The sequence below is a fragment of the Equus przewalskii genome, chromosome 2 (assembly GCF_037783145.1).
Source record: "Equus przewalskii isolate Varuska chromosome 2, EquPr2, whole genome shotgun sequence".
Lineage (NCBI taxonomy): Eukaryota > Metazoa > Chordata > Mammalia > Perissodactyla > Equidae > Equus > Equus przewalskii.
Window position 1 is genome coordinate 41862576 of NC_091832.1, and position 69958 is coordinate 41932533.

The 69958-nt window shown below is 51.5% G+C and overlaps 1 protein-coding gene and 2 long non-coding RNA genes across 3 annotated transcripts; 2 read left to right on the plus strand and 1 right to left on the minus strand.

Annotated features, from left to right (window-relative positions):
- Positions 1-10551: 10551 nt before the first annotated feature.
- Positions 10552-13728, minus strand: LOC139081999 (uncharacterized). The gene is made up of 2 exons (XR_011537594.1): positions 11109-13728; positions 10552-10912 (listed from the first exon to the last, which is right to left on the minus strand). It is a non-coding gene; the product is annotated as an uncharacterized lncRNA (long non-coding RNA).
- A 3635-nt stretch (positions 13729-17363) lies between these two features.
- LOC139081998 (uncharacterized) lies at positions 17364-33551 on the plus strand. The gene is made up of 3 exons (XR_011537593.1): positions 17364-19086; positions 19783-19924; positions 31916-33551. It is a non-coding gene; the product is annotated as an uncharacterized lncRNA (long non-coding RNA).
- Positions 33552-49801: 16250 nt separating this feature from the next.
- On the plus strand, positions 49802-67354 carry GPR157 (G protein-coupled receptor 157). The gene is made up of 4 exons (XM_008517193.2): positions 49802-50363; positions 61815-62028; positions 66046-66240; positions 66701-67354. The coding sequence occupies exons 1-4, from the start codon at positions 49981-49983 to the stop codon at positions 66914-66916; spliced, it is 1008 nt and encodes a 335-aa protein (XP_008515415.2). The 5' UTR covers positions 49802-49980; the 3' UTR covers positions 66917-67354.
- Positions 67355-69958: the final 2604 nt, after the last annotated feature.

A 69958-nucleotide genomic window follows, 5' to 3' on the forward strand; every position in this document is an offset into this window, starting at 1 on the left:
TTGGACGGGCCGTTTTCTCAAATGCTTCTGTATGGAGCACCCACCAGGTGTGGGGCGTGATTTTTGGGAACCTCGGGAGAAGAACAAGATGTGCAGCTCCTCGGAAGGGTTAGGAGGGTGAAGGCTTTGCGAGGAACCCAGGGAAGCTGTGTCCAGGGCCCTGGCTTTGGACTTCCTACTCTGAATCGTGGACGCCAGTTTGGAAAGCGGGGCTGCCATTCCAGTTGGGGGGTAAGGAAAGGATTCCCAACTCAGGCATCCTCTTAGGTGAGGGCAAAGGGACCCTCTGGGACCACACCCTTGAATGCTCCCGCTCAGGATTCCTGGGAAAGCCTGTGGAGACAGTTTGGGGTACAAAGGCGGTGGGAGAAGGTTTTGTCCCCAGTGTCATGGAGTTAGTTGTGGAAGGTTAAGGTTGGATCCAGAGGAAGTCCAGCTTCCCCTGCAGAGGGAAGCTGAGCCAGCAAATGTGGGTGGGGTGCAGTAGCTGCTAACCCTCCTGAGTGATGTGAGGGGCTTAGGTGGCAGGAGCCAGGGGCCTAGGGACAGAGAGAGCAGCCCCAGGGGGTCCAGACTGCACCTTGTGCCCTGAATAGCAGCCTCTGGTGCAGGTCTCAATTATGCCAGCAGCATGAAAATGCTGCCCGACTTGTCCCCAGGGGCTGGTTCCTTGGCAGAAGCCCTGTCTCCCGACAAGATGGGAAGTGATGTCACGCTGCGCACAGGAGCCTGCTCTTCTGGGGATGTTCACGGGTGTGACACAGTTCAGAGACTGTTGCCTCTCACTGACCTGGACCTTGGACTTCCAGAGGAAGAGCCTTGGCACTGGCGGCCGCTTCTTCCCATCGCTCGCGTTAGTGTCTTCACCTTGGAGGCTGCCCTGGGAGCCTGCATTGCGCTGGGAGGGGGAGGGAGGTCGAAGCGGAGAAGGGGCAGGGGATGGCAGGGGTCGTGGGGCCTGCAGACCCTGCTCTGTGCTGATGTCATTAGTTTTTTAGGCCTGTCCAGAATGACACCAGGAGCCCTCCTGTTCAACCTGGGACAGGCACAGCACTGCGGCTGCCAGTCTTCCTGCCAAGGACATGGGGACAGGCCGCTCTCCGGGGGACTGCCTGCACCCTCCAGGCAGAGCCAACTGGCCAGCCAAGTCCCTGTGGCTTCTCCGGGGACTAAGACATAAGAAAAGGTGAGAGCCTTGAGAACAAATGATGGGCCTGGGCATCGACTGGAAATGGGACACTGGTGAGGCTCTCTTGGCAAGGTGGCAGCACCCTGAATCCCGAAGACAAGGAGTACCAGGGAGGCAGGTGGGGGAGGGCAGGAAAAGGCTCCAGGTGCTGCTGGGATCCCAGGGCTCCAGGGCCGGATCCTGACCCATGACACTTCCCCATGGACTGTTTTTGCTTTTCGCCCAATGCAGAGTCAGCAGTTTCTCTGCTATTCTCATTCTCTGCAGATCTGACTAAGGATCAGAACTTGTCTTTCCTTTTGTGCATGTGAACTTTAACCCCACAAATGCAAGATACTTAGAAATCATCTGGTCCAAGGCCCAGAGTCAGAGATGAGGATGGTGAGGCTCACAGATTAACTGACTTGCCCAAGGACATGGGACGCTCAGGGCAGACCTGGGAGTCCCTGGAAAATGTTCCGACCTGGCATGTGGGACAAGGATGAAATCATCAGCCCTGGACCCATCAGGCGCCCCAACTCAGGTGAAGTAGGACAAGGTAAGGAAATTGGGCACTGGGAGGTGACATGGACCTGGGGTGCTAAGAACCAGAGGCATAATTTACAGGACGTCAGGTAGTTCTGCTCTGAGATCTGAACAGTGCCCTTGAGCAGGTTTGCAGCACCTCTGGTTTACAACTCTCACTGTACAAAGTCCCAAGAGGAGAAAACATGGGACTTCCTTATAGTTGTTCCTCTTTTCAATTCTCCGAAATCCGGGCCCCTTGAGTCTGGGGGCTCCCGGGTGGGTTATTGGTGCTGTAATTCAGAATTCCTCCAGCAGAGGGCTCCAGAGGACGCAGGAAGGAGACCCAGTGATCCCTGCCCAGCTGGGTGGTTTGCAGAGCCCGGGTTTTAGCTTTCTTTAGTTCCATGTGTTCAGGCAGAAGAATTTTCAACTGGTAAAAACAGAAAGTTTACTTAGAAATTTCCTTGCCATTCAGGATGTGTGTCATCTCCTAGGTCACTCCACATTTCATTTTGGCCTCTTATAAAGTTCTGTTGAACACACTACAGGGGTGCGCTGTGGCTTTCATTGTCATCCTTTCTTTGAGTAGGCTTGATGCGTCATTTGTACATCTGTTATCTGAGGAAATTTAGCAATATTCCCAGGGAAGGCTGGCCATCCTTGAACAGGGTACCAAAGGACAATTGGGATGGGCCACCAGCAATGCTGACCTGAGCATTCTGGTCCATTTGCAAGGTCTTCAGGCCACCCTTGGGTTTCATGTTGGGCCTTGTGCCTGTCTCTTGCTTGAGGAGTGTTACAGAAGGATGGTCGCAAACCCAGACCTTTAGATCAGCTACTGGGTTTGGTCCCCTTCTTTCCTACCAGCCTCTCCCTTGGTGGTCTGCCTTTTTGTCCTTGTTTGGGGGTTTCTATTTGGAATCTCAGCTGACTTTTGTGCCCAGTGAGTTCCTTCTTTCCTCCCAAACAGTTCCTCTTGTTTAACGTTGATTTGGTGTTGTGAGTAGAACCGATTTGAAGACCCTTGAAGCTAAAATGCTGCGTGCTCAGACCCTTCAGCTACTCGGGGGGAATTTCTGCCATTATCCAGAAGACAGCCTGTTTTCCTGTATCATGAGATTATCTCTCTTCTCCATGGTAGAATACATTTTATCGATTGCTCTTGTTTCGTAGATTGTGTAGACCATACAGGTGCTAACTCCTTAGTCTTCCAGTTTAGGGCAGTACAAGGCTGTGTTGTACGTGTTCGTGTGTACACAGCAAATGCTTGTCGAGGTCATTGCTGCAGAGCAGGGGAGCTCCCAGACCCCTTGTGGTGATGTAGGTGGTGTTTAGGTTGACTCGACAGGAGTGGAGAAAGTTAACCAAGAAATTTGACAAGGGTCGTCTCAAATGGGACCATAGGCAACCTATAGCTTTTTGACTCTCTGGCAGTGTAAAATCATTAGATTTGCCAAAGAATTCTTTTTTTTTTTTTTTTTTTTTGAGGAAGGTTAGCCCTGAGCTAACTACTGTCAGTCCTCCTCTTTTTTGCTGAGGAAGCCTGGCCCTGAGCTAACATCGTACCCATCTTCCTCTACTTTATACGTGGGATGCCTACCATAGAATGGTGTGCCAAGCAGTGCCATGTCCGCACCTGGGATCCGAACCGGCGAACCCCGGGCCACCGAGAAGCGGAACATGCACACTTAACTGCTGTGCCACCGGGCCGGCCCCCCAAAGAATTCTTGATGGTACCTTCTTGATAATTCGGTTCAACCCAACAAGCATTTATTGGGCATCCACTGACGTGAGAATGTGGGCTGTGAGTAGGTACGAACAGTACAGGATATGGTCCCTGCCTTTAAAAATCAACAGCATTTCACTGTGTGACAGAAGGGTGGCAAAGCAACAAGGCGTGGGGACACTTTTCAATGATAGAGCTGACGGTCCCGGTTCTGCCTTTTCCTCCTTCCTCTTTGAGCCAAGTCCAGGTCAAGAGTGGACACTTGGAGATTGGGCCAGGGTGCTGGGTCACTTGAGTTTAGAAGGATCGCTAGTTGCCCCATCCAGTCCTGGGGCTCAGGGTCCCGTTGCAGGGCCGGCTGAAGGCCTGGTGCTCGCTTTCTTGGGGCATCTTGCTTCAGGGTCTCTCTGCTGGGGGGTGGGGTGTTTGGCCTGAACTTCTTGTCCAAAAAGGGCCTTCAGATTTTTTACACCGTTTCTAGTAAACAGCATGATTCTATTGTATTTGGATTGTGTGTGTGCGCGCTAAAAGCGTTCTGTTTTTAAATTTTAAATGTTTAAAATGTGCATTTTTCTAACCCTGTTTTGTTATTTCTTCACTTTGTAAACTCCCAAGTCTGCTAAGACATGGCCGTAGCCTGGGTTTCTCATGCCTCCTGAAGGGCCCTGCCACCGCAAGGCATCGCCCCTTTGTGGTCTGAAGGTCCCCTTGCCCTGCGGCCCAAAGGTTGTAAATGGTCCATTCAAGGTCTCAGGGATATCAGGCTTCCTTCTGTGTAATAAATAAGCGCTTATTTCACAACAGTGTAATAAATAAGTGCTTATTTCACAACAGGGAGTGAACCAAGCATAAGTGTTGTTTTTTTTTTTAAAGTACAAATTTGTTTTTCCTTCAAAACGGGAGGAGTAAGATAAGGCTGGTTCGTGATAGCATTGTGAAATGGGCCAAGCTTGTCTCTGATGCTCGCCTTCACCCTGATGGCCTCCCAGGCCACCCCGTAGGTTCAGAGGCACCTCAGGTCACCAATGAACCTCTTCTGAGCACCTCTGCTCAGCCTGAGCACCACATTGTGTCGTGTCTGAGCCATCTCGTCCCTCTCTTCTGCCTTAGAAGTTTGCAAATTCTATTGGGGATCCAAGTGCACATAAGCTCCTGGAAGGCACAGGCTCCTCTCAGCCATTTCCTGAAGACCGTAGTGCCTTGACTCGAAGGAGAGGTTCCTACCAGCAAAATCCCGCGTTGGAGTGAAGGCTGCTGAGGGATACTTGAGCAGACCTGCCAGGTCTCCAAGCCACCTCCTGTGCAACTGGCCCTGGAATTAGTTTGCTTTTCATAACTGCTTTTTTTCTTGGCTTCTTCAGGTCCCTGGAGGCCGAAAGTGGCTGCTCTCCCAAGGTGTTCCCTCTAGGCAAGTGGAAGAGACACGGCTCCAGCAAAGAAGTCCTGTGAGTACCTTATATCTTTCAGCCAGGAATCTGGATGCCTGCAACACACAGTTTTCTGAGGGCTGTGTTAGCCTTCTTCCTATTTCTAGAAAGACCTGGGTGGTGCTAATCCGCAGCTAACTACAATGGAAGGGGCAATGACTACAAGTACATAACTTAGTAGCGTCTGCCAAAAGGATTGAGGATGAGTGTTGATGTGGCTGGGTAGAGAGAAAGGGGTTCCACCGAGAACACTGACCTGCATCATTCATGAGAATCACCCCCATGGTCCTCATGGTGGAAATATTTATATACTCTAGGATCAGGGTGCCTTTCTTTCTGGCTCTTTTTCTGTTGACCTCAGCTATCTTTTAGAGTAGACTTACCTTAGATGGACAGCCCAGTCCACCAATTACTGTGTCTCTTTAACATCTGCCCTGTTTTGCAAGGGCCCCAGCCGTCCTTGGCATTTCTATAGCATTCCCTGCTCCACGATCGCAAAGCCCAGGTTTGGAATGCTCTTCAACCCACACTCCAATGGATGACCCTATCTTCCATAGAACAATCCACATTTCCTACTGGCATGGGTTACTTTTCCTTTATTTTCTTCTTTCTGATTAATCAATAGAATAATGTGGTTATCTGCAATAGAAATAAAGTGTTTATGTTAATATTTTCTGAATGAGGAGAGGATTGTTACTTGTTGCCTCTATAGCCCTTTGGCTGTAAGAAATAAGTATTATAACCATGGGCCTAAAGACCTCCTTAGTATTGTTAACTCTGATGTCTACCTGGGGGCCCGGGATGGAAACTGGCTTGATGGTTACAGCCTCTGGTCCTCACTGCGCGTGGTGATGAGGAGGTGGTGACTAATGATGGTGCATGTCAGCCCCCAGGGGCCTAGTGCTGTCTCTTTGGCTTCAGGGAGGAGGAGAGGACTCCTTGGTATGTTCCAAGATCAGCAAGAGGCCGGTGTGGCTGGAACAGAGTAAGCAAAAAAGAGCAGCGAGAAATGAGGTAAAGTTAGTTGGGAGTCGCGTCACAGAAGGGACTTTTTAGGCCACAGAAGGGACCTTGGCTTTGACTCTGAGCTGAGTGAGGAGCTGCTGGAGGGTTTTGAGCAGAGGAGCGATGTGATCAAACTTCATTCTAAATAGGTCACTCCTGGATGCTGCGCTGAGGACAGACTTTGGGGAACGAGGGCCAGGTGAGGCCATTTGGGAGGCCGTGACATTCAGGCAAGAATGACAGTGGCTTGGACATCAGTCATCCAGACGAGAGTGACAGTGGCTGGACACGAGTGGAAGACACGATATGATGAGAAAAAGCCGAGAAAGGCTGTATTTTGAAGGTGGAGCCAGCAGGATTTGCTGATGGACTGAATGTAGAGGGAGAGAGACGCAGGTCAGGGGTGAACTGCAAGGACTTTTGCCAGAGCAAAAGGAAGGATGGAGTTGCCACGTATGGAGACGGGGGAGACTTCAGAGGAGCATCTGGGGAGTCAGGGTGCAATCAGGACTTTAATTTGGCATATATCACATTTTTCAGATTCCTAGTCCACATCCACAAGACTTTGAATTGGCAGTCAGCCATCAGAGTCTGGAGGTCAGCAGAGAGGTTGTGGCTACATATATTAATTTGGGAGTTGTCAGCGTACAGATGTGATTGAGAAACCATGAGGCTGGATGAGATCACCCAGGGAGTGTGTACGGATGGGTGGAGCCGTGGGGTCCTCCAACCCCAGGACAGTAGAGGTGAGGGGAGGAACGGGCAGAGGAGACTGATAAGAAGTGGTCGGTGAAGTAGGTGAGAACCAAGAGAGGGTGGTATCCAAAAACGTAAAGGAAAAAAGAGTTTCAAAGATCAGGGAGGGACCAGTTGTATCAAATGATGCTGATGGGTCAAGCAAAATGGAGACTTGGAATTGAGCATCGGGTTTAGCAATGTGGAGGTCATCGGTGACCTTGACAAGGTATGAGAAGAACGAAAGCAAGCTTTAATGCTGCCTCCCTGGACCCAGTAGGCAAGAAAGAGGATCTGTCAGACTCAGGCTCATGGCAGCAAAAAGCAGGTGGCACTGGCCTAGCAGCCTTCAGAGTTTGAAGGGCTCACAGTCTCAGGGGAAGCCCATCGCTTCTGCATAGGTCTCAGCAGGTGCAGCTGCAGCGGCAGGGCCAGGGTGCCTGTCCTCTTGTCTCCAGCGATTGCAGAGACAGCCCCCAGGCCGTTAGTCTACAGGGCTAACCAGATCTAGTTCTGGTCCTATTGTGAGCTGCCAGGCATTCAGCACTGGGCTGCCTGGCACAAGTGACCCATTAGACTTCAAAATATTTTGCCCAAACTCAGTCACACCACTACCTTTCAAACACTCGTGTTCATATGCAGACAGCTGCATTATAACCAAAGCACATTGGCTGGCTTGATACTGAAAGACCTTCAACCTTCAACAATTAGTTGAAGGACAGTTTGGTGGCCAAATAAAAGTCTCCTTACCATGTTGCATTTGGGGATCCCAGACCCCAAAAGTAGATTGTCATGGAGAGACTCTTACCAAACCTATTATGCTTCATAATGAACAGTGTCTTACAGCAAGCACAGTGGTGGGAGGCTGCCGTCCTAGGGCTCTTTCTCATAAGGCCCCTCAGTGTAAGCCAGTGACAACAAGCCAACCTGTGACACGGCCCAGGTTTGCAATTTTCTGATGATTCAGGATAGACTTCAGAGCTGCATTGGCAACTACAGTAGCTGCTACCCACACGAGCTGATGCACTGAGGAACTGGACGTTACATCTATTTAGTTCGTTATTCTGATAGTCACATGTGGCTGGTGGCTGCCGTATTGGACAGCAAAGACAGAACTTTGCCAGCCTTACAGAAGTTCTGTTGGATGGCACCACGATGTTTTTAACCTTTTAAATTTGTCGGGAGGAGGGGGTCGGGAGGAGACAGGTGAGGAATCTTCTGAAGCTGTACATAAATTTTTGTGTGATGTAAGTTGGTGTTTTTTTTTCTTGGAAAGAGTTAATAGCTTTCATCAGATTCTCAAAAGATTATGTGACCCCAAAAAAGTTGAGAACCACCAATCTTGAGCAATAGATAATATATATATACTTAAACATGTATATTACATATAATATGACATGTGTTATATATTATGTAATAGATATTATCCTATATGTTGTGGGACAGTACCTGATGAGATAGAACAGCCCTTTTTTGTTTTGTTTTTTGAGGAAGATTAGCCCTGAGCTAACTACTGCCAATCCTCCTCTTTTTGCTGAGGAAGACTGGCCCTGAGCTAACATCCATGCCCATCTTCCTCCACTTCATATGCGGGATGCCTACCACAGCATGGCGTTTGCCAAGTGGTGCCACGTCCGCACCCGGGATCCGAACCGGCGAACCCCGGCCACTGAGAAGCGGAACGTGCGAACTCAACCAGTGCGCCACCGGCTGGGCCCCCCAGCCCTTTTTATTTAGCAAGAGAAACTGCTCTTTAAAAGTTGTGTGCTGCTTCTGTTTCTGGCAGGGGAGTCCTGCAGCTGTCTTGGAGCAGGCCGTCTTTGTCACAGGAAGAACCACTCAAGCGTCCCTTTGACACTGGGTTCTGAGGACAGGGGAAGGCTGGAAGTGTTTGGCTGAGGAAGGGCTGTAGCCAGGTGAGCTGCGTTCCCTCCCCCAGTGAGAAGGTGACTGGAAATTTGAAGTGGGGCCAATGGGCCTTGGGGGAAAAGAAGGTGGAGTCCCAGACCTTGGACCGTCTCGGATAGACTGGGATGGCCCCGATGTCAGCCGACAGGCGGGAGGGCACCTCAAAGGGCGAGGTGTCTGGGGAACGAAATCATCTGAAGCCGACCCCAGGGACTAGGAAGTCCTAGAGAAGGGGTGGACTCAGCACCCTGGCAGCATTTGTTGGTGATTGACAGCAGACTCTGAAGCCAGACTGCCTGGGCTCACAACCCAGCTCTGCTGCTAACTAGCAGCATAACCTTGGGTGAGCTCTCTAACCCCTCCGTGCCTCAGTTTCTTTATCTGTGAGACAGGGAGAATAAAAGCCTAGGGTTACTGTGAGGATTAAACAAGATACTATTGTAAGCACTTGGGCCTGAGCTTGGCCAAGAGAGACCCCTAATCTGTGTTTGTTGAATCGTCCAATGTGTGGATCGGCAAGACTCATGTCTCCAAAGAGCTGTGACATGGAGGGCTGTGGGTTGGCCCTGTCTGGGACAGGGGGACATCCTCCTCCATCACCCTGCCCAACTGCACCTGGGAAAACCAGCCGATTGCTACCTGACCGTCCCAGATCTCTTCTGAAGGGACTGTGGGGGTGATAGCCACGACTGGCATCCTTGGGGTGAGCTGCTGCTCCCAGAATTCTTGGGCAGCTGGGATCCTCGACCTTCCCACAGTCCTTAGGGCGGGACCTTGGGACCATCAACGGTTTGGACATTAATAGGATATTGGCCCTATGTTCCACTTTAAGCTGGAGAAATGGGAGGTACCAGTCACGTGTAGTTTTGAAAGCTGCAGCAGCCAAGAGACCTGGGCAAGTCTCACTTCTCCGCGCACGCAAGGTCGGGGAGTTTTCACTTGTTCCAATAACAATGGAGGAGTTTCCCACGGTGCAGGCCACCTTGTCAAATCATGCTCCTGTGTTCTGAGGTTAACCACCCTGCCTTTGGGATTCAGCAGAGGTCCAAATCCCAGATCTGTCGCTTTCAAGCTGTAGGACCTTAGACAAGGACAGGGACTGAAGCTTCTCTGAGACTCAGTTTATCACTTGCTAAACGGGCCTAACACCGGGGGTTTCATAGAGCTGCTGGGGATTGAAGGAGAGCAAGTCTGCAAAACCCGTAAGTCTGTCACACGCATAATGAGGACTTGACAAATGGGAGCTAAATAATGTATGTATGTATATGTATTAAATAGCTGTAGATCGGTCCATCCAAGTATAGATAACTCCTAAGAATTGATCTCTCTCTGTCTTCAGTTAGGAAAAAGGTTGATTTGATGCATGAGCCAAAGAGTGACTTTAGGAGCTGGAAAATAAACAGAACCTTAAAGCTATGTTTAGTTAAAATGTCTAGTCAGCATAGCAATGAGGAAATACTTCAAAGCAATTCTCCCCTTTGTACAGCATTTTGACTTTTTACATTTATTTGTTATTTTTAATCCGGTGGTGATTTCTTCACCAAGCTGGGCTTCCTTCTTCAGAGATGGGGCCTTGAAAATTGTGCCTGCCGACACAGGGCTTTGTCAGTGCTAGATGGGCTCCCTGGAGCACCCCCCCACCCATGCCACATAATACACACTGGCCTGTACACCATCACCCCACGGAGTAAGTCTCTGATGTTGGGGCCACAATGAAGAAAGCCCCAGCCCGCAAGACCCCTTTCTTCTGCAGGGTCCGGGCCGAGGCCCTGCAGCTACAGTCCCATCTTCAAGGGCCTAAGAGACAGGCTGCTTTGGCCTCAGGGCCCTGGCTGAAAACCACTGCAGCCATAGGATGCTGACCCTCCTGAGTCACCCACAACCAGGATTCCATCTTCTAAGTGAGGGAGGTAGCGTTGACCAAGGTGCAGGGCTTTCCGTCCTGCCGGCTTCATGCCGAGTATGTCTAGCCAGTAAGGAGGAATGGGGGCTCCTTTTTGTTTGTTTGTTTTCTCCTGAGATATAACTCACATGCCATAAATTCTACCATTAAAAAGTGTACAATTCAGTGGGATTTATTATATTCACGAAATTGTGCAACCATCACCATGATCTAATCCCAGGACATTGTTTTCCTTTTTGTCATTCACATTTTTGGACGCGATCCATCGGTAGGTTGACTGGGAAGCAGGACTCCTCGGGTCTCTGTGGTTAAATTAAGACCTGAATGCCTCCTGGGTGCCCTGTTTCACCGCTGGGTCTGGGGACGCAGGTGCAGCGCCCCGCGGGGGGCAGAAGTTGAGGCTTGTCCACGCTACCTCCGTTGCTCTCCGGCTTGTGAGTCAGGGGCGTATGTGTGTCCACGTGCTGGATGGGTTCTACAGGAAACACAGATGGGCTGTGCACCTGGCAGGGCTGGGGAGAGACGAGACAGACTTTGGCACAGAGAGAGGCCTTTGTAAAACAGTCCTCACGCACACAAAAATGCTTAAAGAAAAAAAAATGAGGCCTGGATGTGGTTTGGCTTCTCTGGATGGAAAAGTGGATAGGAATCTGGTTCTTTCAGTTCTCTGTTTGCCAAAGTCTGGTGTCTCCAAATGCATTCATTTACCTTTTTAGCTGTCCAGGTCAAGGCATTTTGGTGGCTCTGAAAGGAAAGCAAGAGGAAAGGACAAAGGAGGGCAGAGGCTCTCGGACGTGAATGCTGCCAGGTGTCTACACACATGGAGCAGAGAACCCAAGCTTCCTCAGGGCCCAGTGCCCCAGAGTTTCCTTAGATGAGCTGGTGAATGCCTGAAAGTGCCCCGTGTGTGCAGACGCTCTCTCGAGCGCAGTCCTTACAATTGCCCTGGGGGGGGGGTAGTCATTCATTCATTCACTCATTCATTCCATATTATTTATTGAATCCATACCATGAGCCTGACCGCTGTCTGCACACATGAGGACACCGGGGCCTGGAGAGGCTAAGCAATTTGCCAAATTGAGGCAAGATGGCAGGTGCTTAAAGAGTGAGGCTCGGGGATCTGAAAGGCATGGGTCTGGGTCCTGGTTCCACCTCTCTCTCCTCCTTGTGATGGCAGCCAAGTTTCTGAGCCTCCATTTCCTCATCTGTACATGGGGCAGTGCTAGGACATCTCCCAGGACTGTTTTGAGGATTGGGTGAGATTCCCTGGGCAGGGTTTAGGATGATGGCAGGCACACAGGGTGCTCAGGGCAAGTTAGCTGTTATTATTATTACTGCCCAAGGTCACACAGTGAGCCAGGTTTAGAACCTGCTTTTCCCTTCCCTCGCCACGTGCTGCCTCCAGAGCCACCTGCCTCACTTAATCCTCCTGAGTCTTTGAGGATCTTTGAAGGCTTTCTCCACCCCATCTACCCTGTGGTGATGGCCACCCCGGGAGGCAAGGGTCGGTGGGGAATTGTCCCCTCCCCCGCACTGCTGGTGGTGGGGAAAGGTAGGCCTGACCTGCAGCCATCCGCCTGTACCTGGACATTCTCACCTGCCGGCTGGCTCTCTCCTTCTCTAGGACTGTTCTAGAATCCCTGGAAAAATCTGGGAAACACGAGCTCCACACAGATTCATCCCTGTGAGCTTCGGGATCCTAATGTGTCAGATGCGGCAGCTCACAGCTGGCCTCCACTCGCTCCCTCCGGTGTGCCCAAATGGGATTACACATCTGGCAACAGCCCTTTCCAGTTCTCCTCTCAGGACCGTTTTCTCTCAGTGCAGGACGAATGAGTTTTCGCTCTCCCTGCAGGGAGCCCTTGCCTCCTGAGGCCAAGGAGGCCTTCGCCCTTCAGTTCTGTCCGTGTGGAGGAGACCGTCCTGCCGGGTCGCCGGCGCATCCCGCAGACTCCCGCGAGTGTGTGTAGGTGTGCGTCTGCGAGGAGGGTCTGCCCCTGATGAAGCGGTTTCTGTCCTACAGCAACCCCGAGGGCAGAAACACCTGGAGCAGAGGGAGACCCGGGGACTCCTTGCCCCTTCGTACCTGGGCGCGGCGGGCTGCGTGGTGGTTTGTCTCCCAAAGGTCCCGAAGTCCCGACCAGGTCGGACTGGGTGGGATCTGTGATGCTTGGGGGCGGGATGACGGCTGGAGACCCCTCTCCGCACCGCGGGGCGGGGGGCGGGGTCTTCAGGGCCGCCCCTGCACGTGCGTCCCCACCAAACCCGAGGGCGCCCAGCTCCACGCGCAGGGTAGCGCGGAAACGGCGAGAAATGGGAGGTGTGCATCTCCCGCGCTGCCGGGTGCCTTCCTGCGACTTCAAGTTTGGGACCCGCGTCCGCGTTTTTGTTTCTGGGAACCTTTAGGCGGGTGCGGGGCGCTTCGCCAGGGCCCTGCCCAGCTCACGGACCCCGCCTGGAGCACCCGGCTCCCCAGCGCCGCGCCTCGGCCGTGCCCCACGCCTGCTCCTGCGCCCCGGGCCGCACGGAACGGTGTCACCCCAGCGGCCCGCAGCGCCGGAACTTGGGGGCGCGGTGAGTGGGGGCGGGGCGCCGGGCCGGCAGGCGGTGGCCGTGTGGGGTGCCCGTTTCTGGCACTAGAAGTCCTTTCTCATCTCCTTGAATCTGGGGCTGCGTGGGACCTTTGAGCTCTCCAGGCTGACAATGTCGCGGAGACGACAGGTCCAGACCCGGGACACGTCCGTCACCCGCGCCCGGGACGCAGGTTTCTTCTTCCCTGTTCCCGGGGAGAGGCCCGGGGGCTGGGCGTCGCGGCGAGCGTCCCCGTGGTTTCCGTTTGCTTTCTTACAGGACCCCCTCGGCCCGCCTGGGCTTCGGTCCCGCCGCGGACAGGCGAGGAGCCTGCGCAAGAGTCGCGATGGCCGTGGAGCCCGGGACATCGGCTCTGGGAGGCGCGCCCCGGGACTCGGCGGGGGGCGGAGGCGAGGGGCGCTGCGCAAAGTCGGCGCTCTGGCCAGGGAAGCGCCAGCCCGGGCAGGCGGCGGCGGTGGAGGGGCACGGGGCCCGGACCCTGTGCCCGGGAAACCTGTTCCACGGCCAGGCGCGCGCCATTGCCCTGCAGCGCGCCCCGACGCGGCGGCCCTGGCCTCCGGCAGTGAGCATACCCCATCCCCCGACGTGAGCGCGGCGCCCGCTGCGCCGCCACCCCAATCCCGCGCGAACTGGCGCCGCCCCCACCCGCTCCTCTTTTCCCCACCTGGCCCTTTTTCTTTTCTGGTGGAGGAGATGCCGGCGCCCCGTCCCGGGTGCGAGCTGACTCCCCGGATCTGGGCGGGCGAGAGGCTTCTCCCTCCCCGGGCCCGGGTGGTGAGCGCAGGAGGGAGGACCAGAAGCGGGCTCTGCCTGGGCTTGCCTGGGCTTGTCAGAGCCGGCCTCCTTCCCACAGTGACCGCGCAGATCTGGGGGGATTTCGAGATGTTGCGGGAGTCTTGCAGCCAAGCCCCGGGAAGGAGGGGGCTGGAAGCCTGCGCGACCTGCTCGTCCGGTCCTGGGTGAGCGCAGGTAAACGCTTGTGTTCTCTGTGTGAAAGTTCGAAAAGGAGGCGGGAACTAAACCAAATGTTTTAATAATGATGATGATGATGATGATGGAAGCCCTGTTGAATTGTGTGGCCTCCAAGTCATAAGGAGAGTAATTTCCAAGAAGCAACAAAATGCTCTTTGATTTCATAATCTCTGGAGAGAAAGGGTTCCTTTTTTGGCTTTTGCATGGCTGGTTCTTTCTTCCCAGCTCTGTCGTGGGTGCGGGAGGGCTCGCTCCTCTGGGCGTGGAAACGGGGCCTTTGGCTTTCCTGCCGCTGCTTACCCTGCGAGAAGGGAGCAAATACCTCCATTTCCTGAAAGTGGGGCCATTGAGACCAGCTCCACAAAGTGGTTGCGGAAAGTCTCAGATGCAAAAGTGCTTCGGTCACTAAAATAATGTTATGAAAGAGGTCAGGTCTGCCAACTTTGAAAGAGAAGAACAGGAAAAGGGGTTTCAGCCTTCCTGTCCCCAAGTGACCACAAGCCCCCCTGCTGGCCGGAGCACTGTCCAGCCAGGGAGCTGCAGGCCAGGATGGAGACTGCAAGGGAGGGCCTTCTGGGAGTTCACCCTGCTGGCAGGGAGGAGCAGGTGGCAGTGTGGTGGCCCCAGGTTAGGGGGATGTAGGGCATGTGCCCCAGCAGCTTGACTGTTTCTGTGCCTGGTGGGGGGCTGGGAGCAAGGGGATAGCATGGCTGTGCAGAACACCCCAGGGCCTGCCCCTCCTGTTACATCCAGGCTGGTCTCCTGCAGGAAGGAGTGGCTAGACCTCCTGGATAAGTGTCTGTGGAACTCTTATCAGATGCCAAGAGTCACATCAAAAGGCCAAAGTGGCCCACTCTAAGTTATGTGGGGCCATTTCTGCCTCTGTCCCCAGGTCTGAGAGACATTTAGCTCAGTGGCTGCTCCCCTCAGCTTCTGTGTCTTGCATGAGCCACAAGTGCTGTGGAGTAATGGCCGAGATGGTGGGCTTGAGGGTCTCTCCAGGGGCGGAGGGCTGATGGGGCAGCATCACCTGTATCCTGGGGCCCACTGGCATCTGCTGCCCTGTGGGTTAGTGGCCTATCTCCTTAGCTTCCCAAACCTGAGGACTGGCCAGGACTGGCCTGCCCTGCCCTGCCAATTCAGCTTTCTCTCCAGCCTCAAGGATCCCCGGGTTAACAGGCTTGGCAGCCCCAAAGACTGCACTTTTATTTCCCACCTCCGGCCCTTGGCCCACATCAGAAATCGATAATGCTATACCTAGACTGGCCTCTGGGTCCTTCTCGTCACATCATGCCAGGCAGCACTTCCCATTGATCGTGCAGCCTGATTGTCATTCCCAGGCCTGTACCTGCTCTTGTAACTGGCTCCCGGGCCAGGAGGCGTAGGAAGATGAAAGGATGAACACGATGCTGCCCCTGGTCATAGGCTGCTCAACCTCAGGTGAGGGGAGATCAGACATATCTAGTAAGGAAACAACTAGGCAGGACTCATTCATTCATTCAGTAGATATTTATCAAGTCCTTGCTATGTACCAGCATTATTGTTATTATTATTTTGGAGAGGAAGATTGGCCCTGAGCTAACATCTGTGCCAATCCTCCTCCGCTTCGTATGTGGGATGCTGCCGTAGCATGACTTGATGAGTGGCGTATAGCTCCACGCCCGGGATCTGAACTGGCAAACCCTAAGCCGCCGAAGTGGAGTGCGTGAACTTAACCACTCAGCCACTGGGCCCGACCCTGTCTCTGCATTATTTTAGCATTGGGAATACAGCATCAAACCAAATAGCCAAATCCTTGCTTTTGTGGAGTTGATCTTCTGGTGGAGGAAACAGGTGAAAAATGAACAAAATAAATATTTAAAGCAATGTTAGGTTGTGATAAGTGCTCTGAAGGGGTAGGAGGGAGAGGAGTGCCAGGCAGGCGGGTAAGTCACTGAGGGGAGCGGCGGCTTTTCAGGCAGAAGGGCCACCAGGGCAGAGGTCCTGTGTTGGTGCATTTGACAAATTTTCAAGAAAGCCAGTGAGGGTGGAGGCGAGTGGCAACAGGTGAAGTCGGGCAGAGGCCGGATCACGGAGGGCTTGTATGCCCTGAGGACGTAGCAGGAAATCCAATAGGGGATGTTCAGCGGCCTTTGGAGGGTTCTGTCGTGGTCTCGTGTTTTAAAACTATCACTCTGGCTGTTGTGCAAAGAATATACAGAGCCAAGAGTGGCAGCAGGTCGACCTACTGGAGGCTGTCCTTTGTCCCACTGGAACCACAGGGGCTTGGACTAGCGCTGTAGTGTGGAGGGCAGAGAGGCAGCAGGTTTTGAAGGTAGAGCCAATAGTCTGCTGCTGGATGGACATGGCGGGATGGAGCAAAACGAAGAGGAGACAGAGATGACTCCGAAGTTTGTGGCCTGCACAGGTGGGTGAGTCATTTACTGAGATGGGAAAAACTGGGAGAAGCAGGCCATAGGGTTTTCTGTGGGATCTGGAGTTCTGATTTGGCTACACTAAGTTGCCCGTTAGACACCCAAGTGGAGATGGTATTGGGTGTTGGAACCTGGAGTGTAGGAGAGAGGTCAGGGCGGGTCTCAGTGACTAAGGTGGTACCTAATGCTATGAGACTGGGTGAGATTGCTGAGGGAGTGAGTGGTAGAGGTTTGAGGGAGAGTAGAAGGTGGGAAATAGCCATCTTGGAGACGGGAAGAGAATGGAAAAGGGAAGTGGTGGGACAGTTCCCAGCATATGGCAGGTGATTGATAATATTTATTGAGTGGATGCATGGATGGGTGAGTAGTTGCATGGATGGGTGGATGCATGGATGGATGGGCGAATGCATGCATACCTGCATTGTTGTAGGACTGCTGTGGAGTGCAGAATACCTAAAGGCCAACTGGGGAATGTAACAGGTTAGTAAATGTTTGGGATTTCAGGGGCTTATGGGGCTGGAGACCAAGACAGTTTTGTGGAAGTGGAATGGATTTGATCTGAGCCTGGGAGAGCAGCCAGGGTCTGAGACATTTGTAGAGAAAGTAAAGGTAAATTGAAGGGAATGGCATTAGCCAAATTTGGAATGCACGAGGCATATTTAGGAGTCTGTTACAGATAACAGAGTTGGACTGGGTGGAAGGTTCTTACGAAGGGGGCGTTGGTGGAGTGAAGTGGCTGAGGCCTCCCAGGGGCTAGAGGGCAGGGGGAGAGGCAGGAGAGTGAGAGAACCTGCCCCGAAGGCCTCATTTTCATTCCCTGACCTCCACCCTGCCGGATCTTGGGTGACTCCACCATGTCAAGCACACTGGGCCCACTCCTGTCACCCACGCCGGTGAGCCAAGCAGCCTAGGCGTAGCATCTGACGGTACATTCTCTGGTCTCTGGGAGGTAGGGAGGGTGTGGGGATTATGATCTTCACTGGTGTTTTTTTTTTTTTTTTTTTTTAAGATTGGCACCTGAGCTAACAACTGTTGCCAATCTTTTTTTTCCCCTCTGTTTTTTCTCCCCAAATCCCCCCAGTACATAGTTGTATATTTTATTTGTGGGTCCTTCTAGTTATGGCATGTGGGACACCACCTCAATGTGGCCTGATGAGCGGTGCCATGTCCGCGCCCAGGATTTGAACCCGTGAAACCCTGGGCCGCTGAAGCGGAGCACGCCAACTTAACTGCTCTGCCGCGGAGCTGGCCCCATGATCTTCATTTTTGATAGATGAAAAGTGAAGCTCAGGAAGGCTGCGGGCGTCCCCTCGTTAGGCAGTGATGTTGGCGCATCTCACTCCAAAGCCTTCGAGCAGTTCTTGCTGAGTGCGCACTTGTGGCCATTGCTGAAGAAGTTGCCTGCATCTCTTGTGTTAGGACAGGGGACCGAGACACCTGTTTATACCACACCTTGAGGACGAGAGGATGGTATGGCTTCCTGAGTTTGGTTCCTCATCTGTAAAATTGGGCTTGTGTTCGGACTCGCTTCCTACAGTCACAGTAGAAAATCAGTTACCTAAAGCACGTAAGCATGGGGCAGGGTGCTGTGGCAGCTCTGAGTATCATCTGTGATAAAGGGCTTCACTTTCACAGATATTGAATACCTTCACTAAGTCAGAAGAACTTTTCTCTACCCCTAGTATAATCTGGAGAACTTTTTGGAATTTTGGGTTTGTTTGATTTTTGCATTGCAAATATCCCTCTCTTCCCCTTCCTAAAAATTGATGCTTTCATTTTTTCTTGTTGTTAACTAGTATTGCAGATATTTAAGTGGAGTAAAATGCCTTGGGCTGATGCAAAAAGAGTACACTCTGCTCTCGCGTCCATGTCTGTGGGCAATGGTAACTGACCCAGTGCTTGTGGGGAGCTCCCATGCATGGAGCCGGTAACCGACCTGTCTTTCCCTGGGGCCCCACCCTGACCTCTGTGCTAGCACTGTCATTTGATGCTTGTCTTGTCCCTTCCTGAAAACAGCATTGACTCACTTCTCCAGCCTCCCCTAGCACCGGGCAGCAGCTCCTGTCTGATTCCCATCGCCTCCTCTGGATGGAGGGCTCATCCTCATCTTGCCAGATCAGCTGCAGGCTGGGTGTGCCTCAGCTCCCTCTGAGGAAAGTGGAGTTTCAAGCTCAGTAGCTGGGAGAGTGGGCGGAGGAAGGGAGGGTCCGTCCAGCTGAGAAAGGGCTGACCTGACAGTAGGGGGGTGTGTCCACTTTGGGGGAGGAGTGTTAGTGGATTTGAAACAAATTGATTCCTGGCTAAACATATTCCCAGGCTGTCACATCCTCTCACAACAAAATTAATTAAAATGGTCTTGGAATGAAAGTGGATGAGGCTACTGTTGCTATAACCCGCTTTTATTATGAAGCCCACCACCGGGGTTGGGGTGAAGCAGGTTTAAAATCCTAGGCATGCAGTCGACCCTTCATCCATACAGTCTCTCCTCCAGGATCACCACAAGGCGGGTTGGGGTTCTCAGAATTGTCTCCCCAAACCCTGAAGCAGGTTCAGATCCCTCACCTTAACCCGGAGAGACAGAGAAACAATTCCTGAGAATCTGCTGAGAAACAGCTGCTCGAGGACCTGTGCTGAATTTGCTCACCCTGGGTACGACCCAGCCATCTCCCTGTCCTGAACACCCACCTCCTTGATCAGGGCAGAACCAGGTGAGGGATGTGGGCTGGGCCGTAGAGAGACTCAGCAAGGGTGAGAGGACAGTTGCCTTGGCCTTTGGGCAGGAGAGAAGGCGGGACAGGCCCAGAGGAATATGTCAGACCAGGGAGAATTGCCTTCAGCCCCTTTCCACTCTGTCTCAAGCATAATGTCCCTCGCCCACTGTCCCACAGTTCCGAGCCTGCACCCCACTTTGGCACCCACTGAGGTCTGTCCTAACCCCTCAAAAGCCGTTTAACCCCAGAACAGTTCAAAACTCCCGTTCCCTTAGAGCCACTCATAAGCCACATCAGTCCATGCTGAGTTTAAGGCAAAAAAGCAAACGCTTTTCTGCCTCTCTCATTCTCTCTCCTTCACCAAAGAATCACACCTTCTCTCAAATGCTTCCAGAAACACAAGCTTCGACTGTGTACACACAGTGCTAATTATGTGCGTTTGTGTGAATTGTTTCCGTTTAAGCCTAATTACTGTACTGGAGGCTAACACTTACATTTATCCTTAATATGTGTCAAATTAACTTCGTTAGAGTTGTAGTTAAGTCAGTGGGGAAATATAAAGAAGATTGTTTGGGAGTAAGATGGTCCTCATTTTATCCCTCATTTCCTCGGTGGTACTGGACAAGAATTTAACATCTCTCAAGCCATTTTCTTATCTTGGAATAAATCATCCCCATTCTGTCTTCCTCACAGAGTCGCTAGGAGGATGGTGTGAGACGCCTCATTTGTTCACAGATACTCCTGGATCCACCCCATGTTCAAGGTTCTGCAACAGTGGGCCAGACAGACCACTGCTGCCCTCCCGGACTTTCCAGTCCAGTCACGACAACGGAAGGTAAATAAGGAATGCATAAATAACAAACATTTATTGAGCTCTTGCTGTGTGCTGTGCACTGTGCTAAGCACGTTTCAAATATTTCCTTTATTTAATCCTTATAACAACGTGATGGGGTAGCTACTATTGTCCCCATTTTACACATGAGGAAACTGAGCCTCAGGGGGGTTACATCGCTGGGCACAAGTGTGGTTATGGCGGAGCCCCAGCTTGGATGCATGTAGTGTGATTCAGTCTGCAGTCGTCACTCTGCTGCTGCCAAGATGGAGGGTGACTGCTGGGTGCCCCGGGAGCAGACACGGGTGTGAAGGCACTCTGAGAACTGCGGTCCGTATTCTGTTGGTTAGAAGTAAGTCATGGGTCCCACCCATGCTCAAGGGGAGGGGACTACACGAGGGTGTGAACACCACGAGGCCACCATCACAGAGACCACCGGAGGGTCTGTCCACCACAGTCTCTAATTCTATCTGTGGGTCTTTTGTCCTTATGGTTTCGTATCATGTCAGCAATTTACAACTTAAAAAAAAAGTTAGGACACGAGCAGCATTTCTTAGATTTTTTCCTGACCCCCCCTGGATTTCGAGCACCCGCCCTCCAGGGAATTAATACAGTCCTGGCTGTTTCCATGGTTAAATGGTCCTAGGAATTTTATGAAAGAGAAATGGAGCCACAGGACCTTGAGGAGGAGGAATCAGCAGAGAGAGAACAGAGAGTCCAGTGAAGAATTCAGACATTTAATCAAAACTTTAAAATTCGTCCATTCATTTCTTTCTTTCTTTATTCATTCATTCCTGTGTTCACATGTCCAGCACATTTAGGTGAGTCTTTCTGTGTTTTGTGTCCAGTGCAGTTTTGGCCACTGACACAGACGTGGCCATGTCCTTCCACCACATCCAGGGCAGAGTTAACAGAGAGGAGAGGGTGGGACACCCTCTGCCTGGGACATGTTGGGCGGCTTCACTCCTCGTGCGTAGGGGACCACCCTGGAGTTCACTGCAGGGACAGGCAGACAAAGGGAACAGTATAGTTTTTAAAACAGAGTAAACACAATTTACCTTTTCCTGCTGAGCCAGAATATCACTTTGAACATTCGCGGCTGGGCTGTGTAGCGTGGAACAACCGCCTGAAGGCCCCAGGCTCAGAGCACAAGGCTTTTTAGTGTTGGCGAGTGTGTTTCATAGCATTTCCATTTCTTCTATTGTTCTCTGCCCCTCACTTGTCTCTGCTTGGTTTTCTCGGTGAATTTCACTTCATCAGACCTTTTCCTCCTGTCTGAGTTGCTGCTTGTAAATTACTGTGGAGTCAGAAACCCCCATCCCTATATCCAGGTTAGCATTGTGTGTCAGGTGCGAGTTAATAAGCGGATCTCAAGGGCAAGCCAGCCCCCACCCCAGTATCAGAATAAGGAAGTGGGTGTCATTTGAAAACAAAGCATTACTTTGATTCATTGCTTTTGTTTAATATTAGTCATTCATTTACTTGATTTTGAATTTCAGCTAACTGTAACGTTAGGGTGACTCTGTTTATTCAAGGAGAATATTGGTTAACAGATGTGAGACTAACAGTACATGAACACAGTATTGGGGATGTCCATTTAAAAAGCAAATTCGTCTGTTATTTTACCCTCGAAATGAGTTTATTTGGGAATAGCTGAAAGAATTGCAATTCTGGATGTGCGTGCTGTGGGAAATCATAAGCAAATCCAAAAAACAAAGGAGGGGAGCTGCTTTTATAGAGAAAAAGGAGGAGCAGGGAGGCACTGTTCTCAAGAAAGTCCATTGGGGCAAAGTAACAGTTCAGGGTGGCAACGGCTTCTCATTGGCTGAGCTGCAGCATTTCTCATTGGCTGAGCTGCGGCGTTTCTCATTGGCTGAGCTGCGGTGTTTCTCATTGGCTGAGCTGTGGTGTTTCTCATTGGCTGAGCTGTGGTGTTTCTCATTGGCTGAGCTGCGGTGTTTCTCATTGGCTGAGCTGTGGTGTTTCTCATTGGCTGGGCCGTTCCCAGGTAGGGAGAGAAATCTTGCAGTAGGAAAGTAGGATTACTTTCTGTGAAAGATGCAAGCATCTGTCTCTTCCTGTTTGGGGTAATTGTCGATGTGTGATAGGGTGTGAGGGCTCCCCCTGCAGGCCTTCTTGGCTCCAGTTTAGTTAAGGTTTCCTTCATTAATTTCTGCAGGGCTAACAATACTTCTGAGGAAGGACAGGAACTTGGTCACAGGAGTTTGGGCTGCTCAGAGCCTCATTCTTACTCCTCTCTCCCCCGGCCCCCCAAATCCATACCCTCCTCCTTCCCCTCCTGCTGCAGTTTAAGGAGTTAATTGATGACTCCAGGAGAGTGTTGGTTTCCTGTGGCTGCTTTAACAAATTACCACAAACTGGGTGGCTTGAAACAACAGAAATTTCTTCCCTCTGCGTTCTGGAGGCCGGCAGGGCTGCAGTCGCCCTTGAGACTCAGGGGAACGATCCTCTCTGGCCTCTTCCAGGTGCTGGTGGCTGCCCTGGCATTCCTGGGCTTGTGGCTGCATCACTCCAGTCTCTGTCTTCCTGTCACCTTCTCTGTGTCTGTGTCTTCTGCCTCTTAAATCTCCTTCTGCCTCAGTTTGTAAGGACACTTGTCATTGGATTTATAGAGTCCACCCAGATTATCCAGGATGATCTCCTTATCTCAGGATCCTTAGTTAGTCACACCTGCAAAGACTTTTTTTTCCAAATGTGGTCCCACTCACAGGTTCCAGGGACTTGACGTGGATATCTTTTGGTGGTCTGTTTGTCAGCCTACTATGTGAGGGATGCAGCTAAAGGGTTTAGAAAGTACCTCGTGTATAACGGAGCCACTTGATATTGCTGCCACTGCTGCTGCTGTATTCCTCACTCTTTTACTTATTCACTGAGTGTCTGGGTATCTGCCCTGGCCCCCCACCACACTGGGTGCCAAGGATACAAAAGTGAAGTGAGGCATGGCCATGCCCTCGAGGGGGCACCAGCCGTGTTTCCAGATGTCTGAGGTCTACTTTGAGCACATGCACACAGTTGACTTACCTGGCTGAGTCTGTGCGCCTGCCCACCCTTCACGGTGTTGTTGCTTTGGGGCATGGTATTCCTAGTTCCAAGCACCCAATGTACAAATAAACTTATGAAAAGTCCAAATCACTAACTTACAAATTAGATGTGCTCAAAGGCAGTCTAAAGTGAAAGCATAATTCCTTGTGTTTATAGTTTTTAAAACACTGCTGCCTCACCTGTGTTGTGCATTGTCTTGTACAGATGATACACCTTTGGCTCAGCCAGATCATTAAGCTAGTGAAGCACGGGAACCTGGGTCCCTGATTCTGAGCGTAGGCTGGCCAGCAGCCCTGCCTGTCTTCCTTCTCCCTGCAGTCCTTGCTCCTTCAACACACCTTCATTAGTGTCTGCTGTGTCCTATCTACTGTGCTAACCCCTGAGAGTGCAAACAGAAACTTGCCCTGAGCGTGTGCGGGGGGACACCAACAATACACTAATAGGGCAGTACTTGGGGTGCGCTGTGCTTCCCCAGGAGGGGAGTGCTGACCTAGGCAGAAGGAGGAGTAGGGTTTGGGAAAGCTGGCAGGGAGGGTGCTCAAGGCAGAGACTGGCCTCATAGGGGCAGGAGAGCCAGCATCCGAGTGAGGAGAAGGCCCTGGTCTGTGATCTTGGGAAATCTCCTCTTACGCTGCCACCCCCACCCAGCCTCCTTCAGTGAGCTGGTTTGTGGTCAGAATTTAAAAATTAGAGCTTCTTTTGGCTTAGCCAGGTAGCAAATTTACTCTACACTCAGATGCAGAGTCCCCTGAAGGGGACGAGGCTCCTGCTCGGCCAGCCACTTCACGTAGCAGGGTGTCTGGCGTTCTTCAAGGACAGGTTTTCTCAGTGAACCAGGGGTCAGGCAGGTCTGAGGATGATGAATACTTGAGGTATGGGTGGAGAGTGGCCATCAGTATGTGGGGACAGAAGCAGGGGGGACAGCACTTGGGGGTCCACAAACATCCCTCCTTTAGAATTTCTCTCACCAGCCTCGAGCTATCTGACCATATTTGGACGCTGGGTCCTGGTGCTCTTCCTTGGAAACAGACTCGAGGCTTGAGCCTTCCCTTCGAAGAGCAGGAAGTAGGTTCCTCCATTAATTTACTGCCTGGTGCAGTGAATTCGTATCTGCTTGGCTTCTGACTCTCTTCCCTCCTGCATCCCAGCTCACCAGTTAACCCCCAGAGCCGGCAGCCTTCACAGAGTGCCAGGACCCCAGACTGCGGCTCAGGGAGCTGTGGCAGCAAAGTGACTTCTCCATCTGGCCCACTGGGAATATTGCTTTTGTTTGCCTTTGTTCCTGTATGTTCTTAAGCTAAAGACACACACACACAAACTTTAGATTATTATTTTGAATATTATTTTATCAACTTACCTATTTTTCTTTACATTTTACAGGGTATACTATATTGTTAAAATGTGATGTTGTCATGGCCAGACGTTGCATTTCTAGTCTTGCTCTTGATGTTATTGGGGAAGTCGATGCCCTGAGGAATGTCAGAGCATGCGAGTTGTCCTGTTGGGTCAGCCCTGTCTGCCCAGCTCCGCCCTGTCTCTGGATGTCTGAGTGCCTCTTGCAGGAGGGGGAACCTGGGAAAGTGGAAGGTCTTGGGGACACCCGTGAGAGTTACTCACCAGGCTGTAGGGAACAGAGCTGGCAGAGGGGAGCCCAGAACTCTCAGGGTAGAGAGAAGTGAGAGATTGAGCAGTAGCAACAATGCTAAGCCTCAGGCCTGAGGCTGAGGCAAGACTGGCAATGGAAAACCAGAGCTCAGGTTCGAGGGTAGGGAAGTGGGGTGCGATGGAGGTAGGCATGGGCGGCTCAAGGAGGCTGTGCCTTTTTGGAACTGAGAGCAGGTGGGGTGGTGAGAAGGCACCAAGCTTAAAGGTGGGGATGGGGGACAAAGCCTTTTAGCTGTCCATAACTTTCTTCCTCGTCGCAAACCTCAGGGTGAGCGATGGATCCACAACCTTGTCTTGGTCTGAGGGGACCATCGGTGGCGACAGGCTACCTACTCGGGGTGCTGGAGGAGATGTGGGGTGTCAGGCCTGCTGCCTCCCTTCTCCCTGGGCTCCTGGCGGCTTGTTTTTCTCATTTCCTGAGATAGCTGGAGGGAGATGCTCGTTCAGCACCGGGCGCTCTCTCATCGCCTCTGCCTTTTCTCTTCGGCCTTCGCAGAGTCTCACCTGGGGCAGTTTCTGGGGTCTGGTGACCTGGCTCAGCAGCCGGTGCAAGACTGCAGTGGAGAGCATGTATTCCCAGGAGACTGGGCGTGGATACGACATATTCTGCCCTCATGGTTTTTGGTTTTTAATATTCTTTTAAAATTATAAAATTCATAATAATGTTCATAAAAAATGACAGTCCCGAGGTAGATGAAGTTAATGGGTTGGGCCCGTTTCTGGCCTGCCTCTCCCCGCAACTCCCAACTCCCCAAAGGCAGCCACTGTCCTCCCTGGTTGTGTGTCCTTCCCATCCACTCAGCTCTTGGGGGTGGTTTTTGTTAACTGTTTGCTGAGCCTTGTGGCAGACCAGAATACACTCCAGGAGTCTGATGTGCTCCTTATAATTCCGGAGCCTTGGTCTCTGCGAGACTCACATCCAGACCCTCAATGGCAGGGGCCTGGAGCTAAGAGCTAGGGTGACCCCAGATGCTGCTGCCTTCCACTCAGTTCTGGCCCCTGGGGGCTCACCAGGCTGCGGATCCTGTTACTCAAGTGCCCCCCACACTCAGCTTGTCTCTGGAGGTCCGGAGTGGGGTCCAGCCACTCTCAGCTCGGGGGTCTTGGTCAGCTCTCAGCTTCCCCCTGTGCTGTGCCTTCATGTGATATGAAGGTGGACACTTCCCCTCTCTCCCTTCCCTATCCCCCCGCGCACTTGGCCATGTGGCTTCTGCATGTTCCGCTGGCCTGGCAGGTCAGGAACGCAGAAAGACGGCTTCGCCGGCCCAGGCTCTTATTTATTCAGGCGAGAGAAAGTATGCGAAAGGTCCTTGATGCCTGTGCAGCATGTGCCACAGGGAGGTGGTCTGCTCTGACAAGGTTCACATAGCTTTCCATAGCGTCACTGTGAGCTCCTCAGAGCTGAACAGCAGGGGTCTAAGTTCTGAGGACCGGAACACTTGGCCAAGGGCGAGTAGAGTCCTGGGGCAGCCAGGCAGCTCATCCAAGCTGGGGTCCCTTCCCAGAGGTCCCGCCAAAAGTACCGACCCCGTGATCGCCTGGCCTCGCTGCAGGTAGGAGGTGTCCCCACCAGTGGCCCTCTGGGCTGAGGGACATGTCTGTCCAGTGACTGAAGGTAACCATTTGCCCAGGACTTTTAAAGAGGAGAGAAAAATATTTTTCATTGTTTTGGAGCCATTTCTCATTTGCAGAACTACTGACATTTGGGGAGGGATAACTGTCTGCTGTGGGACTGTCCTGTGCTCTGAGATGGTCAGCAGCATCCCTGGCCTGGACCCACTGGATGCCAGTAGCATCCCCCACCCCATGTTGTGACAACCAAAAATGCCTCTGGACGTTCCAAATGTCCCCCACTGGACAGAATTGTCCCCATCGAGAACGACTAGATTTGAGGATTCAGAACTGGGCTTTCTGTGACCCCTGCTTTGGCATCGTAAGCTGCCTCTTGCTCGGGTGCAGTTTTCTTTGTTCCTTTTCCAAAAGGCTGACCTCATCGGGCTCATTTGTTTGTTTCGTTGACTCACCCAGCTCTAACCACAAGCAGCCTTCCTACTTTGGGGGATCCCAAGTGACTTATCATGGGACTTTGTATGTAAATTTAAAAGATTCTTGTCTACTAAATTGGAGGCAGAAACCCTCAACTTCTTTTTTAGCTCCAGTTGGTAAATAACTTCCCAAAAGTGTTTAAGGGCATGCCAAGCTGCCACTGGCGATTTTATTGTGAGCACCTTTGCAGTTCAATTTTCTGAAATCCCTGAGCATTTCTCTCCCCTTAGTTTGGGTCTTGGCCCAGTGACTAGCAGATGATCTAAAGGCCAGGGCTTTCTGAAGTTGGCTAGTGCTTGGGGGATTTTTCTTAAGGCCTCTGACGCGGGACTGGCGGGGGGAGGAAGGGAAAGGACCGGGCTGCCTGAGGGAGAGGAGGGGAGAAGCCAGGTCCCAGGATGGACCAACCAAGGGTCACACCCCACTGCTGTGCATCAGGCCCCTTGAGCAAGACCCAGCCTGTTTGCTGGCCCCACTTGAGGCCACAGAGTGAGCCGCTGGCTTTGAGATGGGGCTTCACAAAGCACAGTGTTGCTCTGAGGACTGACACAACCCTGAGGTCGGAGGCCACGCCTAGTGACAGCAGCCTTCTCCCTCCCGCCTTTGGTGAGTGGGGCTGTAACCCCAGGGGGAGGAGGCTGGGTTCTGTCTGAATTCCGTCTCTGGTCCTCTCTTGGCTCCTTTCCCGCCTCACTGTCTCCTTAGGGAAATGGGTTCTGGTTTCCCAGTAGGGGCTTCAGATCTTAGCATCCACCTTGTACTTGAAAACCTAGTTATCAAAAGATCATTGTGCCCACAGCTCTCCTCTCAGGCATTGCTGTTTCCATTCTTCACTGGCCCCCAGAGGCTCGGCTTAATTGGCTGCCTCCGAAGCATGCGATTGAACTTGAGCAGTGGTTGGGATGCCCGGGCCCGCCCCTCCCCACGCAGCACCTGTGACCTTATATTCAGATGGCGGTGAGCTCCCATGCACACTGTCACCTTGCACTTGATGGGCATCAGGGACCAGGAAGTGAAAAGGCGGAGAAGCTAGATCTGGCTGCCAAGGGCTCTGAGTCCTGAATGGCAGGAAAATAAGCAGTGATGCTGCTGGACCCGATGCCACTGGCCCCACCACCTGCCCACCAGCACCTGGTTAATACATCGAGCCAAGCCCTCTTATAGACCGGACTGTACCGCGGGTGCTCAGAGATCCTATTGAAGGGCTGAGACAGAGGGATGGGTGGGCCTATGCATGCTTAGAGCAGAGTCTCGCGGCGTCTGGGACTTGCCCTTTGCTCCCTCGGGCTGTGCTCGCTGCCTTTACCTGCGCTGGGCCTGGCAGAGCTCGGAGTCTTCCGGATTCCAGGGTCTGCGGTAGCCAGTCTGTCAACTGCTGGAGTAAGCTGCTTTCCCAAAATAGCCATCCAGAGGGAAGGAGCAGCCCTGGAATTCGACCCTGGTGATCACCGTGATGGCCTTGCCCAGGCTCCTGGTCCCACCTGGCCCCACCTCCCTGACCATCTCCAAGGAGCTATTGGTGGATGTGGGGGCCAGGGTTTTTCCTCTCTCTCTCTCTCTCCTTCCTTCCTCTTCCCTTTGTTCTTTCTTTCCACCAGCTTTAGGTTTACAATCCAAGTGACTCAGGAGAGATGTTCCAGTGCCTGACTGGCTGGGGAGGGGCAGGTCACGGTGGGAGCAGGGAGGGGAGGGGCCCTGTGTGCCAGCACCTCTCTGCAGGTGACTGCACATCCATGGAGGGGCCGAGGCGCTGGCTGTGAGTCGGGCCACTGGCAGCGGTGCCAGACCTGGAGGTGGCAGCAGGCTTGACAGGTCCGACAGGTGGAGCCAGCCCTGCGGCTGCGAGGCCACAGTTGAAGGTCTCATCCCGGGTCCTCCCTCAGCCCACAAAGCAGGTAACCCACTTTTCATTTTTTCTGCTGGTTTAGTCTGTGGTCAACTTCAGGGAACACTTACCACTTGAGGAGAAGGCTTTTGGGATTAGCGAGGAAAGTCGTGGATTTGTTGAGAGAGTTTTGTGTACAAAATCTGGCCTTGGCGTTAGAGAAACATTTCTAAGTGTCTGGTCCTTTGGTCTGAAAAGTAAGTTTCTTACGGAGCCTGGATGCTTAATGGCAAATGTAAGACAAGGTCCAGAAACGGCGAGATTGTTTTTGTAACTGCAAATGGCACACCGTGGAAGGCTTGGCTGTGGTTAGGTGGACTGTTACGTTTCCATAAGGAGGGGGTGGGGGGTGCCGCCTCCGCTCAGCACCAGGGCTCGGCTGTATCGGGGCAGCTCCCTCAAGCCCTACTCGGAGAAGCACGGGCAGTGCTGGGCTTCCTCCAAAACTCAAATTTATATTACAGCCCCTTGGGCTGGATTGTATTTTGAAATTGTTTGAAGTTTTGAAATCACCTCTCCTGTTAAGACTGGACTTCTGAACACCAGGCTCCAGCATTTTCATTCGCGCTGTGTTTAGCCAGTGAATGTGCCCTTAGCCCTCCTTTTGGGGGATTTCTGGCCTGAGGACAGGACGGGAAGGAGCCCAGGTCTGAAGAGCCAAGCCAGGACTCCCCGCCTGAAGCAAGCACTGGTTTTGTCTTATTTGATGTTGTTGAGGATGTGTTCACTGTCTTCCTCTCGACAGTCCAGTCGTGTTCTCTCCTACCTGCTGCCGCTGTGGGGTGTCCGCCGGATGCTCACTGGGAAGAGGGCCCCCCCTGGGAGTGGGAGGCTGAGAGCAGACAGCACAGCTGTCTAAAGCTGCCCTTGCACCTTATACTTTGTGGGGAGAGGACTGGGAAGCTGTTTCTGCTGTGGCTGAACGTTTTGTGACAGAAACGTTGTTTTTCTTAAGTGGTTTGCTTTTTTTTTTTTTTTAAATTCCAAGGTAATTTCTCTTGCTCAAATTGCTTAAATTATAGGATATATCGTTAGGATTCCTTCCTCTGCAAGTAAGAGAAAACCCCACTCGAAACGATATAAGTAATCAGAACGTTAAAAATGTTATAAAACGTAAGCCCAGAGATCGGGCACCTGTGATGGGGAATATCCAGCGGCCCAGCCATGCCAAGGAGTAAGCTCTCCGCATTTCCGCTCTGCCATCCTCCACCTACTGACTTCATCTCCCGCCAGCTCCCGTCCGGCTCTTCCTGGGGGTCTCTTGTGAGTGAGGAAACCTTTCCCAAAGCCCCTGCTCACTTTCCTACAAATCTCATTGGCCAGAATTATGCCTTGTGCCCAGCCCCAGCCAATCAGAGGCACCAGAAGGGTGTGGGGATGGAATTCATGAGGCACATAACTAGGGAGAGGGGAGTGGATCACCCGAACCAAATCGGGGCCTCCGAGCTGGAGAAGACGGGGTGTGAATTTGGGGCAGGCAACCAACAGTATCTGCTACAGTGGAAAATTTAAATTTATTCAGATTTCTAACTGACTTGGGGTAAGACAGTAACTCTTACTCCTAAAATACGTGTACTTTATACTCAATTCTTTTTCTCTTTTTTTAAAGATTGGCACCTGAGCTAACATCTGTTGCCAGTCTTCTTTTTTTAATTATTCTTCTTCTCCCCAAAGCCCCCTGGTACATAGTTGTATATTTTTAGTTGTGGGTCTTTCTGGTTGTGCTATGTGGGATGCCGCCTCAGCGTAGCTTGACGAGCGGTGCCATGTCCATGCCCAGCATCCGAACCAGTGAAACCCTGGGTCACCAAAGCAGAGTGCACGAACCCACTGGGGCCGGCCTCTATACTCAATTCTTAATGCAAAGGTAGTTTTAGACAACCACGGTGTCTACTCAGCCTTTCACTTCCCAGGGAGGCCCTCTTCCCAGGAAGCATCTGGACTGGTGGTTTTCAAGTGTTTGAGTTTTTTTCCCTCTTGATGCACCTGCTGCCTCCCGGAGTTGGCTGCTCAAGGCTCCATCCCTAAGAACCAGAATAGGGAAAAATGAGAGTTCTGAATATTGAGAGGCATTAGACGAACAGGTCTCCCAGCTCTGCAGAGCGAGAGGCCGCAGCCTTCTGGCTGGCAGCTCCCCAGAACCAACAAGCATGCCTGCCATTCACCAGGACACTGCGGGATCAGCAGAGGGACAGGCATGTACCACCATCACCTACTGGGGGCTTCCTGGAGCTTTCTCTTTTCTCCAGGGCGGGCACAGGCGGCTGTGGGAGAGATGAGGGTGGTAGCTGCCCTGCTGGGAAAGCTAGTTCCAGTAGACACAGACCTGATGGTAATTTTTGAGGCTGAAAACATCCAAGTCCGTCTTTTTTGGCCCTGTCCCTGGGACACCCCCTCTTAAGGCAGGTTTCTCTCCCCCCTGGCTCCATCCTGGACAGTCTTGGAAGCTCCTCTGAGCCACCTCACCTTCCTTCCGCTGGCTCAGGTTTTCTGGATGGGATCAATGCAATGGCAGAAAAATTCCTAATAGCTTTCGACGTCGTTGTGAAACGCAGAGGATGCTTCTCAGTATGGGCTTCTCCACCAGACGGGCGCTTCAAAAGCCCTTGTTCTCCTGGTTCGGAACTGCTGGCAGATGTAATTTTGCATGTCTGCGATTTCTGCCCATCTGTCTCCGTGGACCCCCAAGGTCCTGGACGGCTGCCGTCCTCCCTGTCTGGTCCTCAGCACCCAGCACCGTGTCAGTGCGTCACAGGCGCTCAGTCGGTGATGGATGCCTGAAGGTGAGGTCTTGCTTCCTGAAAGATATGCTGTCGGATTAGGAAGGCTTCCAGAGTGGATTTCCACATCTCCTGGATGGAGAGGGCTGCGCTTTCCCCGGAGTCGTAACATCCAAGAGCCTTGTTACGACAATTCACTTTTTCTTTAGCACTTAAAAGTTGAGCACTAGGAACTTAAAATTCTCCTGGTAAAAATAACTTCTGGTTTTCTTGCATTTCTCCTGGTTCCCTGGACCAGCAGCTCCACAGCAAGATGCGTCGGGCCTGGGGCTCAAAAGGGCCCCTGTAAGAAGTGAAGTGAAGGCAAATCGGGCCTCTGAACTGAGCTCCAGGCCTTTTAAGCATCTTGTGTTCATGTGGCAGAAGCTTGCCTGGTGATTGAACCACAGGCCTTTGCGTAGAAAGGAATGTCCATTTCAGTCTGCGTGTGTTCACTCTGAGCTCAGGGTGCGGCTTTCCAGGACTTGGTTCAAGGCTGCTGACTAGGTGTGTTTTGTGTCTCATGGAACACAGTGAAGTTTCATGCACTGACTGATTCTTCGCCCTTTCCTACAGTCCTCTGACCAGAAGATTGTCCCTGAGGTCCAGGCCTCCTCTGTCTAACTGGGAAGATTGTCTCTGTATCCGAGGATCCTGGACTCAGGGGGAAGAGGGACCCCCTCCTGGCCACCAGAACTGCCAGACCAGCCCTGGTGCCCGGCCTGTGGAGGCTGACCCTTCCTCGGGTCACTGCCTAGATTCAGAAAATGCAGTTCCCTGTGGAAACCAGGGGCCGGGGCTGTGTGGCAGTAGAAGGCGCATCTGGTCTTGCCTTTCTGAGCTGTCTTTTCCTTGGGGACTGTTGCTGAGCTGGAGGAGGGGCTGGATGGAGGACTTGGCAGTTCTCTTGTCTTCATCCTTCTCACACTCCGTTAGTGCTTGTTGAGACCTCTGCTGGGGTTCAGACCGAGCCCCATCCCCGAGAATGCACAGGCCCTTCCACCGTCACAGCCCGGCCTTTGCTCTCTGCCACAGCAGTACCACGAGCCCGGTCTTAAACCAGTGAGCTCCTGAGCCATCCCCGCCCCTCACACCCGTCTCCTGACGGGCCAGCCCATCCGAATGCGACTCCGTGCTCACGAGACCACATGTGCCCCTGTGGCTCTGTTTGCACTGTGGAGCTGTCTTTACCTTGGGAAGTCTGCTTCTGTTGTCAGTATTCGAGGGTCCTCCAGTCTGGGAGTCGAGAGAGGGGGAGCCTTTATTCAGGCTCCTGCTTGTCCCTGTGCTTTTTGAGGATGTGGTCACAGCAGAAGATGCCTTTGGCCCCCAGACCTGCTGGATCAGAAGCTCCAGAGCGTAGCTGGGAAACTGCACTTTACCAACCTTCCAGGTGACTCTTTCTAATCTGATAAACGTGCTCTGCTGGAACTCACCTTTGGGATAAAATTGGATGTATTAGGAGTGTTTTTCCCACACTGAAAAATTGTAATTCAAGTCCAGTCTGGCTGGCTTCTTGGCAGAGCATCACGGATTTGCCTGCTTGGGGGCAGAGGACTAAAGTAAGAGTGAACTCCCATCTGCTCCCACTGGACATTTAGGAGCCCAGAGAGGACGGCTCAGTGCCCCGCATCCTGCCAAGCGTGTGGGAAAGCCTCGAGGGGCTTTCTCCTCCCGGGCAGAGAGATTGTGCTGGCTCACGAGCTGCTCTTATCTGCACCACCTTGCCTGGAACTCTGGTTTGTGGGACCTCCTGTGCTGGGGTAGAGGTCACATTGACCCTCCCAGGAACACCCCTGCACATCCCCACACCCACATGGAAGAGGAACTGTCCCATCGGTGGTCTTCATCCAAAGTAGTTAGTCACTAGATCTTCAAGCAGCCTCTGTGGTGGTGAGTTTGAGGTGTCAGCTCGGCCAGGCTGTAGTAGCCAGTAATTCAACCAAACGCTGATCTAGGTGCTGCTGGGAAGGTGTTTTGCAAATGTGGGTAACACCTGCAATAGGTTGACTTTAAGTAAAAATTATCCTTGATAATGTGGTGGGCCTCATCCGATCAGTTGAAGGCCTTTAGAGCAGAGCTGGCGTTTCCCTGAGGAAGGAGAAATTCTGCCTGTGGGCTGCAGTGTCAGCTCCTGCCTCAGAGTTTCCAGCCTGGCCTAGTCAGCTGACACAATCACGTGAGCCAATTCCTTGAAATAAATCTTAGTCTATATCTCCTTCTGGTTCCGTTTCTCTGGCAGAACTCTGACTGATACACTCTCTAAACAGTGCCCGGGATGGGGGACAAGTCACTGCTGCTTATTCCACGGTTTCCTTTTCACATAGACATGTGGATTTTAAATGACTGTCATTTTTTAACTTTTTCTCTTCCAGGGAAGTGCCGACTGGTTTTTTTTCTCTTTGTCAGCTAGTGGTGGGCCAACCCTGTTGGGATCTGCTGCCGGTCTTAACTTTATCCTCCATCCTGTCTTTCCTCCTCAGATGTCCTTCTCCACAGGTCCCAGGGAGAGGCAGGCCGGGTGTGCCTGCTGTGCCACGGACAGGGCCAGCTGTGCGTGTTTCTTTGGCAGTGTCTTAGCTGGTTGTTGTGAGTAATAGTGCGGGAAGCAATCAGCAAGTATACTGCCTTAGAACTGCTGCACGTTGTGGGGCCCGAGAGGAAGGGACAGGTGAGAGACACCGGGCTCACAGATGCTGAAGGAGAGAGGCGGGAGGCTGTGCATGGGCAGCTCCGGGCTGGGAGGGGCTCGCATGTGGCCAGCATTCACAGAGCATCTACTCGGTGGGAAGCGCTGTTCTAAGCATTCTAAATGTGTTCTCTCATGAGCAAGAGTCTACTGTTCTTTTTCTCTTAGAAGAAAACAGAAGTACTAAGAGCAAAAGTAATTGAAGATGCAATTGATAGAAAGTGGGGGGTGGGGGCAGTTTTGAACCCAAGCAGTCCGGCTTGAGAATCTGTACTGTTAACCACCAGCTCGTGTCCTTAGAGATGGGCGTAGGGCGGTATCGCTACCCTGCGGACCTGCTTTGCGGAGCGACTTGAACCTGTACGCACGTACATTCTTTCTCTCCCCGTGAGACAAATTTCAAATGCAATCATTCGCTTTGGAGAATGTGCCTGTGTGGGCACTGGAAGATGTGTCTGCCTTGGGGAGAATTTTTCTTTTCAGCTGAAGCCAGGCCCTGGATGTTGACGGGAATGAGAAGTTAGTGGTGTTTTCTGCTCCAGTGGCTGATGAGAAAGGTTCCTCCAAGGGAGCTCGGTTGAGAAGAGAGTCCGCTTCTCTGGATCCCACCAGCTCCACCTGCAGATGCCAACTCTGGGTCCAGTGAATGTGAGGCCAGCTGGATTTCCATGGCAACAGGAACTGGACCCAAGCCACCAAAGGAGGGAGCACGAGCACACAGTGGTGGCTTCTCCAAGTCCTGGACCACAGGGCACACCTGTGGCCTCCAGTGAGCCTGGGAGAACCCCTGAGTGGGCCCTGCGCGTTGACAGAGCCCACTAAACCAACCTTTGGTCCTTGCCTCTCTCCTGTTGGTGTCTTTGTACCCTTTGACCTTGAGCCATGAGTACTCTAGTTCTCTGTTGCCCTGATTTTTCCCAAGTTCTCCACTCTAGCTCTTATAGGAATTTACCCAAGTCCGAAAGGTAGAGCCAAATGTCGGTGGCTATAAGCCTCCGGGTTCCATCAGGTGACGGGGCCTCTGGTACCTTTGATGCAGGCCAAGGACAGCCTCCGAATGCCCCCTTTGTCCCCTTCCAGCCACCGCCCCTGCTCGTGCCCACCTGCCTAGACCCCATCTTTTGCTCTGTTTGCCATCTCGGTGCTTCCTGACTCTGGAGGGGAGAGGAGCCTCTTTCCATTCTGACCCCTTTATGAAAGTCAGAGGCCCCGTAGAGAGGTTTTCTAGGATTCGGAGTCTAACATTGGCCTTGACACACCGGCTGATAGGTCCCTCATCCAGTCTAAGCCAGTCCACCTCTTTCTCTCAATGCTGGAGAGCAGAGCAGGCAGCCAGGCTCCCTTTAGCAAACTGGATTCCTGTGGGAATTGTTCTATTTCTCCTCAGAGCTCAGAGAACCTGCTGCAGAGAGGGTCCCTTTGTAACGCATGTTGGATTGACCACGCCATGCCCACTTGGCCACACATTCCCCTCTGCTCCCCAGGCCCGTGGAGCCAGGCGTGGGCTGGAGTGGGGCCGGTGGAATGCCTGGAATGCCAGCTGCAGTGACAGACCAACGCTCAGATCCCTCAGGGGAGTTTTGGCCAAGGCAGCACTTGGGATGGCTTCTGAGCGGAAGTCTTTGCATTTTTCCCAATTTTAGGCAGAAGTAAAGAATGCCTGCCTTCTCCCAACCACCAGCTGATTCAGGGTCTTGAACTTTTACATTAAAGGGACTACACTCATGGAGTAGGACCTAACAGGCCCCTTTATTGGAGTTCAGGTAAAAGCATTCTGAGTAACCCCTTTTCCCCTCTAGCTTTGCTGTTGGTTACTCCAACGAGAAACGAGGAAAAGGTGCTTCTCAAATAGAGTTCACCTGTAGAAGTTCCTGGATAATAAGGAAGGAAACAGAAACGGCACCGTCTGTGCTTCAGTTCAGGTCTTTGATAAAACTGATCTCTTTGTGGCAGTTTACTTCTGCAGTCTTCAGAGCAGATGTGTAGGATATATTCTGTCATCCTTCTACCTGACAGTAGTAGAAGAAATGTCCTCGGGTGTCTATCCGGCTCTTTATCTTCCCAGCACTCCTGTGGAGACGGGAGGAGCAGCGCTGGCTCCATGGGAGTGAGTTTAGAATGGATTGGGACAAAGAGGGGCTATTTCTTTCTTTCTCTCAATCTCTCTCTCTCACTCAGACACAGGCACACACACGCCCACTGGCCATGAATTTGTGGAGTTCGAGGTCCAGTAAGTTGAGGACATCTGTCCAGACCCTTGGCAGAGTGCACTTCTGCTTTGGGAACTTCCGGGCAGATTTTCGTCAGTAGTTGGTGGGTGGGAGAGAGGGATCGAGAATTTCGCGGTGGGACTTGAGTTTGGAGGCAGGTGGAGTTAGGTGCAAATTTTATGTTTTGGGGGAAAGTATTTGATCTTCTTGACTGTGAGGCAAAGTGGGATTTAAAATATATATTTGCTTTAAATATATATATATACATATATATTTAATAAGCTCTGCAGATTGTATTAATATCAATTTCCTGGTTTTGATATTGTTCTGTAGTTACACGAGATGTTACCTCTGGGAGAAAGTGAGTGAAGGGTCCACAGGATCCTCTCTGTACATTTTTCTTTTTTGCAATTTCCTGTAAATCTATGATTATTTCAAAATAAAAAATCAAAACATATATATTTATATTTGACTAGATGTTAGTGTGGTGTCCTGGATTGGATCCTGGAATAGAAAAAGGACATGAGTAGAAAAACTAGTAAAACCCAAAAAAAGGTCTTTAGCTTAGTTAAAAGTAATATACCAATGTTAATTTCTTAGTTTTGACAAATGTACCATGGTTGTGTAAGATGTTAACATTAAAAGAAACTCGGTGAAGAGTATAATGGAATTCTCTGTACTGTTCTTTGCAACTTTTCTGTAAATCTAAAATTATTCCAAAATAAAAAGGTTATTAAAAATGAAAGTGTGTATATATACGCATTTATGTGTGTATTCTATTTATATTTGAACACCTCTGGGCACCCAAAGCCCTTAAAACATACTCTTTCTTTGGATGAGGCCTCAAATCATGCCCCTGAGGTGAATCAGTAATTAAGGGCCCTTTTAACAAATGAGCTGCAGGACCATTTTGCTCCCTAATTTGGCTGAATGGCCAAAGGGAACTGGACAGAGCTCTTAAAACCCAATAGGAGCCCTGAATTCTGCCCCCTCTGAATTACCCATCAGGGAGAGTTCATCGTCATACAATTCTGTTTTCCAGATCAGAAACTGAAGCATGGATGAGAATTGAGGTAACTAGATCGAGATTTCCTGGAATATTTAAAACCAAATTCTTTTCTGTTTTCCAAGCTTCTGCTTGCAAACATACAAAATAATCTATATAACTATTACATGTTTAAGAAAAAAAAAGATAGGTTCTTTGCCACTCTTTTCTGGGGCTCTCCTCGTGATCGATGGTTAAAATTGGTGAGTGTGGTGGGGAATCTAGTCAAAATGAAAGTATGGATTCAGCACCTAGTCTGTGCCTTGTACCTGGCAGGGGGCTACCAGGGGCACCCAAGGACTAGTGGGCATCGGGTATTTTGCTGCCCAGCATCCTCTCCTAGCAGCCCTGCCTAGTCCTTGGGGGAACCACTCACCCCACTAGGCGCAGCCTGGGGCTCCCACCAAGGTGCCTGCCCGCCCCTGGGCAGTGTGAGTCACCGTGAGCTAGGTGTGCAGATGAAACATGCTTGCAGTTCGCTGGTCCCACTGCACGCCTTCAAGGTGGGATCCTGTCACTCTTTCCATGTGGGTCCCCCTGGCTCCCTGGTCCCCGTCCTTGCCTTAGCGTTCCTGCCATCCTAGGAGCTGCCTTATTTTCCACTAGACGTCTTTTTTCTTGAGTTCACCAGTCCCATCTGTTGTTTGAAACTCACAAACTAACTGATATGACTACCACTGAGGAGGAGGAGGAGCAGAAAGGATTCTCACTCTTCATCCCATACACCTCTCAATTGTGTCCATCTGCTAGGGCTGGACATTACCTGGGGCCACTTGGGACAAGGCCCTTCATCTTTCTTCGCTGGAACTGGGATTGTCAAAATAAACTGCCAAATATGAAGGCCTTTTACTCATTAGCCAAGAAGTATTTCTGTAGCAGTTGTTCGCGCTGGTGCCACTTTCTCCGTCCCCACGACGCTTGATGTTGCATCGTTCTACAGCAAACATCCTGTGTTAGTCTAGGTTTCATAACACGTGGAAATCAGATTATCTTGTCTCTAAATGAGTAACTGAGGAGTTGTCTTTTTCTATTTGAAGTCAGTCCTGAACATGGAATCCAGGTAGGAGAGGAGAGACGACACAATGTAGAAGCAGTGCAGAAACTGTCTCTCCCATGTCATGATCTGGAAGTTTCCATGAGGCTCAGATCAGAGGGGGCAGACAGCTGATTCAAGGCCCTTGTGATAAGTCAGTGGCTCCTGGTGACATCCCTGTGCCCTGAACATTCTGGCCTTCTTGCTCCTCCCTTTGCTGTTCCCCAGTGGCAAAGCCAGCTTCATGGGTGTGTGACCTGTTCAGTCACATGACCTGCATTCAACAGGGCCTGCATTTGGGCTGCCGCCAAACTGAAATTGGTAATGCTTTTTGAACAAGGACCCCACATTTTCATTTTGCACTGGGCCCCATGAATAATGTAGCCGCTTCTGCCTAACATCCTTCCACAGGCCTCAGGATGCAGGTCACGAGGACTCTGTCATTTCACATAAAACTCATAACCTGGTGTGGGATCAGAACTTGGCTCCCACTTCCCCCAAGAGGGCCTGGCACAGAGCAGGCACTCTGGCAAAAGATGGCAACTCACTCACAGGGAGAGTCAGGATGAATGAGGCTGAGTGGGACCAGAATCCTCCCTCCTGCTGAACCCAGGGCTGCCCGGGGGACACACAAAAATGAGGCTGCCTCTGGTGGTGATCAGAAACTAGTTCGTCAGAATTCAGGGAGGGTTTGTTGGTTTTGTGAATTTTATACATTTGGGGGTTGTGTAGTTTGCTTGGGCTGCCTTAACAAAGTACCACGGACCGGGCCACTTGAACAACAGAAATTTGTTTTCTTGCAGTTCTGGAGGTTGGAGGTCCAAGATCAAGGTGTCGGCAGGGTTGGTTCCTTCTGAGGCCTCTCTCCTTGGCTTACACATGGCTGTCCTCTCCCAGTGTCTTCATACGGTCATCCCTCTGTACGTGTCTGTGTCCAAATTCCCTTTGTTTTTTTAAAGATTTTATTTTTCCTTTTTCTCCCCAAAGCCCCCTGGTACGTAGTTGTGTATTTTTAGTTGTGGGTCCTTCTAGTTGTGGCATGTGGGATGCCAGCTCAGCGTGGCTTGATGAGCGGTGCCATGTCGCGCCCAGGATTCAAACCGGCAAAACCCTGGGCCACCGAAGCGGAGCACGCGAACTTAACGACTCAGCCACGGGGCCGGCCCCTCTCCTTTTTATAAGAACACCAGTCACACTGCATGAGGGCCCACTTTAATACCTCATTTTAACATAATTACTTCTTGAAAGACCCATCTCCAAATACAGCCACATTTTGAGGTGCTGGGGGTTAGAACTTCAACACATGAATTTCTAAGTCCGGGGACGCAATGCAGCCCATCACAGGGATTTTTCTGGACACTTCACAATCAAGCATTAATAGCTTAACAGTATCTTTCCAGTCTGAAAAGCCGAGAAGTTGTCAACTCCAGGGTCTGTTCTCCATCCACAGGAAGAGGGAATGTCAGCTCGGCCGCCAGCAGAATGTGGCTGTGGGTGGTTGCTCAAGGCGTGAGGCGTGGGCTACTTAATGCTGGCTTTCAGAGAGACACAGGAAGAGTGACTGTACAGAGGACGAGAGCCAGCTGCTCCCCATGTCCTGTGGGGCCTGAGTGAGAGGAAATGAGTGTGAGCAGGAGGATGCGGGTCAGAGATGGGAAGAGACCTTCAGGCTGGTGGGGGTCTAAGGCCGAGGTCTTGAGAGCTGGGAGGGTCGTCTGGGGACCCGCACTCAGTACCTGGGGCGTCCAGGAGGCGGTGCCAGGTTCATAACAGTGGTTCCTCAACATCTGGAGCTTCGTAAGCCTTAAGACTCTGATTCCCCCATCTGAGGCAGGGCCTGGGCATCTGTGCACTTAGAAAGCTTCCTCAGGCAGGGTGTGGATGAAACGAGATTGGTCATGAGGCCGTAATTATCGAAGCTGGTTGATGGCTCCCTGGGGGTTCATATACTTTTGCTCACCTTTGAAATTTTCTGAAACAAGATAAAAAAAAATAGACAGGGAGAGAGAAAATGGAAAACAAGCTCCCAGGAGGTTCTGATGCCAGCCCTGGTTAGGACAAAGATGAGAGGGAGGAAGCCCTGAAGGCCCCTGTGCTTCCTCTGACTGAGGGGGAAGCAGCACCTCCTGGTGGTGAGCAGGCGGCACCAGGCACACAGATGAGGTCAAGATGGCGAGGAGTGGCTGTGTGGATCTGGGACCAGGACACAGTGTCCCCCAGGGATGGCTGTAGACGGGGAAACGAAGCAAGCCCTCAGAGCAGGCTCTTGACCTTGGTTACACCACGGACCCCTCTGCCAGTCTAGCGAAGTCTATGGACCCAAAAGATAAAGGCAAAAAATGAAATGTATGGGATTACGAAGCAGAACAATTACAGTGTGATATAATTATCAAATTAGTTCATAAAACCAAATTCATTATACGGTAGTATATGTGCCCCTTATTAGCACATTAAATAAGATCCAGCAATAGCTGGTCTAATAAAGACTATAATTTAAAAGTGGTGATGAGCACGACTGGTATTTTGAGAAATCTGCAACATGCTGTGAAAATATCTGAAATTTCTATTGTTGACAGAATCCCAGGTACTTGTTGCCCACATTCGTCAATAAAGGAAATGCTAGATTCCTGTGGGAAGCTGGTGACAACAGATGCACCTGGTCGCCCTCTAGGTTACTGGCCGGCAGGTGAGAACCTGCCTCAGAAAGTTGGGGACCCACTGCTCTTCCCTCACCACAGCTCAAATGGCTGTCGTTTGACTGCTCCATATTCCCATCATTGGTTCCACAAACATTGACGGACACGGTGCACAACATAGACGAGGTCCCTGCCCTTATCAAGAGAGCATCCTGCAGAGAAATAAATGATTAACAAACAACAAAAGAACAGATTCTACAGGCTCAGCACTAAAGTCCCATGTTCCTATTGAATATATTATCTAACAATGTTTCTTCCATAATTGATGTATAATTCTTCTTATTGAAAGTTTTCTTTTAATCCCAGTTGCTTCAAAGCCACGTTTTTCAACCTAGTTTAGTCCATTGTCTCTTTTATAAAGCAAAAGAAATCTCACATCTTTAGAAGATGCTGGGAAGGAGGGACGCTCGTGCCATTTATCTCCTCCCAAACCTGTAGTAAGTCACTGCTTATTCATAGCAGCATTATGCACAACAGCCAAAAGGTGGAAACAACCCAGGTGTCCATCAACAAATGAATGGGTAAGCAAAGTGCGGTCTATTCAGACAGCGAAGTGTTATTTGGTCATAGAAGGAATGAAATGCCCATACATGCTACAACATGGATAAACCTCAAACACATTATGGTAAGTGAAAAAAGCCAGAGACAAAAGAATACCTATTGTCTGATTCCATTGATGTGAAATGTCCAGAACAGGCAAACCTATGGAGAAAGCAGATGAGTGGTTGCCAGGGGCTGGGGAGGGAGGCAACAGGGAGTTATTGCTTAAGGGGTGCAGCGTTTCTGTTTGGGGTGATGAAAAGTTTTGGAAATAGTGGTGATAGTTACACAATCTTGTGAATGTCATCAATGACACTGAATTGTATACTTAAACATGGTTAAAATGGCAGTTTTTTATGTGATATATATTTTACCACAATAAAAAAAAAAAAGAGTCACTGCTTAAAGACATCTTTCTGGTTACGCTGACCCATCCCCCACCCCTAGTCACTGCAGAGCCGGGCTCCCTCCACGTCTCTCCACACTCTGGCCCCAGGCGCTCTCAAGCTTCGAGGCTTAAACACCATCTTTATGCTGACCCCCTCCAAATTTTGTCTCCAGATAGGATTTCCCCCAGAACTCCGGCCCCCAACCACCACTTGGCTTGTCTAATAGGAATCTACCGCATCCAGAACTGAGCTCCTGCCGTTGCCCCCTGCTAAACCTGCTCCCCGCAGTGAAGAGCAACTCTGTCCTTTACTCTTAGACGTCTAGAATCCCCCTTGACTCGTTATGTGCTCACACTCACATCTGGCTCTTCAGTAAATCCTGTCATCTCTGCTTCTGGAACATACCCACAACCCCTCATCTAGACGATGCAGCAGCCTCTAAGCCAGGCTTTATTCTTTTCATAGCACACTCTCCAATGGTTCCCGTATCACTCAGGGTGTAAAAGCTAAACTCCTCATGTTGACTGTGGGCCCCAAGAGATCTCCCTGCCTCTCTGCCCTCCTCTCCCCCTCCAACACTGCTCCAGCCACAGCAACTCCTTGCTGTTCCCTGAATACATTGGCCATGCTCCCCCTCAGGGCCTTTGCACATGCTGTTTCTTCTGTCTAGAATATTCTTCCCCTGGATGTCCACAGGACTCACTCTCACTTCAGGATCTTGCTCAAATGCCATGCCATCAGAGAGATCTTCTCTGCACACCTGTATAAAGCACCTTTAGCACACCCTAGCCCTGAGACCTGGCTTTACTCGCTCTCTCCCACACTTATTGCCACTGACACATTACATATTCATGGATTGTTTATCGTCTCTCTCCTGACCAGAAGGTAAACTCAAAGGCAGGGATTTTGTTTTGTTCAATGCTGTATCTTCAGACAATTAGTAGGGGCTCAATAGATATTTGTGAAATGAATAAATTACTAGAACCCCTTGATCCACTGAAATTCTAGAATATTCTTCAACTAATACTTATTTATAAGCACTAATAAATTACTTGACATACGAATAATAGCTCTGTTTTACAAAACAAAACCTCAGACTAAAAGGGACCGCTGGGCTAAGGCTTGCACGCCATCTCCAAGTCTTCCATGTGACCCTTGGACCTATCTTCCCCGCATTGGTTGCTTGTGTTTGTTCAGGCAGAGACCAGGCGGCTGTGACAGAGCCCTCAGCATCCAATGGCCCTGAGGATTTGAATGTTTACTTCTCCCTCACACACCAGCAAAGATGAGCATGCCAGGTTAGTCGGGGTGAAGAAATCTCTGTCATTCAGGGACCTGGGTTCTCTCCATCTTATCCCTCCAACATCCCATAGGCTGTCTTCCTTGTGAGCACATTGAAGCTGTGTGCCTGGCACCTCAGTGTTCCAGTCATAGGAAGGAGCAGGAGGTGCAGAACAGGTGCCAATTTAAGGCCCAGGCCTGGAAGAGCCCATGTGCCTCCACTCATGTTTCACTGGTGAGGCCTAGACACATGGCCACACCTAGTTGCAAGGGACTCTGGGAAACGTAGTTTCTGGCTGGGTGGCCATGTGCCCAGCTACTATTCAATTACTCAGGAAATAGCTGCTGTTGCCTCCATTTTACAGGCGAGGAAACTGAGACTAAGAGAAGTTAAGTAACTTGCTCAAGGTGACACAATTAGCAAATTTTGGCCTCTGGCCACAAGTCCAGGCTCTGTCTACAAGCCCAGTGCCCTCTTATTCCCAACCACCCTGTGCATTTTCTGTCCTTATTTTCTGGATGAGGCACCGGAAGCTTAGTAAGGTTATGCAGCCCCTTTTAGGTCATGTGGTGTATTAGTTTTCTATTGCTATGTAACAAGTTACACAAACTTGGTGGCTTATAAAACAACACCCACTTATTCTCGCAGTTTCCATAGGTCAGAAGTCTGTCGTGGCTCAGCCGGGTCTTCTGCGCAGGGTCTCACGCTCCAGGTGCTGGCCGCTGTGCTCTGCTCGCTCAGGTGGTTGGCAGGATTCAGGTCGCTCCCACCTCCTGGCAGCCACTCATGTTTCCTTCCCACGATCACAGGCCCTGTCACGACGTCGCATCTAGCTGCTGGATCCTCACGCCCATTCCCCCTCATACAGAATCTCCCTCACTCTTCAAATTTCTCTGACTTCCTCTTCTGCTCCTGGCCAAAGAAATCTTTCTGCTTTTAAAGGGTTCTCCTGATCAGGCCAGGCCAACCTGGGTAATCTTTGTATCTTAAGGTCTGCCAACATGGGGCCTAACTTAGTCATCTCGGGTTGCTATCACAAAATACCACATCCTGGGCACCCTAAATAATAGACATTTATTTCTCACAGTTCTGGAAGCTGGAAGTCCAAGATCAAAGTGCCAGCTGATTTGTTTCCTGGAGAGAGCCCGCTTCCTGGCCTGTAGACAGCCACTTTCTTGCTGTATCCTCGAATGGCAGAGAGGGAAGAAGCTCTAGCATCTCTTCCTCTTCTTACAAAGACACCAGTCCCATCATGGGGCTTCATCCTCATGACCTCATCTAACCCTAATCACCTTCCAAAGGCCCCACTCCTAATACCATCATATTGGGGGCTAGTTTGGATTTTGGAGGTGGACACAAACATTCAGTCCATAACAGGCCTTTAATTACATCTTCAAAATTCCCTCACAGCAGTACCTAGATTAGTGTTTGAATAAATAACCAAGGGACAGGAATCTTGAGTTGGGGGGTCTTTAGAGTTCTCCCCACCAGACGTGGCCAGGACAGAGACTGGAGCTTGGGTCTTTCACAGTATCGTAAGACCTCTCTTCTGGTGCCAGCGTGTACTTTAAGCCAGTCCTACCTGCAAAGTGAATCTGGGTGGAGATATAGAGGAAAATAGCCTTTCCCTTTAGTGGCTTTGCTATTCTTTAATTGACCCAGGCAGCTGGGAAGTGGAGGCGTGGCCACCCTGGGAGCTGCTGCGATGGAAGAGCCCATCAGAACCAGCGTCTTCAGAGTTTCTGCAGGCAGGAGGGCTGCATGCATAGCAAAGTGGGGGCAACAGCCTTCAGAGTGGGAGTGGGGAGGGGAAGGCTCAGTGATGGGAGCGAGTTTAAACACATCCCACTGAGACCTGACAGCTTCTAAAGGAAAATACACCCACTAGATGATGTCCCTTGAAGAGAAGGCCTCTGACTCCAGAAACGTGGCTGGTCAGGCTAGTCCTAGTCTTTCCTCTGTGGGGCCCAACAGTCACATGAGCATGCTGGGGGTTGCACAACCTCCTCTGGGGATGCTGGGGGTGGGGGAGTACAGACAGGGGCCTGCCGGGGCAAGGTTCCTCTTCACAGCCTTTGCTTGTCATGGCACCTGGGTAGGAAGATGAGCCCTACTCACCCTCAAACAGGGAAATGAGAAAGGTGGCCAGCCCTCATTTCTACCAACAACAGGAGGAAAGTCTCTTTTCTGTTCTAGTTTTAAAAATCACATACGTGGCTTGTGACTTAGGGTGGAGTTGAGCTCAGAAGTCATTTAGGGTTCCTCCAATTTAGAGACTCACAGTGTCACCCTTTTGCAGTTGTCAGAGGTGGAGAATCTTGTGCTAGCTTCTGGGGTGGGGGGAGGGAGGAAAGAGCAAACTGAAGCCAATCTGCTGCTGAGGTCACTGGCCACGGTTATGGGTCCTCTCTGGGTCTGGGCCCCTAGTTCTGCCACTGGATAATTAGGGTGCAAAGGAGGCCGTCACAATGTGTCAGGACCGTGGACATGGCCCCTTTGGACACTGGACATGGAGCAGCAGACAACTGCCAGCTGGCCTGGCACAATCGCTAGAGAGGTGAATCAGGGTCTAAAGAAGAATCCAGTGAGTTTCTTACCAATTCCCCCAAGGAGGGGGAGGGGGTACCAGAAGACCAGAAATAAAAAATGTGGCTAACAGGCCATCGCATTCCACATGGGGTGGGCACCGCTGGAGGCAGCTGGGGCCTGGTGTTTCTCTGGGCCTGCTGTTCTCTGTCAGGCCTCCCCAGAGGACCAGCAGCCCCTGGGATGGAAGAAGCAGAGCCGAGGAACTCTGTTGAGAGCCCGGGGGTCACGAGTCGCTGACTCCCTTTGGTTGAGGCCACACTGGCTGGCTTAAGGTCACCCAGCAACTTGGGAGTCACGATTCTCGCCTCCCGCTTAATGTCTGGACGCGCCCCCCCCCCGCCCCCCCAGCTGGCCCCCTCCCGGGAACATCAGTGAGCTCAGACTATGGGAAATTAGCTTCAAACTTAGATTGAAACAATTTGAAGCTCTGTCATTGCATGTCTTTCCTATTTCTTCCCAAGTAGTGGGAAGTATGAAAGTTCTTTGAACACCAAGTAAGCTCCCGATCAAACTTAGCTGTAAAATAGCCAACCACGCACCTGGGGGGGCGGGCAGAGTGCTTTCATCTCAATAAAGCAGGAAAGATGGAGTCAGGCTTGATCTGCCGACAGAGCTGCTTGCCAGAAGACCTCTTCTGCTCCCCCCCCACCCCCAAATACTCTAAGGATTAAATGACTAACATTAGGGAAGGGAGTCCATCCCAGTCCATTCTTGCCCGGCCATGTGCCAAAGCCCAGGGCTGGTTGCACAATTCAGGCATGAAACTAGTCGTGCCAGTAAGAAGCTGAGAGGCTTCACTGACAGCACTTGGCCCGGGTCTGTTTATGGTCTGGGGTCCTCTCAGGAGGGGGTCAGGGGCTTCTGCAGTGACTCAGAAGGAAAACAGCTGCTCTTCAGCTCTCTGCAGAGCAAAGCCCATAAATGTGCTTGCTCAAGTTCAAGAGAATTGTTTTTAGTAACTTTTTTTTTTTATTAAAAAAGAATATATGCTCATTCTAGCATTGCTTATAACAGCCAAAACCTGGAAACAACCCAAATGTCCAAAAACAGTAGGATGGATAAATATATTATTTCTACAACAGAATACGATACAGTAATGAAAATGAATGGACTGCAGCTTCATGCAAGAACACAGATGAATCTCATAAATATAATGTTAAGCAAAAAATAGAAGACACAAAGGGAACATAGAGTATGATTCCATTTATATAAAATTCAGTGACAGGCAAACTGTAGTATTTTGTTTAGGGATGAATGCATGAATGGTTAAAGAAAGAAAGAAAGAAAGAAAATGACTGAAAGGGAAGAAAAAGAGGTTTAGGGAGAGGCTTCTGGTGTGCTGGTAATGTTATATTTCTTGCTCTGGATGAGTATTTGCTTTATAATTATTTATTAAATTGTGCATTTGTATTTTAGGCTTTCTGCAGAATGCCTATTCCACAATACAATTATTTTAAAAGTTAGACACAAAAAGATAATCTACACCTATGATAACCTTTGCCTTTTATGAATCAAATGCAAAATCAAATCTAATGTAGACTGAAAACTACAAAACATCATTGAAAGAAAGTAAGGACGACCTAAATGCATGGAAAGACATCCCATGTACATGGACAAGAAGATTTAGTATTATTGAGATAGCATCATTCCCCCAATTTATCTACGGAGTCAGTGCAATCCCCAGTAAAATCCCAGCTGGCCTTTTTCTTCAGAAATGGACAAGGTGATCCTCAAACTGATACGGAATTGCAAGGGGCCCCAAACGGCGAAACAATATTGAAAAAGAAAAACAGCGTTGGAGAATTCACACTTCCTCACGTCAAAACGTACTACAAACGACAGTAACCAAAACAGTGTGGTAGTGGCAAGAAAGAAAACATAGGATTAAATCTTCATGAGCTTGGATTACACAATGGTTTCTTAGATATGACACCAAAAGCACAGCAACCAAAGTAAAAAAAATAGGTAATTTGGACATCGTCAAAATAAAAACTTTTGTGCGTCAAAGTACACTATCAAGAGAGTGAAAAGATAACCCACAGAATGGGAAAAAAAATTTTTTTTGTTCCCCCCTTTTCTTTATTCTTTTCCTTCTTTTTTTTTTTTTTGAGGAAGATTAGCCCTGAGCTAACTGCTGCCAATCCTCCTCTTTTTGCTGCTGTGCCCATCTTCCTCTATTTTATATGTGGGACGCCTACCACAGCATGGCTTGCCAAGTGGTACCATGTCCCCACCCGGGATCTGAACTGGCAAACCCTGGGCTGCCGAAGCAGAATGGGCGCACTTAACCGCTGCACCACCAGGCCAGCCCCTGGAAAAAATTTTCATAAACCATATATCTGATAAGATTCTAGTATCCAAAATATATAAAAAACTCCTACAACTCAATAACAAAAGGACAACTCAGTTAAAAAATAGGCAAGAGAATTGAATAGACCTTTCTTCAAAGCATATATGTCAGTGGCCAATAAGCACGTGACAAGATGTTCCATATCATTATCAGAGAAATGGAGATCAAAACCTCAATGAGGCACCACTTCACATCCACTAGGATGGCTAGAATCAGAAAGACAGATAATAAAGTGTTAGGAGACTGTGGAGAAGTGGGAACCCTAATACATTGCTGTAGTAACACAAAATGGTGCAGCCACTTTGGAAAACAGTCTGGCAGTTTCACCCAAAATTAAACACAAGAGTAACTACGTGACCCAGCAGTTCCACTTCTAGGTATAGACCCAAGAGAACCGAAAACACGTCCACACAAAAACTTGTACATGAATGTTCATAGCAGCATTCTTCATAATAGCCAAAGTGTGGGAACAACTCAAATGTCCTCCAACTGGTGAATGGAAAAACAAATGTGGTATATCCATACATGGAATATTATTCGGCCATAAAAAGAAATGAAATTCTGATACATGCTACAATGTGGACGAACCTCCAAAACATGCCGAGTGAAAGAAGTCAGTCACAAAAGACCACCTGTTGTCTGATTGCGTCTATGTGAACTGTCCAGAAGAGGCAAATCTGTAGACACGGAAGGTGGATCCGTGGTTGCCAAAAGCTGGGGGGAAGGAGAAACGGGGAGGGACTGCTAACTGGCTTCCTTTTGGGGGTGATGCAGATGTGGAATTAGTCGATGATGGTGAGATAAGCTTGTGAGTATACTAAAACCCACTGAATTGTACACTTAAAAGGGCCAATTTTATGGTACATAAATTATATTTCAATTAAAGAAATATGAAACTTTCAAAAAAGAAAAAAATTGGGGAATTAATGTTTCATTTTTTAAAAATCACACCTAATAAGTTTAATTTTAAAAAAGTGTGCTCTTCGTAAAGAAAATTGGAAACACCCACTTCCCAAAGTAACCACCCCCGCCCCTGGTACTACAGCTTAAGGAAGCAGGCTTACACTCTAGAGTGCTTTTGTTACCAGTGGAAATAATGCCTCCATCCCTCACCCAACATACACATACACACATACACACCGCACACGCCCCGCGCACAAGCTGGCTGAAAGGAAAGAAGGTAATATTAGCCCTAAAAATGCCAGTCCTTCCCTCTCCAGGACGAGATGTCCTGGCCATCTGGAAAGAACAGGGGTAGCCCCGGGCGGAGTAGAGGGGAGGGGTGAGGAAGGAGGGCGGGGCTGCAGACGGGTCACGGTGGCTACAGGGTGCAGAGTGCACGGCATGGGGCGCGTGGGCGCGAGGGCGGGGCTCGGGGTTGCGGACAGGGCGTGAGAGCCTCGGGGTGGAGAATGGAGGGCGTGGGAGTGGGGCGGGGCGTGGGGGCGCGTGGGCGAGGCTCGGGGCGGGGCCCGGGGCCGTAGACGAGACGCGTGGGCCATGGGGAGGAGCGTGGAGGGCATGGGCGGGGCGTGGGGCGCGTGGGCGGGGCCCGCGGTGGCGGCGGGGACGTGGGGGTCTCGGGGTGGAGCGGGGCGGGCGCAGGGGCGTGGCTTGGTGGCGTGGGCGGGGCGTGGAGCCGGGCCCGGGAGCAGCGGCGGGCGGCGGGGCCGCGGGCCCTGTGGGGCCGGCACGCGGGCGGGGCGGGCGTCAGTACGCGAGCCGCGGTCGAGTCGGTGCCCAGACGGCGGCGGCCGCACGAGCGGCTCGGCCTCTGCTCTCGGCGCCCGCGCGCCCCGGCCCCGGCGCCGTCCGGCCATGCCGTCGCCCGCGCCGCCCACCGAGCTGGTGCCGTCGGAGCGCGCCGTGGTGCTGCTGTCGTGCGCGCTCTCCGCGCTCGGCTCGGGCCTGCTGGTGGCCACGCACGCCCTGTGGCCCGACCTGCGCAGCCAGGCGCGGCGCCTGCTGCTCTTCCTGTCGTTGGCCGACCTGCTCTCGGCCGCCTCCTACTTCTACGGGGTGCTGCAAGACTTCTCGGGCCCCTCGTGGGACTGCGTGCTGCAGGGTGCGCTCTCCACCTTCGCCAACACCAGCTCCTTCTTCTGGACGGTGGCCATCGCCCTCTACCTGTACCTCAGCATCGTCCACGCCGCGCGTGGGCCCCGGGCCGGCCGCCTGCTCTGGGCCTTCCACATCGTCAGGTGAGTGGTGGCCTCGCTGCTTTCCCTCGAGCCCTCCTGAGTCCCGTCTGGGCCCTGCCTGCTGCCCCTGTGGCCCTCACGCCCCTCTGGCGCCCGCGTCTTGGTCGGACCCCTGGCTGGGCGGCAGGCGGGCAGTGTCTGCTCCTGCCCGAGGGCAGCCCTGGGCCAGAGGGAAGATGCTAGACTTTTCCGGGAGGTGGTCCTGTTTTGAGCATCACCGCAGAGGACACCCTTTTGTGGCTGCCCCAGCCCGAACCTCAGCGAGGTGGGCGCCTCAGCGCAGCTCCTTGGAGGATGGGCCAGAGCTTGCCCATCAGAGCCCAGCCCTGAGAGAGCTGGCGAGGACACTCTGGGCCCTTAGTTTCCTACTTACTGCGCTCTGGCCGTCTCTGCTGCCCATGGGGAGAAGCGCCTGGTTCTCAGGCTGGGAGATGAGTTAGGTGGCTGCCCCAGGCTGGAGGGCAGGCGGCTCCCTATCGCATGCCCCCACCCCCATCCCATGCTACAGCAGAGGTGGTGCGTGTGGCCGCTCCCAGGCTGCCAGTCCGTCCAGGTCTCTGCCAAATGCAGTGCCTCAGCTGTAAAATCTACAAAGGACTGTCTTCTGTTTTTTTTTTTAATCTTTGCCCCTCTCTAGACCTTAGGCCCCAGTCTGTTCTTATCTCTGTTCTAGGTGATCTTGACTTTTAGAATTCAGCATCTCTGAAGTTGAGGTCGGTGGCAGAGGCTGCTTGGAAGACGGCCGCCAGCTGCCTGGAGTCTCTGAGAGCAGAGACTCCTTCCTCAGCTGAGGAAGAGGGTTGCGTCTTTCCTGGTGTAATTTCAAGACTGGAACATCTGTTAGTGTCCTGTGCTGAACCCGAGGCTTATAGGGTGAATCTTATAGGGCTTGTTTCCTCTTGTGCCTCCCTGCAGTGAGAGCACCAAATGCTGCCAATTATAGGTCCTCTCTGTTAAATACTTGAGTGCTTTCCAGGGGACTGAGGACAGTCAGCACTTTGGTGGAGACAGGTCACCTGGGTATCACAACAGTTAGGTCACAAGCCTGCGAGAGTCACTTGACCTCCAGGTCTCAGAACTGTTGGATGGAGGCCAGCTGGTCCCTGGAAAACTAAGGGGCCTGCTTCTCAGCTGTTCAGGTCGAAGTTTTTGCAAGGAGCCCTTTGAACGGTGTCTCAGACGCTGCTGAGACCACAGAGAGCAGGCTGCCGGTCCTCCCCTGCAGCATCCCGCTTGACCTCTGTCGGGGCGTTTCAGAGACCCCGTCTTTGGCAGGCTGGTGGGCTGTGGGTGGGGAGCGTGTACCGCAGAGTTCATGTGTGCTGGAGAAGGAGCCCAAGACTTTCTTTGCAAGAATCTCTTCTCTTTTCCCTCACTTTCTTAAAGATACTGAATACCATATAGTTTTTAAGTGATAAAGAGAACCTGGTGCAGCTCCTATAGAAAAGACAAATTTCCCAAGAGACCTGAGAGGGAGTTCTTTCTGTTCACTTCTAGGGCTGTATTCTGTGATGTTTAGGAAAGGTCTCCTATGAAAGTCTGGCCATAAAAAAGCAAATTGTTCGTCTTGTCTGTTGAATGTGATGCACCTGCCTCTTAAAAGAAAATTACCTGAATCCAAGCTAGAAAGGGACTTGGATAATTCATTCCCTTTGAGAAGTTAGCACTCATGGCTGTGCTAGTCCAAGAGAATTGGTAAAACCTGTCTAGCAGGTTCATCTGATAACCTAGATCCTCCCAGACTATATTGCTAATGACCTTGTTAAGGGCTCTCCAGCGTCTTTCTCTGAAGTATTAGTTCATTGTTGCTGAAGGATCTGGTTGGTGTGAGAAGTCTCATCTTCAGACGCGGGCTGCAGCCATCGGCTTGTTAACCATTTCAGACTACTGATAACCAGTACTCTTCTTCAAACCTTCCAGTCTTGGAAAGTGTTTTAAGTATTTAAACAAAAGGTTATCTCTATTCTGTAAAGAGTTTTTATGAATTGATTATTTAAAAAACCCGATAGATATCCTGATAAATGGACAAAGGACACATTCAGACAAAATAGTGCAAGCAGTTGATAAATATATATGGGAAAAAGTTTAGCCCCATTAATACTCAAAATGATACAAGTTATAACAACAAGGTACCATTTTGTCATTAATTTAGAAGAAAACAATAGTAAGGCAGAATACTAAACGTGAAGAATGCCAATGAAACTGGTATTTTCCTACATTATTATTGGTAGTGTAAATTGGAATAATCCATGTAGAAAGTATTTGGTTCATACCCCTTGATCCATTAATCCTATTTATAGGGCCCTAGTCTGAGGAGATAATCCATAATGCACGCCAGGCTGTGTGTACACAGGAGTTTGTGTGGCACTGTATTCCTGGCGAGAATTTGAAAGCAACCTCAACATCCACAAAATAGGGGAACAGTAAGTTATAGACTACGCCTCACCCGGAAATGTGTAGCCATTAGATACTGGCTGTGAACTCCAAAAGTCATATTTTAAATGGTACGGTACAATGTTAAGTGAAAAAAGCATCTGTAAAACAATGCAACTGTGTAGGACAGGAGGCTGGAGAGAACGCACCAGTCACACAAGTTCCCAGAAAGTGCCTGCTGGGCCCCTGAGGGCTCCCTCGAAATGCACACATGGTTCCCTTTACAGAAAGATGTTTTTTTTTTTTCCCCTAGAGAAGGAGGGCAGCTTAGACTTTATCCTCAGGGAAACTGTATTTATTTCATCACGAGCTGCCTCTGGCTCCTGAGGTCTTGCTGAGGCACATTCCTTAGCTCATTGATCACCAGAAACCCAAGGGAATGGGCAGGACGTGACCCTCAGATGAGACTTGACCCTCAGATGAGACTTGCCCGAGGCCACATAGCCAAGCAGGAGCGTCAGCCTTAGAATTTCAAGGTCAGTCCTCCTTTTATGATTCCGTCTTGTCTCTTGGCCTTGACAATAATTTTTTAAATTGAGATAAAATTCAATAGAGATTTATTTTTAACTTTCCAGATTTCGCCCATTATTAACATTTTATCATGTGAGCTTTCTCCTCTCCAGTTATTTTTTCTGGACCCATTTAAGCGCAAATTGCAGACCTGATGCCCTCAGACCCGTAAATCCTTTAGTATGTATCCTCAGAAGTCTCTTACGGAACCACATACACGTTCCAAAAGCAGGAGGTTAGCTTGGAACCCTGCTGTTACCTGAGTGTGGACGTCATTGCGGCTTGTCAGTCTTCCCACAACGTCCCCCGACAGCAAAGAAAGATCTTGGCTTATGGGTTGACTTAGTCTTCATGTCTCCTTCTTCAGCCCGGAACAGCTCTCCCGTCTTTCTTCGTGTTTCATAGCGTTGATGTTTCTGAAGAGTGCAGCCTGTTGTTTGTAGAATGTGCCTCTGCTGGGCTCGTGTGATGCTTCCTCGTGAGCGGATTCAGGTTCCGCGCCTCTGGCAGGAATCTCGCAGAAGCGTGTTCGTCTCCTCGCTTCCTCCCGGTTTGTGTCATTACTGGTGATGTTGAGGTGGGTGGGCTGGTTAAGGCGTTATCTGCCAGTTCTCCACTGCAGTTACTATTTTTCCTTTTGCAATTGCTACATATCTTGTTGAGAGAAATAGCCTGTTACTCTTTGAACTTCCACCCAAGTGTTCAGCATCACTGAGTCTGACAGTATTCTGACCTGAATTTCCTGGTGGTGGCTGCCTTTTTAAGGTTGTGTGAGAATATTCGGTGTCCCACCCTGTATCCTGGCTGTTGAGGCAGCAAGATGCAGAGGCCCCATATTTGACACTGATGTGGATGTGCTCCTGGCCATCTGTTTACAATACTCACCTAAGAAGGTGCTGAGAAGCCCGGGGCCCAGAGCTGCTGTGGGTGGGGTCAGTTCCCTTCTAGTAACATAAGCCAACTTGGCGTGAAACCATCCCTGTGCCCCTGGGGGAGGTGACCTGCCTTTCAAAAGCAGTGACAGCCGCTCTTCCCCCGCGAGCTGGTGGGCTCCTTCGGAGGGAATACGGGGCAGGGTCATGAACCATCCTACCCCACCTGCACACCCCGGGCCACCACTGTGCCTCGCATCAGCCAGCGTGTCCTGTGAGCACGGGGGGGCGGGCTGGGCTTCATCATCTTGCCTTATCTCCCCAGAAGTAAGGGTCCTGGCCAAACTGGCCACCTCAGGCAGTCTTAGGATTTCCTTCAGCTCTGCTGAAGTGGGCGTGGGCATGACCCCTGGCAGGGATGGGCCCTGTGCCCCGGCCCACGTGCCCACCCACTCTCTGGAGTTTGCTTGGGGGTTCCTGAGGAAGAAGGAGTCTGTGGCATCTCAGGTCCACCCTGCTGTGGGGAGTGGGAACTTCCCGCGCAGAGAAAAGGGGAACTGTGGCCTTGAAAGAGAAGGTCATCTGCGCCCTCTCCTCAGAAACCAGCTCACCGTGGGGCCCCGTGACAAGGCTGCAGGCAGAGCTCTCTGAATGAGGGAGGGACGCAGTAGCTGCATGAACAGCACCCCACGTTGGTCAGTGCTCCCCAACATAACAAGAGCTGAAGATAATGAACAAACGTTTTGTTTGTTCCCCGCAAAAAGTTTCCAGAGGACGCCGCTGCGGGGTTGGTTCTGTGCGTCTGTGCACTTGTGGGAAGCTGACTGCAGCACCGGGGCCCGAGAGCAGAGGCTGCCCCTTAACCCTTCTGCCAAGGCGAGGTCAGGTCCTGCCCGTGCTCACCGGGGCCCCTTTGGCCCGGCCCCAGGTGGGCTCTGAGTGCTGCAGTGGCTCCTTGGTGCCCCCAGAACCAGGGCTGCAGAGAGGGCCGCTCAGGTTTCTGTGTATAAAAGTGCCTCTGGACACCCCCCTTCTGTGGCCAGAGCTGCAGAGTGACCTCGTGGTGGCCTGGCCAGTGGCCGAATCCCTGCAGTCCTCCCACGTCCTGCCCCGCACCTAACAATAGGTGCCCTTTGTTCCGGGAGAAGGCTCCAGTGGCCGCAGCCTTGTGACGCCTTGCACCAGGCCTGCTCGCTGCAGCTGCCCCCTCCAGGCCCGCTCTGTCCTGCTCCCCAGAGCTTTCTAAATGGGCACATTGTTGCCTGATGGTTTGTTCTCAGAGCATTTTTTGAGTTACGTTCACACTCAAGGTCTTCCATAGGCCGCACGCAGACCAGGCACTGCTGTCCGGCCAGCAGGAGAAGGAGGAGACCCCTTTGTTTCCTTCCCAGCAGGTGCCAGTCTCCCCCCACAAAGATCTGTGGGAAGGGTGAGGTTTGGGGTGAGGGAACGGTGCAGGAATCCAACAGTGGGAGCAAACGACCGAGCAGAGCCTGCGGCCCTGGGAGCAGTGGGGAAGGGCATCCCGTCAGTGCGTGAGGTGGACGTGGCTCTCATCACCGTGGGCGTCCCCCTCCCTGGCTCTGGTGGGAGAGGTTTCAGAAGATTCCCGGTTGGGCAGAGCTGGGAATTCTGAGGGAAACCCACAGCATTGCTGTTCTGGGCACAGGCAACCTGCTTGCGGTCATCTGACAAATGCCAGGGAATTCAGGGTCAGAGATGGCGCACTCGCGTCCTCGCTCCTCCTGTGGTATTTGTAGTTCCCCTTCTCTGGAGGAGATTAAAAAGAAAAAGGATGCTGGCTTCCAAGAAGAGCTAAGCGTGTGACAAGTCTGAATGGCTCTTGGTTAGTTTACCCTCCCCGAGCTGGCTGAGGGTCCCTGCCAGCTCTGCCAGTCTGGTGAGGTGGGGGAGGACATTTCCCCTTCATCCTGTTGCTTCTGGGAGGGGGTCCCCAGGAGCTGGGATGCGACCCCTTTTCCGGAGCATGTCTCTCCCCGCAGTGTGTAGAAAGCCTCTGTAGTTTTCTCGGGCTGCCCTAACAAAGTACCATAGACCGAGCAGCTTAAACAACAGAAATCGATTTTTCTCACAGCCCAGGAAGCTGCAAGTCCGACATCAAGGTGCAGGCAGGGTGGTTTCTTCTGAGTCCTCTCTTCTTGGCATGTAGATGGCCATTTACACCTTGTGTCTTCACATGTTCATCCCTCTGTGTGTGTCTGTATCCTAATTTCCTCCTCTTATAAGGACACCAGTCAAACTGGATTAGGGCCACCCTAAAGGCCTTATTTTACCTGAATCACCTCTTTATTATTTATTTATTTTTTTTTTGGGGGTGAGGAAAATTGGCCCTGAACTAACATCTGTGCCCATCTTCCTCTTTTTGCTTGAGGAAGATTGTCGCTGCGCTAACATGTATGCCAGTCTTCCTCTATTTTGTATGTGGGACGCCGCCACAGCGTGGCTTGATAAGCAGTGTGTAGGTCCGCACCCAGGATCTGAACCTGTGAACCACTCTGCCACCGGCCCAGCTCCTTAATCACGTCTTTAAAAGCCCTGTCTCCAAATCCAGTCACATTCTGAGGTGCTGGGGGTCAGGACTTCAACATATGAATTTTGGGGGGACAAGCTTAGCCTGTAGAGCCTCCAAGGGGGGAGAAAGCCAACTTGGAATCTGGTCTCAGTTTGCAAGCAAAACCACGTGGGAGCTGGGCTTGGGCACCTCAGGGAGAAGCTGTTGGTGCCCCTCCAAGTGGGGGACTCTGCTCAGAGTGTGGTCTTCAGGCTCCCTCCAGCTAGGTGACCCCAACCCTGCTTTTCCTCAACCTCAGGGTCATAGGTTTGGAGAGAAGGGGCCGTATCGGTGGCCTGCTTTAGTCATGTCCCTCCCGCTGTGCCTTTCATAGCATCCCCTGCACGTGGTCATGAGGCTTCTCCCGGGAACCTCCCCGTTCAGCCCTCGGTTTTAGGATTGAGCAGGACACCCTGCCTTTTCCTCCAGCCATCTAACCGGTTCCTTCTCCACTGGCAGGACCTCGTCAAGAGTCTTTAAACATTTGAGCTTAGCTTAAGGCCCCACATCTCCTTACATGCCAGGCTCTGGTGCCAACTTCACAATCTCAGGTTTGGTTTTTTTGGGTGGAGGGGGTCATGTTAGCTTACAACATTGTGTAAATTTCAGATGTGCGTCACTCTCTTTCAGGTTCTAGAGAGACTGCATTGTGTTCACCACCAACAGTCCAGTTTTTATCCATCACCATACACATGTGCCCCTTTACCACTTTTGTCCTCCCCCCACCCCTTTCTTCTCTGATAATCCCTAATCTGTTCTCCTTCTCTGTGTGTTTGTTTATCTTCCACATGAGCGCAGTCATACAGTACTTGTCTTTCTCTGTCTGACTTATTTCGCTCAGCCTAATACCCTCAAGGTCCATCCATGGTGTTGCAAATGACACAACTTTGTCTTTTTTAGGGCTGAGTAGTTTTCCACATAATCTCAGGTTTAGGCTGTGGGTCACAGGCAGCCACACAGAGGCAGGACAGTTCACTGGCCGTTCTGAACTGCCCACATCTGGACATCAGGGTGCCCCCTCTGACCACATGAGTTTCTTGGTCACAATCAACTAAGGCCTTTGGTCTTTTTCACATTTGCTGTTATTAAGCTGTATCTTATTTGTTCTGATTTTGTTTATGTTTGGTTGATGGCTTCTTTTGGAGGGATAAAAAACTGTTACATGATACATGTCAGAAATTGGAAGTATACATTTCTGGAAAGCAGGAATTATGTCACACAGGTGCCTTCCAGATTCATACTGCCAGGGTGGCCACTAGACCAGAGAACAGCTCGGCTTATCTGAGGTTGCCAAAAGTACCTACCTACCTTCTCCTCATTCTATAGATCAGAACTTGGGGGTCTTCAGCTCCCTATTCTTGTCCTCTTTCCAGCAGTGTCCTGGAGCCAGCTTGTGAGACCGGATTGTTAAATTTCAGGGCATTTTATGAGCTGATTGTTAAGTATAACCATTGATAAAAAATTAAATTATATAAACTTACAGTTAAATAAATTATATTAAAAACAAAAGTAATAAAAATACTCAAAACTCATTGTGTCCTAATTATTTTACTATTATCTCTGCCCTTGAGGTTATTTCATCTACTGTGTCTCTGTGATGGAAATACTATTTGATGTTGTGGTGCTGTGCATCTGTCCCCAACTGCGTGTGTTGGAGGCTTGAAATTAGCCATGGTGGGAATATTTACACCGTAGAAATGGGCAAACACTACAAATCAGGGCTTGATTCCTCGTTTTGTTGATTGTAGAGCAGACGTCAGCAGACTCTTCCTGTAAAGGACCAGATAGTTACGTATTTTCGGCTTTGCAGGCCTTGTGTTCTCAGTTGTAACTGCTCAGCTCTGCTGCTGTAGCTTGAAAGCAGCCACAGACAACGTGCAAATGAGCAAGTGTGGCTGTGTTGCAATGAAACTTGATTTAAAAAAACAGACCTTAGGAGGGGCTGGCCCCATGGCTGAGTAGTTAAAGTTCTGCGCGTCCTGCTTCAGCAGCCCGGGTTTGCGAGTTCTGATCCTGGGCACAGACGTACTCCACTCATCAGCCATGCTGTGGAGGCATCCCACATGCAAAGTAGAGGAAGATTGGCACAGATGTTAGCTCAGGGCGAATCTTCCTCACAAAAAAAAAGCAGACCTTGGGCCAGATTTGGCCCGAGGACTATAGTTTGCTGGACCCCTGGTTAGATTTAAGAAAGTGATGGAGAAAATGTTAATAGTAAAGGTTAAAAGTGTTACTTGTCTCTGAACTTAAGCCAAGGTGGCAGCCATAGGGGTGAGCAGTAAGCCTGGTATTTAAGGGGGAGGTGATGACACGTTCCATGGAGCCCCCCCAAAAAAAGAAATATTCTTCCAGTGTTGGAAAATTATTATCTGATCCTGCAAAGAAGTTGCACGTCACTATCGAACCGTTGCATCTCCAGCATTCGTCTTGTCCCCTGTGTCTTCCTTATTTCACTTTCATCTTACTTGTTAAGGAAAATGAAAATATCACCCAACCTCATGTCATAGAACTTCTCTCATTTGCTAATTGCAACCACAGATTGGCTGCAGATGCCAAAGTTCAGCAAGAATCAGCAAAAGCATTCTGTGAGAATTAATTGGCTGTGTGGAATTTACGAGTACTATGCATTTTATTATTATTTACAAATTCAGTGCTTCTCATCCTTTATATCAGTACAATTTGTAATCAACTTGGAGGCGTGTGTAGACATACATACACATTTTTTCTGGAGAGCCGGTTGTTAAACATTACCAGCACACCACGACCCGTATCCGGGAGTTACGAGTCTAGTTGAGCCTGCTCTGTGGGATTGTTAGACGGTCCCTCCCACTCCAGTCCCACCGGTTCCCTGATATTGTCTCCTCTTACCCCCTCCTGCTTGAATACCTCCCCAACACCCCTGCCATCCTGTGCGTATGTTCAGTGACTCTGATTGAACAAACCCACGTTGTTAATTCTTTCAAAGCCTATTTGGTCTTTGTTCTGGCTATTTCCCAGCACAGAGGCCTTCCTCCCGCCACGCCTTGCCCGTTCCTGCCTTCCAGCCTGAATGGGAGTCCTCAACTCCAGTCCAGCCTCCTTCAGGGGGACAGTCCCCACACACTGCTTTTCTCCTTCCTAAAATTTCTTGGAGGACTCCTGTAAACCATAAGGTAATGAGAAAACGTATACCCTCAGGATTGCAGTTTTGCCACTTTAAGAGCCTTCATCTGCTTTTTAACAGTGTCCTTGCAGTGAAAATTTCAGGAGTGAATAGGGAAAGCTGTTGCAGTCTCAGGGTGGCTCAGACTTCATTCCTTCGCTCGGCAGGCCGCCACCATGTGCCAGGCACTGTTCTGGATGCTGAGATAGAGCAGAGCGCCCACATGGCCTCGCCCTGGCGGAGCTTATAGCTGTGACGTACATTGTCCTAAACTCCCGGGGTGGCGTGAGTTTTAAAACGGTCATCTTTTATTATGACAAGACGGTTTGACACAAATATATGTTAACTTACCCGATAGATAACTTCGGCTAGAACAAGCGTGTAAAATGGACACACTCCCGAGTGTAACGTGGTCCCTTTCTCATAACTCTAGCTTTTGTGGAGTTTTTGCCCCTTCTGTGGCTCTGTGACTTTGGGGAGGACATGCTGCCTCTGCCTCCCAGCTGTTAGGGGAGAGGATGCTGAGGGAAAAGGAGTTCACTTTCTCCCTTTATCGCCATCCCACCCCCGCATCCTGCACAGCCCTGCAGCCCTGGGAGAAACAGCATTTCTCCTGGCCTTGCTTTGCCAACCGACTGAGCTGTGGCTGTGGTCTGTACTCTACGACTGTCTTCACAAAGAGCCGAAATCCCTTACACAGAACCCTCCAAGGACAGTTTCTGAACTAAATATTTACTGATGACACTGTCCTGCTTACATACTGCTTGTCCTCCGGGTGACTGACCTAGGACATAAGCCCACGTGTCCTGTTCCTGGGGGCAGAAACTGCATGGGCCTCACGCACGCCTGGCGCCTGCACCACAGTCCCAAATCGTGGGACCGCAGGACACAGCTCACTAACAACAGGGTTCATAGGTACTGACATGCCCAGTCCTGAGCACTGGACATACACTATTCTCCTAACGACCTACAATAATGCTCTGCTATAGACACTGTTGTCACCCCTACTTTGCAGAGAAAAACAGTGATCTCTTGAGGCCAAGTGGGAGACAGCCGAGATGTGGACCCACCCCATGCATCACAGTCCAAGCTTTTCATCACTCTGCTGTGCCGCCACGGAGCTTGTGTGTGTCCTCCTGAGCGATTTAAAATGCTTTGCAAGGAGACTGGGCAGAGATGACTAGGAGGGGCCTGGGGCTCAGCCCGAATCATGGCTGGTTTGCTGTCGGGGTAAACTCTAGAAAAGTTAGGCCCTGAGGGAGGGCCCTGCCCTGGGCTTTGTGCTTTGAAGGGCCCCCTTTGACCCTTGCCAGGGGACACCCCTTTCCCCTAGAGCAAGGAGGCCTTAGGACCAAGGAGATGTGTCCAGTCAAAGCCCATGTTCTGTCTCCTAGATCCTGTTGCAGGTATACAGGATCCTGGAATTCCCCGCCCAGACAACCCCAAGCCACCATTGTGTGCACCCCTAGACCTAGGCTGCTGGCCACGGGGACTGGCTGACTGCAGGGGTGTGTGGATGAGACATGGACGCGTAGCTGGTGTTTGCTCACTGGTGCACAGGCCCCTAGGGGCAGGAAGGAGTGGCTCTCCATGCCACAGCATCCTAGCACCAGCCTCCAAGGAGCCCGGGGATGCTGAACCCCGCCTCTGGGCATTGGGAGGGCGTGTCTGTCCAGGCAGGAGGCCAGGACATCCCCTGTGCCCTCTCACCTGGGCTCCGCGGGGCTGGCGTGGGCTTGGTGGGGCTGGCGTGGGGGATTTAAGGACTCTGCCCCTCTTTCTCCAGGGACACTGTCTGATCCAGGCCTTGGACAGCACCGCTCTCCTTTTCCGCAGGGCGTCGCAGTCAGTGCACCCTTTCCTCGCTTTGCTGGGTGTTGGGACCTGACCTCACGACCTCCTGTTTGCTCGTTGTTCCTCAGCTGGGGAGTTCCGCTGGCCATCACCGTGGCAGCTGTCGCTCTAAAGAAGATCGGCTACGACGCCTCGGACGTGTCCGTGGGCTGGTGCTGGATCGACCTGGAGGCGGAGGACTACATCCTGTGGATGCTGCTCACCGGGAAGCTGTGGGAGATGCTGGCCTACGTCACGCTGCCCGTGCTCTACCTGCTCATCAGGAAGCACATAAACAGAGCGGTAGGTGCACGGCCGCCCCGGGGCCCTGGCCCGAAGCTCTGTGTGGCCGCTGTGCCTGGCGTGCCGGCCTCGGGGTCGGCCACCTTAGGCTGCGACTCTGGGGGCAGAACTAGTAACAGGCCAGAGTGATGGAGCGTTTGCTGTGCGTCAGGCACCGTCCCGTACGCTGAATGACACGCCTCGTGGGGGGTCTGGTTTAATCCCGCAGCCCTGTCGGGGGTGGGTCCTGTTGCTCCTCCGCTGGTGGATGAGGAAGCGGGGACTCGGAGGGGCTCCCCGAACTCCCGCAGCTCCTGAGGAGGGAGCTGCTGTGCAATCAGGGAGGCTGCGCGCTCAGCCTGCGTCCCGGCCGCGGCCCTCTGCTGCCCCCTCCTGGACAGACCGCCGCGGGTGCTCCGCCTTGAGAGGCATTTAGATGAAAGATGAGCAGGTCCCAGTAAGAACAGACTGGATGCTGCTGGGAGGGGAGGGCGGGGCGTTTCATAATCAGTGATACCAGTCACTCTCCTCATCGTCCTTGGTGATTAAAATTATATCCTAAGTGGAGACTTTTCGGGCTCGTAGGAATTCATAAATCAATAGGCTGGGCTGGCCAGAAATTCTAGGAAGGAATGGTTTTCCTCTGACAGTCTGGCCAGATTTATTCTTGTTCTTAACTACAGTTATGCAAATATAGAGTATGGGCTTCCCCCTAGCTACAACTGCCACAAACAAGCCTCAGGTTAACCCATCCGTGGACCCACTGGGTCATTTAGTCAACACATTTGTATCGAGCATCTGCTACGCGTGACAGCTCTGTGTGGCAGTGGGAGTTTATAGCAAGAACTCAGACATGGACCAGTGGCTGGAGCAGTCAGGCAAGTTCACAGAAAAGCTCTGAAGACGGGCTTCAAGCTCACTTGCAGGGTGGCTGGGGCGGTGCCCTGAGTTTTCAAGGCCGAGACTGTGGGAGAGAGTGTCCTCGTGTTTCGGGGCGTACCGTTGGTTCAGCAGCCATTTCCCCACCCCTCCTCGCAGCTGTCTGTGACACCTCATCCCCGCCCTGTACTCCCATCTGTGTCTTCTGAGTCGAGACTTCTGGTTCCCTTTCTACTGAGAAATTCAACTAATCCTCACCCCTCCCTGCTCCCCCACCTTCTGACTCAGCTGGAGTTATTGACATAGATGCCCCCAGGACTTACCCATTGGTCTGAGTCCTCTTTGTCTGCCTGTGGTCTTTTGGTTGGTCTCTGCCAGGGCACCTGGCTCACCTCCTCCTCTTTCTGCTGCCCTGGGAAGTTCTGAGTCCCTGGTGAAGGCTCCCAGCAGCTCCACCCGGCTCTGCCCAGGACGCCCCTCTGCAGCTGCCCTTCTGTGTGTCTGTCTGCTTCCGTGTCCTTGTGTAGTCGGGCAGGAAGCCTGGGTCCTCTCTCGCAACTCTGCAAATGTTACCAGAAAAAAGGAAGAAGGGTGGGCAGGGAATGAGGACAGTGTAGGGGAGGAAGAAGCTTTCCTCTACCCACTGGGTCCTTCTCCTGGGCTATGAATTAAGTTGACATGAGACAGAATAACAGGAGAGAATCAAACAAAGCTATAACATGTATGCATGGGAGACACTCAGGAAAACTGAGCAACTTGCCAAAATGGTGAAGGCTCTCATCGTAAATACCATCTTCAGCTAAAGACAGAGGAGGGTGGTGCGGGTAGTGGTTTGGGGCTTCACAGGGGAGGAAGACAATTCGCACGGAGATGGGGAAGCAGATGTTTGGCAGACAGAACTTTGGTACAAACAGACCCTCCCGGCCTGCCATACCCAGAGTTGTCTATGGTGCTGGCTTGTCCTGGGGACAGGCCTTTTATCTTAAATTCTTTTAGGCAGTTCAGGGGATGGGTGTCCAAGTTTCTTTCAGAGTCTTTTGTTCTTAAAAATAATCAAGGCAAGGGGCTAGCCCTGTGGCCGAGTGGTTAAGTTCGCGCGCTCCGCTGCAGGCGGCCCAGTGTTTCGTTGGTTCGAATCCTGGGCGCGGACATGGCACTGCTCATCAAACCACGCTGAGGCAGCGTCCCACATGCCACAACTAGAAGGCCCCACAACGAAGAATACACAACTATGTACCGGGGGGCTTTGGGGAGAAAAAGGAAAAATAAAATCTTTAAAAAATAATAATAACAATCAAGGCAAAAGACAGAGAAAGACAAGCTCTGTAAGACTCCATTCATAGGTGGTAGTTAACATATGGACAAAGAGAACTGATCGGTGGTTCCCAGGGGAAAGTGGGGGTGGGGGGAGGGCACTAGGGGTGAAGTGGTGTACCTACAACATGACTAACAATGATGTACAACTGTAATTTCACTAGGTTGTTAACTATCATAATCTTAATTAAAAAAAATAATCAAGGCAAAGCAAAGAGACACATTTTTGGGGTGGCCAATTCTGATGCCCCACAACGGTGCTCCCTGTGTCTGGCTTGAAAGGAGAGCTGAAACTGAAGGAGCCAGAGCAGGCTGCGCTCTGCGGAGGGGCAGCCCGGCAGCCCAAGCTGGCGCCCAGCTCCCCACTCTGCCCCCACGGCCCCGGCTGGGTTCCGGATGGGTGCTGGGCACGCAGCTCTCTGGGCTGCTGCTGAAGGCTCTGGGGAGGAGGCAGGTGCTCTGAGCAGATGAGTTGCACAGCTTGGGTGCCCAGAGATACCAAGGTGTGTGGCTTCTCCCCTGCCCTGGGCCTTCAGCGTCCCTGACACAGGACCAGGCTCAAAAACGTATCTTTGTTATGTCGTTCCACCTATTTTTACAAACTCAGTTGTGATCTGGGAGTGGAGCCTCCCCCTTCCTCTCACTGAAGGGCATTCCCAGGGGCAGGGAAGCCAAAACTGGTGCCTGCCCACCTTTTCTTTCTGTTCCAGCTTTGAATGGTGCCTCTCCTGTGGGGGAGGCTGGCCAGGGACATAGCAGGTCTTTTCCCTGGGGAGCTTGTGCTCTGTAGGGGGAGGGTGGTAATAAGCCATAGGCCTGATAAACAAGGATGAATGCTGTCTAGGAAGGAGGATGATTAGAGCAAAGAAAAACAGACGGGAATAAAGAGCTGGATATGGGATGGGACTACGTGGGAAATACCTTTGCAGTTTACCTTGGGTTGTCAAGATAGGCTTTATTCTGAAGGCGACATTGGAGCAAGGACTTGAAGAGGGTGAAGGAGTGAGCTACATAGATTCATGGAGAAGAGCGCTCCACAGAGGGACCAGCTTGTGCAAAGGCCCTGGGGTGGCGTGTGCCTGGCATGTTTGGGGCATAATGAGGAGGCCTGTGTAGCGAGAGTAGAGTAAACAAGGAGGAAGACTGTAGGAATGAGGTCAGAGCTGACTGGGGTTGGGGACATTGTAAGGAATGGTGAAGGGGGAGCCACCGAAAGCTTTGAGTGGAAGACTGGCTTGATCCGACTTAGGTTTTCCAGGAGCTGCGCTGCTTCTGTGCTGAGAATAAGACTGTAGTGGGGAGGGGCTTGGGTGGTAAGGGGGATGGAGGGAGACCCGCTAAGAGGCAGTAACAATTCCCCAGAGAGGTGGTGATGGTGCTTGGTCCAAGCTCGTGACGGCGGTGATGGACAGGGCTTCCAGATTCTGGATCTCTCTTGACGGTAGAGCCCGGAGGACTTGCCTGTGGATGCGACGTGGACTGTAGCAAAAAGGGGAATCAGAGGCGACTCCCAAGTTTTTGGCCTGGGCAGCTGGAGGGCTGGCGTTGCCATCAGCTCAGATGGGGAAGCGCGCAGGAGGCTTGGGGGTCGAGATCGGGCGATCCGTTTTCACCATGAGAAATTTCAGATGTGTTTTGGACGTCCGTGTGGAGATGTGGAGCAGACACGGATGGAGGAGATGGGAGTTCAGGAAGAGGGTCCAGGCTAGAGATGGGAACCCGGGACTCCAGCGTCCAGGTCGGAAGGCGCTGCACAGCTCACTTCTTCCGTCTGCAGCTAGTTTGAGTCCTGGGAAGACAGGCAGCCCGTTTTGCTCATATCTGTTCTCCGTGTTCCCTGCACAGCACGAGGCGCTCTCTGAGTACCGGCCCATCGTCTCCGAGGCGCACCAGCTTCAGCGCCACACCTCCGTGGCCGATAAGAAGCTGGTCCTCATCCCGCTCATCTTCATTTTCCTCCGGGTCTGGAGCACCGTGCGATTCGTCCTGACCCTCTGTGGCTCCCCAGCGGTGCGGACGCCGGTGCTGGTCGTCCTGCATGTAGGTCTGCCCTCCTTAGCCCTTGCTGTCCCGGTGGCAGAGTCAGATCCCTTCCCCCAGCGGAGTGAGCGCATCCCAACTGGGGATCCACTCGGCTCCACTGTCCCTTCCTCCCTACCCAAGACAGGGAGCCTTGAGGAGAGAAGGTGGGTCGCTGTGGCTCCAGCACCACCCAGGACATTGGGGTGCTGTCTGGTGGCCTAGGAGTAGCCCCAGGGGAGTTGACTAATCCTGGGTCCTTCCCAACTTGGAAGACCTAGAGACAGGTCTGGGCCAGGCCTGCAAGTTCAGGCCTGCCCAGAGCTCTGCCATAGGCCCACGTGGCCAAGGTCATTGCAGACCAGGCTCAAGGGGTGGAGGACAAGGCTCTGGGGTCCGCAGCACTTCCCAGCCTCCTTGTGTGTGTTGGTAGGAGCCACACCAGCCCTTGCACCCATGCCTCTTCTTTTCTCCCTCACAGGGTATCGGGAACACGTTTCAGGGAGGCGCCAACTGCATCATGTTCGTCCTCTGCACCCGTGCCGTCCGGACCCGGCTCTTCTCTCTCTGCTGCTTCTGCTGCTCCCCGCAGCCTTCTGCCACGAGCCCGGCTGGCCCTCCCAAGGCTCCTGCATCATCCAAGCCGGGGCAACCTCAGGGCCCCACACGGACCCCAGACGAACTTCCAAGCACCTGAGCTCTTCCCTTCCTAGTTCTGTGCATGGGTACTGCCTACCTGGGGACAGGTGGTCTCTGAGTCCCTGCTGCAGGGAGCAGGGTGGCCGTCCACTGCACTGAGAGCCGTCCACTGTGGAAGCTCTGGACGCCTGCGGGGTCAGCCGCTCTCAGCTTCTCCTACCTCCTTCACCCTCAGGCGGCGTGTCTGCCCACACCGCGTCCCGCTGCCCTCAGGGGTGTCTGTCTGCGTGAGGTCGGCACTGAGATTCAGGGAAACCAGCGGCCTGTGGTCACTGCCACATTGCCTCGTGGTCCAGGAGTCACTGGCCTCTTGACCACACAGCACTGTTTACAATTAAGGGACCCACCGCCGTGGGAAAAGCACGAAGAGATATGTACACTGTGCCCCCATCCTGAATAAAATGTCGGGGTACCAGAGATGTGTCCCCCACCCAGACAGCGTGCAGCAGATTCTTGCTTTGTCAGGGTGTGGAGATTCCCCGGAGAGCCCGGCTTTTCTTAGGTGGCTTTGCTGGTCACTCCAAGAGCCAGTGTGCTTTAACCAGGTGGAAGGTTCTGTCTGGGTTTTCTGGTGACCGCCGTGAGCACAGCCCAACACAGCTGCTCAGGGCCGCCGGGCTCCGTGGGGCCTCCGGATTCCCTCTGTGGGCTGCCAGCCCTCAATGGAGATGGTGTTTGAGTTTCAAGGCCAGGCCAGTCAGTTAAGGTACACGTTCCCTCCTCCATGGCAAGGCTGGAGCGAGGACAAGAGGCCACTGCAGGGACTCCCCCGGACGCCCCACTGTCTCTTGGGTCTGTGCGTGTCAAGACTGAAACGAGGGTGAGGGGAGGGCATCTGCTCATTCACAGCCTAGTTTCATTTTTATAGGAAAGGTGACCAGGGAGTTAGTGAATGGTCCAAACACCAAGTCCTCCCTTGAAGGGGAAGGTGTGGGGAGTAGGGACACATGCGTCGTGGGGTGATTATTTACATTTAAAAGAGATTTGAAATAAGCATCTCCATCTCTGTATTCTATGGCCCTCCCACCAGTACTTTCCTCTTATTGCAGAAAACAGTTTCTCTGTTATGTCACAGAAGCCACTGGCTGAGAATGGAAGGTGTAAAGGTCACTGCGGGAGCCTGGGGAGGAAAAGCTCAACTGTTCCCCACAGCTGTCCCTCTGTGGGACTCCGTAAGGACTCTGCAAACTGAAATGATTCTCAGAACCAGTGAAAACGGTTCTGAGTTGAAACCAAAGGCAACCATCCTGTTGATTCCTGTTTTACTCTCAAAAGCAAAATCTGTAACAGGAAGAGAATCTGAAAGGAATAGTCATCTACAGAACTAGGACCAAAATGCTCATTTTTGGTTCCTGTTAAAAAAAGGATTCTTTATGAAAATCAACAGGAGGTGAACATCCCCTTAGGATTCGAAGAAAGCTCTGGGCTGCCCCACAGAAAGCTCCTTGTCAGTAAAGCAGTCTCTTTACAGAAACAGCCTCTGTTAGGGGAATCTTGGGTTCTCCTAAAGATGTTACAGGGGATCGTGGGCACGTAGCTGGTAAAGACCCTCACGTTAGCTTCTAGAATGGAGCAAAAATTCAGGAAGTTGTGTCCTGCAAAAAAAAAAAAAAGTGATTCACAGCTGAGTTAGAGTGTGGGCGTGTGTGTGTTTGTGTGTGTGTGTGTGTTTGATGCTAGAATAAGCTGAGTTAGAGTATGGATGGTTGTTTGTGTGACATGCTAGAATAAGTCCTGCTCGGAAGCGGGTCCCAGAGTCCTTTGCTCCTACGATGCAATGCCAGCTGCCTCCGAGCGAGACCGGGTTTCCTCAGACAGCCTGTAGCCAGGAAAGGCCTGCAGAGGGAGTCACGGACTCAGAGAAGAGTATCTCTGGCTGCCTAGGGCTCCCTCAAATTCTCATTCCACTTATTTGATGCTGCTGTGCTGTCTGCTTTTGTAAAAACTTCCCAAAAGTAATGCCCTGAAGTTACACCTGGGTATTTCTATTTCAGCTTCCTGTGCTGCCCACCCTGTCTCTGGAGACGGTTGAGTGTGTTACTGTGAGTGGTGGAGACCGCGTGGGCAGGGGAGGGGCTTGGCCAATACCTGGGCCTGAGGTCAGGGGCCAGGTCCAGTGCTGACAGCGGCAGAAGGTCTGGCCCGCCAACTTTGAAAACAGTGTCGCCTCTTTCTTGGATCAGTCTAGCTAAGTGGGTAGAGTTCTGAACTGAAGATGTATGGGAATGAAGTCGCATCCTCAGGGTCCAGAAAGGGCTCTTGCTTCTGATCAGAGCAAGACGAAGGTGCTTGTCTTCCAGTTTGCTGAGCCCCACTGGATTTCTTTCTCTTCTCAGTGTCACAAATGTTTGTCCACCTCCACCCCTTGGTTACAGATGTGTCACCTCAGCCTGAACAGGTGCTGCGGTCCCATTACAATGTGTTCTCAGCTCTGCGCCCCTTCTTCTCGGGTACTTTCCAAACTTCGGTCTTTTGATCAGGTTTACCCGGTACTTTTCGCCTCCTTGTGCTTCTGAGTTGTTTTTGTTTCTCTGTTTGTGTTGTGTTTTAATATAGATTATTATTTGGCCGAGGCTGAGGGTGCCCACGGGGCTCTTCATAGGTCTGTGACAAGGAAAGACGTATTTACAAACTGCCTGTCACGTGCCCGTGGTGGCATAATGACATAGCGTGAGGGTTTTTTTGCACATGCAAAATTGTAATGAAAACCCTGACTGTCTGGGTCAAGGCCAAAGTCTTGCTATTTTAATTAAAATAATTATGTTCCTTTTGCACGTGTGGTAAAGTGATTCCCGTGATGTGGGGAGGGGGGACAAGGTGACTCAGACTGGCGTGTGCTGTGGGGGTGGCTCCAAAGCCTTCCACACGGCCGAGACCTGAAGACAGATAACGTCTGGGCCCTTCTCTGTGGCAAATGTAGTCAGGTGGGGCAGCCACCCCTTCGGCATAGCCAGCTGCTCCTGAGTTTGCCTGATAGGATCACATTGGGGGTGCAGGGACTTTAGAATACAGATTCCTGGGCCCTGTCCCATATAAGGCT

Coding starts and splice junctions, on each gene's coding strand:
- GPR157 (XM_008517193.2), top strand. CDS start 49,981: ATGCCGTCGCCCGCGCCGCCCACCGAGCTGGTGCCGTCGGAGCGCGCC. Junction 50,364..61,814: donor TGGGCCTTCCACATCGTCAG/GTGAGTGGTGGC, acceptor GTTGTTCCTCAG/CTGGGGAGTTCCGCTGGCCA. Junction 62,029..66,045: donor GGAAGCACATAAACAGAGCG/GTAGGTGCACGG, acceptor TTCCCTGCACAG/CACGAGGCGCTCTCTGAGTA.